At 37.9% G+C, this 72,089-nt stretch overlaps 2 non-coding genes across 2 annotated transcripts; both read left to right on the forward strand.

Moving 5' to 3' along the window:
- The first annotated feature begins 24,897 nt into the window (after window positions 1-24,897).
- Window positions 24,898-25,004, forward strand: LOC112999850 (small nucleolar RNA R71). Its single transcript, XR_003265068.1, has one exon. It is a non-coding gene; the product is annotated as a small nucleolar RNA R71 (small nucleolar RNA).
- Window positions 25,005-56,072: 31,068 nt separating this feature from the next.
- LOC112999880 (small nucleolar RNA R71) lies at window positions 56,073-56,179 on the forward strand. Its single transcript, XR_003265098.1, has one exon. It is a non-coding gene; the product is annotated as a small nucleolar RNA R71 (small nucleolar RNA).
- Window positions 56,180-72,089: the final 15,910 nt, after the last annotated feature.

Here is a 72,089-nt window from a genome sequence, read left to right on the forward strand (position 1 = left end):
TTAAATGTTGGATCAAGTGGCCTAAGAATAATTAAGAAGGGGGGGTTGAATTAATTATTCCAAAACCTTTACTAATTAAAAATTTACTCTTCTAAGGCTTTTACTATGTTGTTAACCGAATAAGGAGTAGAAGAGAAACTTAACCAAAAGTAAAAGCGGAAATTAAAATGCACAGCGGAAAGTAAAAGAGTAGGGAAGAAGGAGACAAACGCACAAGAGTTTTTATACTGGTTCGGCAACAACCCATGTCCACATCCAGTCCCCAAGCGACTTGTGGTCCTTGAGATTTCTTTCAACCTTGTAAAAATCCTTTTACAAGCAAAGATCCACAAGTGATGTACCCTCCCTTGTTCTCTTTGAACCTAGTGGATGTACCCTTCACTAGAACTGGTCCACAAGAGATGTACCCTCTCTTGTTCTCAGTCAACAACCCAAGTAGATGTACCCTCTACTTGTACCACAAAGGATGTACCCTCCAATGTGTTAAGACAAAGATCTCAGGCGGTTAAACCTTTGATACTTTGTGAATGGGGATACAAAAGAATTCTCAGGCGGTTAGTCCTTTGAAAACTTTTGTATAAGGGAAAGGGAAGAATCAAAAGAATTCTCAGACTGTGTCATTTTGAATTCTTTGACAAGGGCGAAGGGAGACACAAAAGAATTCAGGCGGTTAGTCATTTTTTCTTTTGGAAAAGGGAGAAGAGAGTGGTTAGTCCTTGGCAAATTCTTTTTGGCAAAGGGAGAAGAGATGAAAAGCATGAATAGCACAAGTTTTCAAGGTTTGGAAAACCAGAAAACTTTGGAAAGCTTTTGGTAAAAGGAAGAAGAAGAAGAAGTTCAAAGAGACTCATAAATCAATTGAAAAAAGTTTGTTGTCTAAAGAATGAATTGAAAAAGTACATTGAAAAGCAAATCAAAGCCTTCCTTTTATAGACTCTTCATGTCTGGTCAAGAGAACCATTAGAAGAGTTATGACCTTTAGAAAAACTTAAAACCAATTTGAAAAAGTGAAAAACTATTTGAAGAGTTACATCTTTTGATTTGTTCAGAAACTATCACTGGTAATTGATTACCAAATCAGTGTAATCGATTACACAAGGCTTTTATGTGAAAGGATGTGACTCTTCACATTTGAATTTGAATTTCAACGTTCAAAGGCACTGGTAATCGATTACCAAAACATTGTAATCGATTACAACATTTTAAAATCAATTGGAACGTTGTAAATTCAGTTGAAAGCTTTTTGAAAACCATTTTGCTACTGGTAATCGATTACAATAATCTGGTAATCGATTACTAGAGAGTCAAAACTCTTTGGTAAAAGGTTTTGAGAAAAAATCATGTGCTACTCAGTTTTTGAAAAAAACTTTTTGATACTTATCTTGATTGAGTCTTCTCTTGATTCTTGAATCTTGAGTCTTGAATCTTGATCTTGATTCACGGAACTTGAATCTTGAAACTTGATTCTTGATTCTTGAATTCAACTTTCGTCTTGATTCTTGAAGTGTGCTTGATTCAATCTTGAACTCATTCTTTGATTCTTGAGATCATCATCTTTGTTATCATGAAGTGTTCTTGACTTTTGAACTTTTTGTCATCATCTTTGTTATCATCAAAACTCTTTGAATCAATCTTGATTCATCATGAAGCTTGCTTCTACAATCTCCCCCTTTTTGATGATGACAACTTCTGAAATCAAGAAACACACACACACACACACTTTTTCCTAGTCGATCACTCACATAAATTTCCATTCTCCCCCATTGGTTTTGAATTTATGCTTCTCTTAAAAATAAGTTGATTACTCATGTGAGTTCTTGATTTAATCCCTATTTCTCTCCCCCTTTGGCATCAACAAAAAGCCAACGTGTGTAACAAATTTGAAGCATACAAATACAACTAAGCATCCATACAATATTCATGGGATAATTTAAACCAAATTATGAAGCAAGAATCATGAAGCAAGAACAATGAATAGATCAAATATAAAATCCACATAGAGAAAAGCATATAGAAATCAAGCAAGATAATAAATTATCCTCACATTATAATAGAAGCATATGTGCATAAATAACAAATAAGTCATAAGTCATCAAAACATAAATCATTTGTCTAAGTTACTTGCATCTAGAAGTCGTAACTCTCTTCTAATGGTGTAGAAAGAATCTTTAGTTAGTGGTTTTGTGAAGATGTCTACAAGTTTTTTTTTAGTAATTACAAATTTTAAAACACAGTCACCTTTTTCCTAAGACTAAGTGCTAATTGACTATCAACACTTACCAAGATGAGTTCTTATTAACATAGATTGTTCCATCACATCAAAATAATTTTATTTGAAATAAAATATAATGATTTTGAAAAGCATAAAAAATATTTTGAACAATCAATCAAGTAATTCAAACATATCAAACAAGAATTATACAAGGATTGAAGGATATAGATCACAGGCATCATCAAACAATCAGATTTGTTAAAGGTGATTTAAAAACTTAGAAAGTTTAAAGAACTCAATCAATCATGTAAACATTATTTTCTTTGAAACCTCTATGCTCAATATCTTTATCATGTTCATGCTTGATAACACATTTTTCAGAATCAAAAATACTTTATATCTGAAAATTCTTATATAAAAATAAATAAATATAACATAATGGATTTTGAAAACCTTTATGAATGATCCTTAAGCTAGTAATTCACATGTCATATTAAAAAATTATGCAAGAATCATACAAAAGATATAAAACCATACATAGTCATTCATAAATGACTAATCACATATCACTACAAAAATCATGCATAATCATTTTAAAAATATATATTATCAAAATAATCAACACAAATATTGAAGAATAAGGATCATAGACATTATCAAAATATTTAAAAGGAGGTTTCATGCTTTGAGAAAGAAAATTAACTTAATTGAAACATATAAACACATTCTCACAATTTCAATCAATCAACAAATATTTCAAATTAAATTAATTAAATTATCAATCAACTAACTATGCACAATAATTTCTATTAAAAAAATATAATTTTTTAATTTCAATTTTAAATTTCAAATTTTAAATTTTAAATTTGAAATTTCAACTTCCAATAACTTCCTTTTTCAACTTCCAACTTACAATAGCTTCCACTTCCATTTTCAACTTTCAACTTCCAATAACTTCCAAATTTTAATTTTCAAACTTCTAATAACTTCTATTTTTTAATTCTCAAACTTCCAACAATTTGGACACAATTACCAAAGACAAAATATCAATAATCATTACATATCATGGTAATTATTTACTTAATTCAATTATTCTAACATGTCAAAACACATTTTTTTTAACAGCATCTAATCATTTTAGAAACAAAACATAAACAATTCAAGCATTAATCAATTCAAACAAAATTCAATTAATCATACATATTCAAAATTAAAACTAAATACAGTTAATTAAACATTGTAAACACAATCAAACAATTTCAACAATTATTTTCTATTAGCCACAAAGACAACTTAACTGAAAATACTAATCATACCTTAATTCATAGAGATAGCTTAGATGTTACCTCTTTTGAGATTTTACTAATATTGTTGTCACTGTATGTAACATGTCCACTTTTCTGGGGGAAATGGTTGTAATCTTGGATACATCTCCCGTCATATGCTTGGAACATCCACTGTCGATGTACTATTTCTTCCTTACAGATTCTTCTTTGTTGTTTTCATCATATTTTGTCATAAGACAAAAGTTGACTTGGTCTTCATCATGATCTTGAAATAACCTATTCCTGAAAATACTTTTGAAAAACAAAGAATCTAAAGAGGCCATTAATCTTGAAGTGGTTAAACTTTCTACAAGATACCTGCTCTGATACCACTTGTTGGATCAAGTGGCCTCAGAAAAATTAAGAAGGGGGGGGGGTTGAATTAATTATTCCTAAACCTTTATTAATTAAAAATTTACTCTTCTAAGGATTTTACTATGTTGTTAAGAGAATAAGGAGTAGAAGAGAAACTTAACCAAAAGTAAAAGCGGAAATTAAAATGCACAGCGGAAAGTAAAAGAGTAGGGAAGAAGGAGACAAACACACAAGAGCTTTTATATTGGTTCGGCAACAACCCGTGCCTACATCCAGTCCCCAAGCGACCTGCGGTCCTTGAGATTTCTTTTCAACCTTGTAAAAATCCTTTTACAAGCAAAGATCCACAAGGGATGTACCCTCCCTTGTTCTCTTTGAACCTAGTGGATGTACACTCCACTAGAACTGATCCACAAGAGATGTACCCTCTACCTGTACCACAAAGGATGTACCCTCCAATGTATTAAGACAAAGATCTCAGGCTGTTAAACCTTTGATACTTTGTGAATGGGGATACAAAAGAATTCTCAGGCGGTTAGTCCTTTGTTCTTTTGGAAAAGGGATAAGAGAGACACAAAAAGAATTCAGGCGGTTAGTCCTTGGCGAATTCTTTTTGGCAAAGGGAGAAGAGATGAAAAGAATGAATAGCACAAGTTTTCAAGGTTTGGAAAACTAGAAAACTTTGGAAAGCTTTTTGCAAAAGGAAGAAGAAGAAGAAGTTCAAAGAGAATCAGAAATCAATTGGCAAAAGTTTGTTGTCTAAAGAATGAATTGAAAAAGTAAATTGAAAAGCAAATCAAAGCCTTGCTTTTATACACTCTTCATGTCTGGTCAAGAGAACCATTAGTAGAGTTATGACCTTTAGAAAAACTTAAAACCAATTTGAAAAAGTCAAAAACTATTTGAAGAGTTACATCTTTTGATTAGTTCAGAAACTATCACTGGTAATCGATTACCAAATCAGTGTAATCGATTACACAAGGCTTTTATGTGAAAGGATGTGACTCTTTACATTTGAATTTGAATTTCAACGTTCAAAGGCACTGGTAATCGATTACCAAAACATTGTAATTGATTACAACATTTTGAAATCAATTGGAACGTTGTAAATTCAGTTGAAAGCTTTTTGAAAACCATTTTGCTACTGGTAATCAATTATAATAATCTGGTAATCGATTACTAGAGAGTAAAAACTCTTTGGTAAAAGGTTTTGTGAAAAATTCATGTGCTACTTAGTTTTTGAAAAAAACATTTTGATACTTATCTTGATTGAGTCTTCTCTTGATTCTTGAATCTTGAGTCTTGAATCTTGATCTTGATTCACGGAACTTGAATCTTGAAACTTGATTCTTGATTCTTGAATTCAACTTTCCTCTTCATTCTTGAAGTGTGCTTGATTCAATCTTGAACTCATTCTTTGATTCTTGAGATCATCATCTTTGTTATCATCAAGTGTTCTTGACTTTTGAGCTTTTTGTCATCATCTTTGTTGTCATCAAAACTCTTTGAATCAATCTTGATTCATCATGAAGCTTGCTTCTACATTAAAAACAGAACCTCAAAGAGAGTTACGCTTCATCCTTAGAGGGAAACAACACTAGAAATTTAGTCTTCCATAAGTTCAACAAAAGCAGAAAACGTAAATGAAACTAGGAGCAGAAACGTAAATGAAGCTAAAGGCAGAAAACGTAAATGAAGTTAAAAGCATAAGAAGGAACCAAAACGAAATTGCAATTGAAGGCAGAAAATGGAAAAATGCATTCACGTGAACAGTAATGCAAAGCTAAAAACGTAAAACTCTATCCACTCAGCTTGGGTATTTTCTCCTGAATAATGGAATCCCTTTTCACGAATCCCAAGGCTTTTATTTATAAGGGTCACTCAAAGTCACTGGGCCTAATTACATTATTCTGGCCCAAAACGAAATAAAAACTGAACAAATAAAATAAAATTGCAATCTCCTAATTAGAAATTGACTAAGGTAAACATTGCTTTATTTGCCCTCTTTAAGTCCACAACCAAAATCCAGATTGAGTTCAATGCTTCATTAATTCCTGAAATTAGATTAAAAATATCAAATTAGCTGAATGAGCCCAAATAATAAAACTGCCTAATTTATTTGACAATTAAGACTAATCAATAATTAAAATGGTGCAAAAATGGTTAAGAAAATGGGATAAAATAATGACACATCATAGGTGTTGAGGAAAAAAACCCAGAGTTTCAAGAACCTCGGGTTGATTTCGGGCCCATGGGCTAAGTATGAGCCCGCTTATCTTTGTACCTATTAGATTAAGGTTTCATTATTTTTGGGCCTAGTATTTAGGGCTCCATACATAATATAGGTAAGGTACCCTAGAAATGTAGGATTTTTTAGTCCTTGTATTTTAGGGCACCTAGACTAGTTTTTGTATTAGGGGTAGTTTTGTAATTTCACACGCATTAAGTGAATATTTGATGTGTGTGGTTGGAAATAAATTTAATTGAATTGGGAGAAGCCCAATCCAAATAAATTTTAGAGGGGGAGGTGAGCATTTGCTTGCTACACCTCATTGCCACATCATATAGTCACACTTTGTGCAAGTCCTTCATGCTTTAGATGCCTCATGACACCTAAGCACACTTAGTGGAGAATCTTGGACTTGATCTTGGATTAGTGGGCTGAACCATAGCTAAAATTCACTGATCATAATTAGTGAAATTTTGGCTCCAAAATTTGGCTCCACAAATTCAATTTCAAATTCAAGTGAAATTTGAATAAAAATTAAAATTTCCCTCCAATTTTGTGTGACACTTAGGCTATAAATAGAGGTCATGTGTGTGCATTTTTTCAACTTTGATCATTTGAGAATTATTGATCGAGGCCGTACCCGAATCAAATAAACATGAAAATGCAGTAACTAGGAAGTGATCCTAGGTCGTTTCCCAACGAGCAATGACAAACCAAATGTTCATAATATACTTGCACAGTAACAGTAACGATTGGGGGGGGGTTTGTTTTGTGATTAAAGAGCAGAACAAGTAAACTGGAATATGAAACTACTAATATTAAAAATGGGTTGTTTCCTCTGATTCAGAAGCCATTCTCTTATCCTGGGTTATGGAGAATTCGTCCCTAATAGTCAACCACTTAATCCAACCCTATTTCAATTTACTAAGCGAAAATCAACTTAGGGTTGTCAATACGTGATTAGGAACCACATACACCAATTAGCCCTTCGTCCATTAAGCATGAACGCAAGTTAGGCTCAGAGGCAATTAATCGAACACGAAGTGTGCACTGATTAATGTTCACGAATTTGGGATAACTGGTGAAGGGAAAACTGTCAGGAAACTACATTACAAACGAAACCTCAAAGAGAGTTGGGCTTCGTCCTGAAAAGGAAACAACACCAGAAAAACTACCCTTTCATAGATTCAAACAGAAAACGCAAATGAAACATGAAGCAGAAACGTAAATGAACAGAAATGTAAATGAAACATAAACGTAAATGAGACAGAAGCGTAAATGAAAGTAGAAGAAGAAGCAAGAACGAAATTGTAATTAGAAGCAGAAAACGGAAAATTGCATTAAGAACGAAAACAGTAGCCTTAGAACAGAAAAACGTAAAAACCTAAAACAAAAGCTCTGAATAATAAAATAGCATAACAGAATAGCCTTGCACGAATCCCAAGGCTGCTATTTAAAAAGAGTCACTCAAAGGCACTGGGCTCTATTACAATACTCTGGCCCAAAACGAAATAAACACTGAACAACATAAAATAAAATTGCAAAATTTCCTAATTAGAAATTAACTAAGGTAAGCGCTGCTTTATTTGCCCTCTTCAAGTCCATAACCAAAATCCGGATTAAGCCCAATGTTTCATTAATTCCTGAAATTAGATTAAAAACATCAAATTAGCTAAATGAGCCCAAATAATAAAACTGCCTGATTAATTGACAATAAAGACCAATCAGTAATTAAAATGGTGCTAAAAGGATTTAGAAAATAGAAGAAAATGATGGCACATCAAAACCCCCCATACTTAGCCTTTTGCACTCCTGGGCAAAATGAAACAAAGAACAAAATCCAAGGATATCAAAGAGAGACAAACAAAAACATTCGCATATTTCTCAATGAACATCAAGGAATGAAAGGAATGGGTAACATCTAACATAAGGAGATCCAAAAAGTCAAGACATTCGTGAAAATCATCCAAGCAACCCAATCATGTCAAAATAGTTAATCAGCTCAAGAATGAAAAGTGATAAAGCCTCACAAGATATACACTCTATCTCTCAAGTGTCTAGGCTACTATTTACCCTCAAAGCACCCATGAAAACAAACACCACATAAACTTGGCAAGATTCTAAAATTGACAATCAACCCATAAACACAAGCACATGAGGATCAAAAGGTCTTTTAAGGTTGTAATGGGGCCAAGGACAAGGTATGGAAAAATATGGAATAAGTGGCTGAATCCCAAAGGAATAGAGGAGCAATGGGGAATAAGTGCATATTAAGAAAACATAAGAAAATAAAAAAGAAGTAAAGATAAAATTTAAACATAAAGAGTAGAACCAAGAGTCTCATCATTCTTTTGTCATTTATTATCTTATTCACACAACTTTACTACTTTGCTTTTCTTTTTCTTTTTCAATTTTTTTAATAATATTTTTTTTTATAATATTTTTTTTTACTCTGTAGCCTTTGAGAAACAGCATCATATTCAGCATCATATTTTGGTTACTCTGTATCCTTGATCACTAACAGTGGTAGAAGGAGATGGTTTCTCAGCCTTTACCTCATAAAGAAAGTCAGAGGTATGTGTACTTCCTGAAACATGGTTAGTCCTATCTGACTCTATAAAATCAATTTCGAGAGGTAAAACACCACCACCAGACATGCAATCAATATCACTCTCGGATTCACTCTCAACATCAAATTCAGACATATGACCAAGTACAATTTCAGACTCAATGCATGAAGAGTGAGAGGCATACAGATTAGAATAAAGATCAATCATGTATTCATCAACAACATGGTCAATTATTTCAGCACGAAATACATAAAGATCTTCTGATGGGTATTTCATAGCATCCAGAATATTAAAATGAACAGTTATATCACCAAACTCCATGGATAGTGTGCCTGCATATACATCTATCTTAGTTCTAGCAGTTTTCATAAAGGGTCTGCCTAGAATGATGGGAACTGATCCTTGAGAAAATCCATCCTCCATATTCAAAATATAAAAATCAACAAGGAAAATCAGTTCACCAACTCGAACCAAGACATCTTCTATAAACCCAACATGATAGGCAACACTTCTATTAGCTAAATGAATCACCACATCAGTTGACTGCAAGGGACCTAGAGATAGAGAATTAAAAATAGACAGAGGCATAACACTAACAGAAGCTCCTAAATCTAGCATGGCATTGTCAAACTTACTATTCCCTATAATACAAGGTATGCTGAATGTACCTGGATCTTTACATTTTTCAGGAATTTGGGGAACAGATTTACCAATCAATGCGGAGACATTTCTGCCCATGCTAATTTGTTCACTTCCTTTAAGCTTCCGTTTATTAGTGCACAGCTCCTTCAAGAATTTACCATATCTTGGAATTTGCTTTATTGCATCCAGCAGAGGTATGTTTACCTCTACTTTTCTAAATGTTTCCAAGATCTCTTTCTCTGCATCTTCCATTTTTTTGTTGGAAACCGCTCTTGGAGGGAATGGAAGAGGAGGGATGTGCTGCTTCTGCAAATCAGAATTGCCAGTGGAAGATTCATCTGCATAGAAATTGTTAGGTAAATTTTTGTCATTACCTTTTTCTGGGTTAGAGACAAGTTGGGCAGGTTCATTTGCAGATGAGGAAGGTGCTACGGGTTGAGGTCCTTGACACTGCTTTCCCGACCTCAATGAAATGGCACTGACATTTTTGGGATTTTGGACAGCTTGAGGAGGAAGCTTGTCAGAATTCTGGGACTGTTGTTGATTCAATTGGGTAGCCAATTGTCCCATCTGATTGGTTAAGCTCTGAATGGAGGTTCTGGTCTCTTACTAAAACTGCATGTTCTGCATAGTCATTTGCCTCACAAGTTCTTTGAGGGAAGGTTGTGGAGGGGTCTCAACTGTTGGCTGTTTCTGGGGCTGTTGTTGTTGTTGGATTGGTGGAGGAATGTATGGTCTGCTTGGGCCAGCAACATTTTGGAAGGAAGGAGCAGGTTGCTGTTGTTGGGTGCTTTGAGGGCTAGACCATCTGAGATTAGGGTGATTCCTCCATCCAGGGTTGTATCTGTTGCTCGAGAGGTCATAATTGTTCTGCTGTGGTTGATTTTGCTGCTGAGGTTGAGGAGGTCTATTGTAAATGTTTGCAGCATAAGCTTTGGGCTGCTCAATTGCTCCAGGTTGCTGCATGGAAGGGCAAAGGTCTGTATGGTGGTCAGCAGAGGAGCACAAACCACAAACCCTTGCGACAGGTATAGATTTCTGATTCAAGGCCAGCTGGGTTACCAAGTTAAACAATGCATCCAGTTTGCCTTCAAGCTTCTTAGTCTCAGATGATGCAGCTGAGTTTGTAGCTACCTCATGCACTCCTCTAATGACTATGGCATCATTTCTGGCGCTAAACTGCTGGGAGCTAGGTAATACAACAAGTCCTTTGCCACTCCCTCTAAAAAATGAGGAAAAGCCTTCAGAAATATATGATCCTCTTGGACATCAGGGGGTTTCATGGTGGAGTAGACAATATGAAATTCCTTCAAATGTTTGTGCGGGTCTTCACCTGCAAGGCCATGAAACTTTGGAAGCAAATGAATCAGTCCAGTTTTAAGAACATATGGAACATCCTCACCAGGGTATTGGATGCACAAGCTTTCGTAAGTGAAATTAGGTGCAGCCATTTCCCTTAGAGTCCTCTCACGGGGTGGAGGTTGTGCCATGTTCTCAGAATGTTCAAAATCAGAATGCTCAGAATCAGAATGCTCAAAATTATAATGCTCCAAATCAGGATGTTCAAAATCACCAATAACAGAATGCACATATTCACCAGTAATGGAATGCTCAGGATGATCAAAAGGTATAAAATGATGCCTAACTAATCTATGAAATGTCCTATCTATCTCAGGATCAAAGGGTTGTAAGTCAGATGGATTGCCTCTAGTCATACACTACATTCAGCATGCACAACTAGTTGCCTTGTCATGTAAATAAAGGTGCAGGTTTGAACTACACCTACCCTCAAATGATATCCAAATGACTTGAAATTTTGTGAGCAACCTTATAAAATTATGAGAAGATAGCAAAAACAATTTCAGGCAAAAATTCAAAGTCTAACTATGGAAGCTGAAAATGGTAGGTTAAGAAAAATAAGTGAATAAAACTTGAAAAATAAAAAAACTTTTGACAGAATCACTATTTTTGGACGATGGAGACCTCAGCCAGCCTATGGCGGGCTGCCACAGCATAGGAAATTTTTTTCTACCCCAAATACATATATAATAATTGCGATTCTGATAACCGGAGCAAAAGTTATGCCCGTTTGAAGTTTCGACAAACACAAAATTTGCTATTTTTTTGGAACTTTCAAATCTGACCAAACTAAAGGCTCTAGCTATTATTCCCACAAAATATAGGTTAAAAGAAGTTACCACAAAAAAATTCAGCCAAAAATAACAACCCTAGCTACTAAAACAAAAAATCTCAAATAATTCAGCATGGGTGGTCGCTAAAATCCGTCTCTACTTGATTTCTACTACTACTATGTTTTGCCACAAGCAAAAGTGGTCGCTAAGTCCGTCGCAAAACACTATTCACAGCAAAACACCCAAAACTGAAACAGGGAAAGTGCTTAATAGGAAAACTGAAATAGAACACATACTAAACAAAATACCAGGACACTAAACAACACTAACACACATACTAACACAATACTAACAATTAAACTTAAAACACGAAAGAATTAAACACACAACACTAGCTAGTTATTATGAACCTTTGGACACTGCTCTCCGGCAACGGCGCCAAATTTGATCGAGGCCGTACCCGAATCAAATAAACGTGAAAATGCAGTAACTAGGAAGTGATCCTAGGTCGTTTTCCAACGAGCAATGACAAACCAAATGTTCATAATATACTTGCGCAGTAACAGTAACGATTGGGGGTGGGTTGTTTGTTTTGTGATTAAAGAGCATAACAAGTAAACTGGAATATGAAACTACTAATATTAAAAACGGGTTGTTTCCTCTGATTCAGAAGCCATTCTCTTATCCTGGGTTATGGAGAATTCGTCCCTAACAGTCAACCACTTAATCCAACCCTATTTGAATTTACTAAGCGAAAATCAACTTAGGGTTGTCAATACGGGATTAGGCACCACATACACCAGTTAGCCCTTCGTCCATTAAGCATGAACGCAAGTTAGGCTCAGAGGCAATTAATCGAACACGAAGTGTGCACTGATTAATGTTCACGAATTTGGGATAACTGGTGAAGGGAAAACTGCCAGGAAACCACATTACAAATGAAACCTCAAAGAGAGTTGGGCTTCGTCCTTAAAAGGAAACAACACCAGAAAAACTAGCCTTCCATAGATTCAAACAGAAAATGCAAATGAAACATGAAGCAGAAACGTAAATGAACAAAAATGTAAATGAAACAAAAACGTAAATGAGACAGAAGCGTAAATGAAAGTAGAAGAAGAAGCAAGAACGAAATTGTAATTAGAAGCAGAAAACGGAAAATTGCATTAAGAACGAAAATAGTAGCCTTAGAACAGAAAAACGTAAAAACCTAAAACAAAAGCTCTGAATAATAAAATAGCATAACAGAGTAACCTTGCACGAAACCCAAGGCTGCTATTTAAAAAGAGTCACTCAAAGTCACTAGGCCCTATTACAATACTCTGGCCCAAAACGAAATAAACATTGAACAACATAAAATAAAATTGCGAAATTTCCTAATTAGAAATTAACCAAGGTAAGCGCTGCTTTATTTGCCCTCTTCAAGTCCATAACCAAAATCCGGATTAAGCCCAATGTTTCATTAATTCCTGAAATTAGATTAAAAACATCAAATTAGCTAAATGAGCCCAAATAATAAAACTGCTTGATTAATTGACAATTAAGACCAATCAGTAATTAAAAGGGTGCAAAAAGGGTTTATAAAATAGAAGAAAATGATGGTACATCAATTACACTTAAAATTTCAGATCTCTTTTGAGGCACAAATTTCGTGCTCCATCTCTCCTTCTCCCTTCATTCTTCCTCTCCTACCTCCAAGCTGTTATCCATGGCTTCCTATGGTGGTGAGCTTCTTCTTGACTCATCTTCTCCTTGAAGTGGTGTCTCCTCTCAACTCTTCTTCTTCTCCATTCCTCTGCCATTAAAATTCAAGAAGCAAATGACTCCATTGATGAAGAAGATCCAAGGCCTACAAGCTCCAATGGAGCTATATCAAACTATATCACAATTAACTTCATCCTTATATGTCCCAACGAAGAAAGGTGCCTTCACTTGTTGGTTAACTATCATTTCTCCTTGCTCATTGAGCCATTGAAGTTTATAAGGTTTTGTGTGGGTAATGATAGTGAGGTTCAACTTGGAAACTAATCTTGTGCTACAACAATTGCAACAAGATCCACTATCCATAATGAGAGAACAAGTTTTATCTTAAAATTTTCATCTTGTATGAAAGATGTTCTCTCTTTGGGATTGAGATAGATCACAAGATTGACCTCCAAGGAGCCTTCTAACCATTAGGAGGTCACCTTCTTCATGAGGGTAAACTTCCTCGCGACTCTTCACCCTTTACTTCATCTTCACTTCCACTAGAGGAAGGGGAAGAAGTTGTCCCCTCTTGACTACTATAAATGTCTTGACTCCTCATAATTATGGTTTTCTTTGTGGGGGCATTGAGAGGCAATGTGACCTCTCCCTAGACATTTGAAGCATTTAATGTTGCTAGTCCTTGCTTAGGAATTAGTCTTAGGGGTGGGTTTCTCTATTGTCTTACCCTTATCTTCCTTGGGTTTTGAAGGTGCAGCCCTCAAAATTCCTTGGGCTTAGGTCTTTCCTTGGATAATAGTGAAAGCCATAAGATTTTGAAGAAGGCTTTCTTTTAAATTGTTGCTCCACTCTTATACAAAGTTGGACTAGCTAATCTAGGTCAATATATGGAAGGAGTTCAACCTTGTCCCTCGCTTCTATATTAAGCCCACTAAGGAACCTAGCTATGCTTGTTCTTTCCTCCTCCCTAAATCCAACTCTCAAAAGGAGTAGTTCCATCTGTTTGTCTATATTCTTCAACACTCATACTCCCTTGTCTAAGCCTTTGGAGCTTGTCCATAAGCTCCCTTTCATAGTGGGAGGGAATGTGCCTCTTCCTAAGGGCACTCTTAAGATCATTCCAATACTCTACTGGAGGATCCCTATGAATCTTTCCTTCCCTAACAAGGGAAGTCCACCAATAGAGGGCATACCCTTGAAAGCTAAGGGTAGCCAATGGAGCTCTTCTCTCTTGACTAATATGATGGCAAGCAAAGAGTTGTTCAACCTTCATTTCCCAATCTAGGTAGGCCTCAACATTATCTTTTCCATGGAAATATGGGAGGCTAATGTTAACCTCTTGAGGCCTTCTATCCTTTTCTCTTCTTTTGGAGTGGTGTTTAGTATGTGACCTATGGTGCCCTCTATAATAGACCCTAAGTTCTTCACTTAAAATCTTGCAAGAGTCATGACTACTATAGGAGACATGTTTTTCTCTTTTCATTTCTTTCATTATTTTTATTCTTTCTTCTTCTCTTATTTTCTCTTTTTCATCTTGACTTATTTATTCCACTCTTTTTTTTTTCCTTTTTTTTCTCTCGTTTTTCTTTCCACAATTTAAGGGATCTCAACTCATCTAATATCTTATACAAGGAAGTCCTAGAACGACACTAGATTAGATTGACAAATTCAAAACAATACTCAGAGAAAAATTCTAGTTATTTTAATTTAGCAACACATCTAAAAGATAACAACAATTGATGGTGTCATTATACCCAATTAAAACTAGAATTAAGACACATAAACATATGGAAAATTGTGCAACTCCTTGGTCAGCCAAGAGGCAGCCACAATACTAGAGTTTTCACCCTATTAAACCTTTATTTCTTTAAATTAAAACAAGCCCATAGGTGGTGCAAATCCCAAGAGAATTGACAGCCACTTTAACACAAGTTTGGGCCTTTATTTCAACTAACAAAATGTTAATAAAACCACTCAACAAAAGTGGCACCCTCTACTCTTCTTGGAACATGGTGCAATTAACAATCCGAAGCTTCTCCACTTGTAACTTGGGCCTAAATTCAAATAGCATGGTTAACACTTGTTAAAGAGCTTCCTTGGCCTTCTTTGTTGTAGCCCTTGCCATAGGTCCTCCAAGTCCTTCTAAAGGTTCCTTGCCCTTATTCCTTGCCTTGTCGTCATCACTCTCTCCCTCTTCAAAAGGATTTTTCCTCAAATCAACTTCTCCATCTACATCAAAAAGAGTTAAGTCAGACACTTTAAATGTAGTACTCACATTATACTCACCGGGAATTCAATCTTGTACGCATTGTCATTTATCCTTTCAAGTACTTGAAATGGACCATCCCCTCTTGGTTGAAGTTTGAATTTCCTTTGCTCTGGAAACCTCTCCTTTCTCATGTGAACCCAAACCCAATCTTCGGGTTGGAAAACAACCTTTTTGCATCCCTTGTTTGCTTGTTTAGCATAACTCTCATTCCTCTTTTAAATTTGGGCCTTGACTCTTTCATGGAGCTTTTTCACATAGTCTGCTTTGGCTTGTCCTTCCTTATGCTTAAAAACTGAAATATTAGGCATTGGCAACAAATCAAGAGGAGTTAGTGGATTGAAACCATAAACAACCTCAAAAGGAGAACAACTAGTGGTGTTATGCACAGTCCTATTATAAGAAAATTCAATGTGAGGTAAGCAAACTTCCCAATTTTTAAGATTCTTTTTCAAAATGATCCTTAGCAAGGTACCCAAAGTCCTATTCACGACTTCCGTTTGTCCATTTTTTTGAGGGTGACAAGTAGTAGAAAATAGTAGCTTAGTACCCAGCTTCCCCCATAAGGTCCTCCAAAAATGGCTTAGGAACTTGGAATCCCTATCACTAACAATGCTTCTTGGTAATCCATGGAGTTTCACCACTTCTTTGAAGAAAAAATCCGCCACATGATTAGCATCATCAAATTTCCTACAAGGAATAAAATGAGCCATTTTAGAAAACCTATCAACAACAAAAAATATGGAATCCATACCATTACTTGTTCTAGGCAGCCCTAAAACAAAGTCCATTGATAAATCAATCCATAGAGAATCCAGAATTGGTAAAGGGGTATACAAACCATGAGGCATTACCTTTGACTTGGCCTTTTTGCAAACAATACAACGCTCGCAAAATTTCTGCATCTTTTTTCATGTTAGGCCAATAAAAATGTTCTTTCAATGTATCTAAGGTCTTTTGGACCCCAAAATCCCCCATCAACCCTCCTTCATGGGCTTCACACACAACAAGTTTCTAGTAGAACACTTGGGCACACATAATTTATTTTCTTTGAAAAGATAGCCCTCATATTTATAAAAACCATCTTTAGAAAACTTTTCACAATTTTTGAAGATTTCACCAAAGGTGTCATCTCCTTCATACATTTATTTCAAGCAATCAAATCCAATCATTTTTATTTCAAGCATAGAAAGCAAAAAGTGTCTCCTTGACAAGGCATCCACAACAATATTTCCTTTTCCCTTCTTATGTTTAATAACATAAGGAAATTGCTCAAGAATTCCTCCCATTTGTCATGCCTTTTGTTTAGCTTACCTTGTCCTTTTAAGTATTTTAGGGACTCATGATCACTATGGATCACAAACTCCTTGGGATAAAGATAGTGTTGCCATGTTTTCAACGCTCTCACTAAGGCATACAACTCCTTATCATAAGTAGAATAGTTAAGGGTGGGACCACTTAATTTTTCAATAAAATAAGCAATTGGATGATCGTCTGGTAACAATACAGCCCCAATCCCAACATTTGAAGCATCACATTCAATTTCAAAAGATTTTGAAAAATTTGGCAAAGCAAGTATGGGGGCATTGGTTAACTTTTGCTTAAGAGCATTGAAACCTTCTTCTTGTTTCTCCCCCCATTTGAAAACAACATTTTTATTAATTACCTCATTCAAAGGTGCTGCCAAGGTACTAAAATCCTTCACAAATTGTCTATAAAAACTTGCTAGGCCATGAAAACTTCTCACCTCGGTCACACTTTTAGGTGTAGGCCACTCTTGGATAGCCTTGACCTTTTCTTCATCAACTTGAACCCCTTTGGAACTCACTACAAAACCAAGAAACAAAACATGGTCTTTGCAATAAATACATTTTTCAAGGTTAGCATACAATTGTTCCTTCCTAAGCACACTGATCGAGGTCGTACCCGAATCAAATAAACATGAAAATGCAGTAATTAGGAAGTGATCCTAGGTCGTTTCCCAACGAGCAGTGACAAACCAAATGTTCATAATATACTTGCAGTAACAGTAACGATTGGTGGGGGGGGATTGTTTGTTTTGTGATTAAAGAGCAGAACAAGTAAACTGAAATACGAAACTACTAATATTAAAAACGGGTTGTTTCCTCTGATTCAGAAGCCATTCTCTTATCCTGGGTTATGGAGGATTTGTCCCTAACAGTCAACCACTTAATCCAACCCTATTTCAATTTACTAAGCGAAAATCAACTTAGGGTTTTCAATACGTGATTAGGCACCACATACACCAGTTAGCCTTTCGTCCATTAAGCATGAACGCAAGTTAGGCTCAGAGGCAATTAATCGAACACGAAGCGTGCACTGATTAATATTCATGAATTTGGGATAACTGGTGAAGGGAAAACTGCCAGGGAACCACATTACAAGCGAAACCTCAAAGAGAGTTGGGCTTCGTCCTGAAAAGGAAACAACACCAGAAAATCTAGCCTTCCATGGATTCAAACAGAAAACGCAAATGAAACATGAAGCAGAAACGTAAATGAACAGAAACGTAGATGAAACAGAAACGTAAATGAGAGTAGAAGAAGAAGCAAGAACGAAATTGTAATTAGAAACAGAAAATGTAAAATTGCATTACGTGAACGGTAGCATTAAGCAGAAAAATGAAAACCCTAAAACAAAAGCTCTGAATAATGAATAGCATAACAGAATGCCTTGCACGAATCCCAAGGCTGCTATTTTAAAAGAGTCACTTAAAGTCACTGGGCCCTATTACAATACTCTGGCCCAAAACGAAATAAACACTGAACAACATAAAATAAAATTGCGAAATTTCCTAATTAACTAAGGTAAGCGCTGCTTAATTTGCCCTCTTCAAGTGCATAACCAAAATCCGGATTAAGCCCAATGTTTCATTAATTCCTGAAATTAGATTAAAAACATCAAATTAGGTAAATGAGCCCAAATAATAAAACTGCCTGATTAATTGACAATTAAGACCAATCAGTAATTAAAATGGTGCAAAAAGGGTTTAGAAAATAGAAGAAAATGATGGCACATCAAAACCCCCCATACTTAGCCTTTTGCACTCCTGGGCAAAATGAAACAAAGAACAAAATCCAAGGGTATCAAAGAGAGACAAACGAAAACATTCACATATTTCTCAATGAACATCAAGGAATGAAAGTAATGGGTAACATCTAACATAAGGAGATCTGAAAAGTCAAGACATTCATGAAACTCATCCAAGCAACCCAATCATGGCAAAATAGTTAATCAGCTCAAGAATGAAAAGTGATAAAGCCTCACAAGATATACACTCTATCTCTCAAGTGTCTAGGCTACTATTTATCCTCAAAGCACCCATGAAAACAAACACTACATAAACTTGGCAAGATTCTAAAATTGACAATCAACCCATAAACACAAGAACATGAGGATCAAAAGGTCTTTTAAGGTTGTAATGGGGCCAAGGACAAGGTATGGAAAAATATGGAATAAGTGGCTAAATCCCAAAGGAATAGAGGAGCAATGGGGAATAAGTGCATAATAAAAAAAAATAAAAATAAAAAGAAGTAAAGATAAAATTTAAACATAAAGAGTAGAACCAAGAGTCTCATCATTCTTTTGCCATTTAAGATCTTATTCACTCAACTTTATTGCTTTTCTTTTTCTTTTTCGAATTTTTTTTCTTTTACTCTATATCCTTTGAGAAACAACATTTCATTCAGCATGTCCAACATTTAACCAATATACAATGTACATCAAGTATGGCCCAAAATACATCATGAAGTATAGCCAACAAAACAAGTTATCCAATGAAACAAAAAACCCCCCCACACTTATTCCCAAAACAATTCCAAAGCTCCAAAATTCCTTAAGGATATGGTGATATCATGGTTTTTCACTTAAGGCTTGTAGTGAGCTTCAAAACAAGGAAAGGGAAACAAGGCTCAAAAGGGCTATCAAAGGAATTAATTCAAGGTAAGTCCATTTGGCTAGAAGCTTATAAGAACAAAATTGCCTCAATCATTTCCAAATATGCATGTGAATTAGGACGCATCAACAAGAATCAAGCCAAGGTTATTGTGCAAGCAATCAATGGGGCCAAACACACCAAAAGATTATGATGATGGATGGCTCAAATTCTCACAAAGGTAAACTCATCACTTTCAAATTGAGCTTTCAAAACTATCATGACATGTAGAGGAGAATCAAAGATTTCAAGTCACAAAATGTCAAAAACTTTTATTTTCAAAACAATTACCCATTTCTTGAACATATCCTATAATTTAAGTCCTACATGCACACAAAATTGACCCAAAATATTAAACTAGAAATCCGACGAAACTAACAACATTAAAAAATTACCACAATTAACAAATTAACAAAACTGACAAAACTAGCAAAACCAAAGAACACTTCCCCCCCATACTTAAACAACACATTGTCCTCAATGTAGCACAATTAAAAGATTAAAAACAATTAAATCATCAAAGAGAAACGGACAAGTGTAATAAAAGCAAAGAAGGAGATAGGAAAAGAAAAAGAAACTCCCTAAGTCATGGTGGAGGAAGAGTAGGGTGGAGTAAGGAAGTCTCTTCCACCACTACGTCCACTAAAGAAGGGTTCGTGAGGAATGGCTTAAGTCGATGTCCGTTGACCTTGAAGCTCTTGTTTGTGGAGTCGCTTTTGATCTCAACTGTACCATAAGGAAAAACATTAGTAACAACAAAAGGACCAATCCACTTAGACCTCAACTTACCACTCATGAGTCCAAGCCTAGAATTATACAATAACACTTTTTGCCCAACCACGAAGTCTTTTTTAACTATCATACTATCATGGAACTTCTTGGTCTTTTCTTTGTAGAACTTGGCATTCTCGTAGGCTTCTAGGCGGATTTCATCTAACTCACTCAGTTGCAACTTTCTTTCCTCACCAGCTTGATCCATAGAGAAGTTGCAAGTATTCACTGCCCAGTAAGCTTTGTGCTCAATTTCCACTGGAAGATGACATGCCTTTCCAAAGACAACCCGATAAGGAGACATTCCTATGGGTGCTTTGTACGCAGTCCGATGTGCCCAGAGAGCATCATCAAGCCTGGTACTCCAATCTTTCCTGCTTGGCTGCACAATCTTCTCTAAAATTCGCTTGATTTCTCGGTTAGAAATTTATGCCTGTCCATTGGTCTGGGGGTGGTATGGTGTGGATACCCTGTGTACCACCCCGTACTTTTTAAGCAGGGCATGCATTGTCCTGTTGCAAAAATGGGTTCCTTGATCACTAACAATTGCTTTAGGTACTCCAAACCTGCAAAATAGATTAGACCTGACAAAGTCTGCGACAACTTTGGCATCATTAGTTCTAGTGGGCTTGGCTTCCACCCATTTTGAAACATAGTCAACTGCAAGGAGAATGTAAACATAACCAAAAGAGACAGGAAAAGGACCCATGAAATCTATACCCCATACATCAAACACCTCACAGAATAGCATAGGTTGCTGAGGCATTTGTTGTCGCCATGTAAGTGTATTTCCTGCTCTCTGACACTGCTCACAAGTGCTGCAGATCTTCCACGCATCTTTAAAGATGGTGGGCCAATAAAAACCACAATCAAGCACTTTGCGAGCTGTCCTTTGAACACCCAGATGACCTCCCGGTGCGGAAGAATGACAGAACTGCAGGACTGAGTCAGTCTCATGATCTGGAATGCACCGTCTAATGACCTGATCACTGCACAATTTCCACAAGTAGGGGTCATCCCAAATAAAATGCTTAGCATCACTTTTAATTTTATCTTTTTGGGCCTTAGATGCTAAGGGAGGAAAAACAGAAGCAACTAAATAATTGACAATGTTAGCAAACCAGGGAGTAGAAAGAGAGTCAGAAATACTATACAGTATATACAAATGATCATCCGGGAAATCATCCCGAATAGGTGAATCTGCATCAGATACACGTTCGATCCGACTCAAATGATCAGCAACTAGATTTTGTGCTCCACTCCTATGACGGATCTCCAAGTCAAACTCTTGGAGCCAGAGCATCCATCGGATCAACCTAGGCTTAGAATCAGCCTTCTTCAACAAGTACGTTAGAGCTGCATGGTCAGTGTAAACAATAATGCGGGTACCAAGCAAATAAGATCGAAATTTTTCAAGAGCAAAAACTATGGCTAGAAGCTCTTTCTCAGTAGTAGTATAATTCGCTTGGGCAGCATCTAAAGTCCTAGAAGCATAATATATCACCCTGGGCAATTTATCAATTTTCTGAGCAAGGACAGCCCCCAATGCATAATTTGATGCATCACACATAAGCTTAAAAGGGGCTGTCCAATCGGGTGCCTGGATGATGGGGGTGGTAGTCAGCGCTCTTTTGAGGCAATCAAAAGCCTCTTTGCATCTATCATTAAAGTCAAACTCCACCTCCTTTTGCAACAAGTTGGACAGCGGAAGGGCCACTTTGCTAAAATCCCTTATAAAGCGCCTGTAGAACCCTGCATGACCAAGAAAAGATCGCACCTCTCGCACACAAGAGGGGTAAGGCAATTGTGAAATAACAGAAATTTTTGCAGGATCTACTTCAATATCTTTATTGGAAATAATGTGCCCTAAAACTATACCTTGCTCAACCATAAAATGACATTTTTCAAAATTTAGAACAAGGTTAGTTTCAATGCATCTGTTTAAAACTTTTTCTAAACTATCCAAACAACCATCAAAAGAGGATCCATATACAGTGAAATCATCCATAAACACCTCTATGCAATTTTCTAAAAAATCACTGAAAATACTAATCATGCACCGTTGGAAGGTACCAGGGGCATTGCACAGGCCGAAAGGCATCCTCCTATAATCAAAAGTGTCGAAGGGGCAGGTGAATGTGGTCTTTTCCTGATCCTCAGGAGCAATAGTAATTTGCATATAACCAGAAAAACCATCAAGGAAACAATAGTGAGATTTACCTGCCAGGCGTTCAAGCATCTGATCAATGAATGGCAGGGGAAAATGGTCCTTTTTGGTAACCTGGTTCAGCCTCCTGTAGTCAATGCAGACTCTCCAACTGTTCTGCACCCGAGTAGGAATCAACTCTTCCTTCTCATTTTTTATCACTGTGAGGCCGGTCTTCTTCGGGACTACCTGGACAGGACTCACCCATTGGCTATCGGAGATAGGATAAATGATTCCAGCTTGCAAAAGCTTGGTTATCTCCTTCTTCACTACATCAAGAATCACCGGGTTGAGTCTTCTCTGTGGCTGTCTTACTGGTTTAGCTCCATCCTCTAAATTTATTCGATGCATACATATGGATGGGCTAATACCAGGAATGTCCGCCAGGGTCCAGCCTATAGCCTTCTTATGCTTCTTGAGAACTAACAACAACTTCTCCTCTTGCTCATAAGCAAGGGAGGCAGATATAATCACTGGAAAACTCTTGCTATCATCCAAGTAAGCGTATTTTAAATTTGATGGCAGAGGCTTCAATTCTGGTGTGGTCGGCTGGACAGTGGTAGAAGGAGATGGTTTCTCAGCCTTTACCTCATAAAGAAAGTCAGAGGTATGTGTACTTCCTGAAACATGGTTAGTCCTATCTGACTCTATAAAATCAATCTCGAGAGGTAAAACACCACCACCAGACATGCAATCAATATCACTCTCATATTCATTCTCAGCATCAAATTCAGACATATGATCAAGTACAATTTCAGACTCAATGCATGAAGAGTGAGAGGCATGCAGATTGGAATAAAGATCAGTCAAGTATTCATCAACAACATGGTCAATTATTTCAGCACGAAATACAGAAAGATCTTCTGATGGGTATTTCATAGCATCCAGAATATTAAAATGAACAGTTATATCACCAAACTCCATGGATAGTGTGCCTGCATAAACATCTATCTTAGTTCTAGTAGTTTTCATAAAGGGTCTGCCTAGAATGATGGGAACTGATCCTTGAGAAAATCCATCTTCCATATTCAAAATATAAAAATCAACAGGGAAAATCAGTTCACCAACTCTAACTAAGACATCTTCTATGAAACCAACAGGGTAGGCAACACTTCTATTAGCTAAATGAATTACCACATCAGTTGACTGTAAGGGACCTAGAGATAGAGAATTAAAAATAGACAGAGGCATAACACTAACAGAAGCTCCTAAGTCTAGCATGGCATTGTCAAACTTACTATTCCCTATAATACAAGGTATGCTGAATGTACCTGGATCTTTGCATTTTTCAGGAATTTGAGGAACAGATTTACCAATCAATGTGGAGACATTTCTGCCCATGCTAATCCGTTCACTTCCTTTAAGCTTCCGCTTATTAGTGCACAGCTCCTTCAAGAATTTGGCATATCTTGGAATTTGCTTTATTGCATCCAACAGAGGTATGTTTACCTCTACTTTTTCTAAATGTTTCCAATATCTCTTTCTCTGCCTCTTCCATTTTTTGTTGGAAACTGCTCTTGGAGGGAATGGAAGAGGGGGAATGTGCTGCTTCTGTAAATCAGAATTACCTGTGGAAGAAGATTCACCTGCACAGAAATTGTTAGGTAAATTTTTATCATCACCTTTTTCTGGAGTAGAGTGAAGTTTGGCAGGTTCATTTGCAGATGAGGAAGGTGCTACGGGTTGAGGTCCTTGACACTGCTTTCCCGACCTTAATGAAATGGCACTGACATTTTTGGGATTTTGGACAGCTTGAGAAGGCAGCTTGTCAGAATTCTGGGACTGTTGTTGATTCAATTGGGTAGCCAATTGTCCCATCTGATTGGTTAAGCTCTGAATGGAGGCTCTGGTCTCATGCTGAAACTGCATGTTCTGCATAGTCATTTGCCTCACAAGTTCTTCGAGGGAAGGTTGTGGAGGGGCCTCAACTGTTGGCTGTTTCTGGGGTTGTTGCTGTTGTTGGATTGGTGGAGGAATGTATGGTCTGCTTGGGCCAGCAGCATTTTGGAAGGAAGGAGCAGGTTGCTATTGTTGCTGAGGGCTGGACCATCTGAGGTTAGGGTGATTCCTCCGTCCAGGGTTGTATCTGTTGCTCGAGAGGTCATAATTGTTCTGCTGTGGTTGATTTTGCTGCTGAGGTTGGGGAGGTCTATTGTAAATATTTGCAGCATAAGCTTCAGGCTACTCGATTGCTCCAGGTTGTTGCATGGAAGGGCAAAGGCCTGTATGGTGGTCAGCAGAGGAGCACAAACCACAAACCCTTGCAACAGGTACAGATTTCTGATTCAAGGCCAGCTGGGTTACCAAGTTAACCAATGCATCCAGTTTGCCTTCAAGCTTCTTAGTCTCAGATGATGCAGCTGAGTTTGTAGCTACCTCATGCACTCCTCTAATGACTATGGCATCATTTCTGGCGCTAAACTGTTGAGAGTTGGAAGCCATCTTCTCAATTAAATTTCTGGCTTCAGCAGGAGTCATGTCTCCAAGGGCTCCACCACTGGCAGCATCTATCATACTTCTCTCCATATTGCTGTGTCCTTCATAAAAATATTGGAGAAGAAGCTGCTCCGAAATCTGATGGTGAGGGCAACTGGCACATAGTTTTTTAAATCGCTCCCAGTACTCATACAAGCTCTCTCCACTGAGTTGTCTAATACCTGAGATATCTTTCCTGATGGCTGTGGTCCTGGAAGTAGGGAAATTTTTTTCTAAGAATACTCTCTTAAGGTCATCCCAGTTCGTGATGGACCTTGGAGCAAGGTAATACAACCAGTCCTTTGCCACTCCCTCTAATGAATGAGGAAAAGCCTTCAGAAATATGTGATCCTCTTGGACATCTGGGGGTTTCATGGTGGAGCAGACAATATGAAATTCCTTCAAATGTTTGTGCGGGTCTTCACCTGCAAGGCCATGAAACATTGGAAGCAAATGAATCAGTCCAGTTTTAAGAACATATGGGACATCCTCATCAGGGTATTGGATGCACAAGCTTTCATAGGTGAAATCAGGTGCAGCCATTTCCCTTAGAGTCCTCTCACGGGGTGGAGGTTGCGCCATGTTCTCAGAATGTGCAAAATCAGAATGCTCAGAATCAGAATGCTCAAAATTATAATGCTCAAGATCAGGATGATCAAAATCACCAATAACAGAATGCACAGATTCACCAGTAATGGAATGCTCAGAATGATCAAAAGGTATAAAATGATGCCTAACTAATCTATGAAATGTCCTATCTATCTCAGGATCAAAGGGTTGTAAGTCAGATGGATTGCCTCTAGTCATACACTACATTCAGCATGCACACAACTAGTTGCCTTATCATGTAAATAAAGGTGTAGGTTTGAACTACAGCTACCCTCAAATGATATCCAACTGACTTGAAATTTGGTGAGCAACCTTATAAAATGATGAGAAGATAGCACAAAAAAATTTCAGAAAAAAATTCAAAGTCTAACTATGAAAGCTAAAATTGGCAAGTTAAAAAAAATAAGTGAATAAAACTTGAAAAATAAAAAACTTTTGACAGAATCGCTTTTTTTGGACGATGGAGACCTCTGATAACCAGAGCAAAAGTTATTTCCGTTTGAAGTTTTGACAAACACAAAATTTGCTAGTTTTTTGGAACTTTCAAATCTGACCAAACTAAAGGCTCTTGCTATTTTTCCCACAAAATATGGATTAAAAGAAGTTACCACAAAAAAATTCAGCCAAAAATAACAACCCTAGCTACTAAAACAAAAAATCTCAAATAATTCAGCATGGGTGGTCGCTAAAATCCGTCTCTAATTGATTTCTACTACTACTCTGTTTTGCCGCAAGCACAATCTTCACAGCAAAACACCCAAGACTGAAACAGGGGAAATGCTTAATGGGAAAACTGAAACAGAACACACATTAAACAAAATACCAGGACACTAAACAACACTAACACAATACTAACAATTTAAACATAAAACACGAAAGGATTAAACACACAACACTAGCTAGCTATTATGAACCTTTGGACACTGCTCCCCAGCAACGACGCCAAATTTAATCGAGGCCGTACCCGAATCAAATAAACATGAAAATGCAGTAACTAGGAAGTGATCCTAGGTCATTTCCCAATGAGCAGTGACAAACCAAATGTTCATAATATACTTGCAGTAACAGTAACGATTGGGGGGGGTTTGTTTGTTTTGTGATTAAAGAGCAGAACAAGTAAACTGAAATACGAAACTACTAATATTAAAAACGGGTTGTTTCCTCTGATTCAGAAGCCATTCTCTTATCCTGGGTTATGGAGGATTTGTCCCTAACAGTCAACCACTTAATCCAACCCTATTTCAATTTACTAAGCGAAAATCAACTTAGGGTTTTCAATACGTGATTAGGCACCACATACACCAGTTAGCCCTTCGTCCATTAAGCATGAACGCAAGTTAGGCTCAGAGGTAATTAATCGAACACGAAGCGTGCACTGATTAATATTCATGAATTTGGGATAACTGGTGAAGGGAAAACTGCCAGGGAACCACATTACAAGCGAAACCTCAAAGAGAGTTGGGCTTCGTCCTCAAAAGGAAACAACACCAGAAAATCTAGCCTTCCATGGAACAAAAAACGCAAATGAAACATGAAGCAGAAACGTAAATGAACAGAAATGTAGATGAAATAGAAATGTAAATGAGAGTAGAAGAAGAAGCAAGAACGAAATTGTAATTAGAAACAGAAAATGTAAAATTGCATTACGTGAAAAGTAGCATTAAGCAGAAAAATGAAAACCCTAAAACAAAAGCTCTGAATAATGAATAGCATAACAGAATGCCTTGCACGAATCCCAAGGCTGCTATTTAAAATGAGTCACTTAAAGTCACTGGGCCCTATTACAATACTCTGGCCCAAAAGGAAATAAACACTGAACAACATAAAATAAAATTGCGAAATTTCCTAATTAACTAAGGTAAGCGCTGCTTAATTTGCCCTCTTCAAGTCCATAACCAAAATCCGGATTAAGCCCAATGTTTCATTAATTCCTGAAATTAGATTAAAAACATCAAATTAGCTAAATGAGCCCAAATAATAAAACTGCCTGATTAATTGACAATTAAGACCAATCAGTAATTAAAATGGTGCAAAAAGGGTTTAGAAAACAGAAGAAAATGATGGCACATCACACACATAACACCGATTTTAAGTGTGCAACATGCAAATCAAGGGTTGTGCTATAAACAAGGATATTATCAAAGTACACCACCATAGATTTACCAATGAATTCTCTCAAAACATGGTTCATTAATCTCATGAAAGTGCTTGGTGCATTAGTCAAACCAAAAGACATAACCAACCATTCATATAATCCATATTTAGTTTTGAAAGCGGTTTTCCATTCATCTCCTTCTTTAATCCTTATTTGATGGTAACCACTTTTCAAATCAATTTTGGAAAAGAAACAAGCACCATGCAATTCATCAAGTAAATCATTAAGTCTAGGTATTGGATACCTATATTTAATGGTAATATTGTTTAAAGCTCCACAATCAGAGCACATCCTCCAAGAACCATCTTTTTTTGGAACCAAAATTACTGGGACAACACATGGACTCATGCTATCTCTTACCCATCCCTTACCAATGAGTTCCTCCACTTGTCTTTGGATCTCCTTGGTCTCTTTAGGGTTACTCCTATAAGCTGGCCTATTAGGCAAAGAAGCTCCCGGCATGAGATCAATTTGATGCTTAATTCCCCTCAATGGTGGAAACCTACTTGGAACAGTTGATGCAAACACCTCCTCAAATTCCTGCAAAAGAGTTTTCTCACTAGAAGGCAATTCAAGTTGTCAAAAGTGTTAGTGGTCAAAACATAATTTTTGCAAATCAACAAGTATAGGGGCTGTTTTGAATGAAACAACCCTTTGACCTCTCCTTTTGTAGCTAGAAAATTCTCCCTCACTTGAAGTGGAAACACTCATCTTTTTGCTCTCTTGTGTTTCCCTCTTTTTGTCCTCACTTTTTGAACTCTTAAGTGTTCGGCTCTCTTTTTCTTTTTCTTTCTTTTCTTGAAGAATTTTCTCTCTCATTTTTCTTTGATCGTCACGCACTTCTTGTGGACTCAATGGTTTGAGCACTATCTTTTTGCCTTGATACGTGAAAGAGATCTTGTTGGTGAAACCATCATGATTAGCCCTCTTATCAAATTGCCATGGTCTCCCTAAGAGTAAGTGGCTGGCCTCCATAGGAACAACATCACGAAGCACCTTATCATTGTACTTTCCAATGGAGATATCCAACTTCACTTGCTTCCTTACTTGCACCTCTCCATCCTCACTAAGCCATTGAAGCTTATATGGCCTAGGATGTGGTTTTGTGACTAAATTCAATTTAGACAGAAGTCTTGCACTTGCCACATTGGTACAACTCCCTCCATCAATGATCATCATGAAAACTTTGCCATTGATCAAACATCTAGTGTGGAAATTGTTTTCTCTTTGACTTTCCTCCATAGACTTCAATTGATGGCCAAGTAACCGCCTAATCATCAACAATTCTCCCTCCGGTGTTTTCTCCACTTCCTCCTCATCATCCTCACTCTCTTCTCCCTTTTCAACTTTGGACTCACTAATGTACTCTCCGTCTCTAAGAATCATGGCTTTCTTGTTAGGGCATTCATATGCATAATGTCCCAAGCCTTGGCACCGAAAGCACTTCACATCCTGACTTTCTTTTTAGGATTGTTCTTGGAATTTTAGAGGAGTTTTTGATAGTATAGGTGTTGCATTAGAGGTGGCAACCCCTTTACCTTTGTCCTTCCAACTAGAAGAACCATAATTAGTGAAACTCCTTTTGGCCACACCTTTCCTTTTCAATTGTTGCTCTACTCGAATTGTTTTGTGAAGCAAATCCTCCATTTCAACAAATTCTTGCAGCTCAACAATATTACGGATATCACTATTTAAACCATTAAGATATCTAGCCATAGTTACCTCTTCATCCTCTTCTATCTTGGCTTGAATCATGATCACCTCCATTTCTTTATAGTATTCCTCAACACCTTTGCTACCTTGGGACAACTTTTGAAGTTTGAATTTTAAGTCCCTAGTATAGCTTGCCAGCACATACCGCTTCCTCATGATCCATTTCATCTCAACCCAAGTTTCCACCAAAGGCTCCTCATTTCTAGCTATCTCCCTTTGCAATTTGTTCCACCACACAAGAGCATAATCTGAGAATTCCGCAACTGCTAGCTTCAATTTTTGGGCCTCCTCATAGTTGTTACATGAGAAGATATGCTCTATCTTGAGCTCCCACTCCAAATATGCCTCCGGATCACTTTTTCCTCTAAAGGGAGGAATGTTGAGCTTCACACCTTCAATTCGGTTTGGCCTTGGACCACCACCATTTCCTCCTCTCCTTTCTTCCTCATGAATTTCACGATTCTCTAATCTCTCAATTCTTTCATACAACTCCTCATTGTTCTCCCTCAATAGTCTTTGCATTTGAGCATTGAGAGCATCCAACAAGAATCTTTGTGCCCCATCCAATTGATGTTCACCACTGCCTGACATATTCAAAATAAAAATAATAATAGTTATAAAGAAAATAGAACCTCAACACACTCAAGTGTACCTCTCAAATATGTTTTTTTTTTAAAAAAAAATTTGTACACTCTTTCCTTTTTCCACTCTAGAATTCTCCTTGAGTTCTAAAGCAATTCAAGATAAATTTTACACAAAGTTCAACCACCAATTTGTGACAAGGAAAAGGCTTAGGGTTAGGCTAACAAAAGCTTAGAACAAGGACAAAAAATTCTAGCAACTACACAATGGGATTTTTTTTTAAGGAATTAAACTTCATAATTTGGTAATTCAAACCTTCTAACAACCAATTATATTACCTTCAAGAATTTTTGAAAGCTATTATGGCATGAACCATTCAGCCCAAATATTTTTTTTTTAAATAAGTTTCAATTTTTTAATAAGAAATTAAAGGCCTAATTTTTGCAATGGTTCAGCCTCAATAAAAAAAATAGCATGAACAAGGTAATATAAAATGGCAAGGAAGAAATTAGAAGAATGTTACCAAGAAATTTCAACCCCAACACTCTTGAAAAACCCTTGAACCTAGCTCTGATACCAAAATGATGTAAACCCATTTGCACAAGGGTTGAAGATGGATCTTCAAAGGTTTTTCGTTTTTTTTATGAAATTTATTGAATGAGAGAGAAAGTGACGAGTTTATGGAGGGTTGAATGTAAGGTATTTGGTTCAAAGTTTGAATGTGTTTGGATGAAAAATGAAGATGATAACAATGGTGTTCAAGTGGGATTAAAGAATGAAGGTTTATAAAGATGAATAAGGAGAATGAAGAAGGGGGTTGGAAGAATCACTCCTCCGGAATTGGTGTCACACACAAGGTGGTGTTCCTTGATAAACCAATTTCTTGAATCACTCAAGTAACTAAGGAGATTCACTCTCACACTTTAGAAGGTGATTAAAAACTCAAATTCAAGGTCTATTTTTTTTATTAGAAAATGTGCAGCCTATAAATAGGAATGACATCAAGTTGGTTACACAAGTGAAATGATCACCAATAACAACAATTGATGGTGTCATTAAACCTAATTAAAACAAGAATTGATAACAACAATTGATGGTGTCATTATACCTAATTAAAACTAGAATTAAGACACATAAACATATGGAAAATTGTGCAACTCCTTGGTCAGCCAAGAGGCAGCTACAATCCTAGAGTTTACACCTTATCAAACCTTAATTTCTTTAAATTAAAACAAGCCCATAGGTGGTGCAAATCCCAAGAGAATTGACAGCCACTTTAACAAAAGTTTGGGCCATTATTTCAACTAACAAAATGCTAATAAAACCACTCAACAAAAGTGGCACCCTCTACTCTTGTTATAACATGGTGCAATTAACAATCAAAAGCTTCTTCACTTGTAACTTGGGCCTAAATTCAAATAGCATGGTTAACACTTGTTGAAGAGCTTCCTTGGCCTTCTTTGTTGTAGCCCTTGCCATAGGTCCTCCAAGTCCTTCTAAATGTTCCTTGCCCTAATTCCTTGCCTTGTCCTCATCAGGTACCCTCCCTATACTATGGAGCCCTAAATACAAGGCCCAAAAATAATGAAACCGTAATATGATATATACAAAGATAAGTGGGCTGAAATTTAGCCCATGGGCCCAAAATATACCTTAAGGCTCATCAAAACCCTAGGGCCTTTTCCTGCATCTCTGGACCAATCTTCTTGGAGTCTCCTAGCCATGAGTCTAGTGATGGGTCCCCTCCTTGGGAGAATTGCATCATTTATGGTTTAAAAACATAAACCATGTCCATCTAGAGTAGTCATCCACTATGATAAGTCCATACCTCTTTCCAGTAGTGGATGTAGTTCTTGTGGGACCAAATAGATCAAGGTGTAGTAGCTGAAGAGGTCTAGTGGTGGAAACAACATTTTTACTAGTAAAAGAATTTTTAATCTGTTTCCCCTTTTGACATGCCTCATAAAGTAAATCATCTTTATATGACATACTTCATAGATCTCTTACAAGGTTATTTTTCTGTAGTTTTGAGATTAACCTCCAACTTGCATGACCAAGTTTTTTATGCCATAACCAATGATTTTCCTTGATGAACAATAAGCATGACACCTTTTGATCTAAGAGTTCTCCTAGTCTTATTTTGTAAAGGTTTCCTTTTCTCTTGGCATAGAATAAAAGGGACCCATCATGACATAGAACGACACACTCATCCTTGTTGAAGGAGACACCATATCCACTATCACATAATTGACTAATGCTCACTTAATTATACTTAAGACCTTCAACAAGCAAAACATTTTCAATAGAGGTATAGGGGTGAATACCTATCTTACCTACACCGATTATTCTACCTTTTTAATTCCCTCAAATAGTGATTGTTCCACCATGATAGGGAGTCAGGCATTGGAACATACACTTTTCTCCTGACATGTGTCATGAGTTACCACTGTCTAGGTACCATGATAGGCATCTATTTCCTACTATCAAGGACATCTGCAACTGCAATAATATTTTTCTTAGTTACCCAAATATTTTTGGGTCCTTTTGTGTTAGCCATAAAGGGATTGGCTGAACCCTTCTTAGCATAATCCTTGTATTTGGATGTCATGTGTCCAGGTTTTCCACAAAAATAACAAAAAATGGTGTCCTCATCATGAACATATACCTTCCCATCATATACATTTTTAGATTTGTCTATGGAACTTCTACAGTATTCCAATAATTTGTTAAGATTATTTATTCCATTGACAAATTTGGATAATGTAGTTTTTAAGGTTCTTATTTCATCATGAAGTTTGACGACATCTTGAGGTTGGTTCTTAAAGTTTTTATTCTTCAAAAGCTTGTCATTCAAGAATTTCACATATTTTTTATGTTCTTCATATTCCACCCAAAGATTATCTTTACTCATTTTGAGGTCTTCCTAATATTTGTGTGCTAGTGCACATTCTTTCCATAGATCATATCTTTCTTTTTTTAATAATCATGAAGCTCATTCAGCTCATTCAGATCCTTTTGAAGATCTTTTAGTTTGTTTTCCAATTCCTGAAAGTTCTTGAGAAGGGTAGTTCATTCCCTGGCACTTGTCTCAATCATACATAGCTTGGACTATTTTTCTTTAAGAGTTATTCTAGCTTCACATGTTTGAGTGAACTCATCTAGTGAAACATCTACTTGATCTTGATGGGTTTTCTTAAGTTTTAAATTATCTTTGGATAGATTCTTGAAATATTTTTGTAGATTTTGGTAAGCTTTTGAGAGAACATATGAGTTAGATAGAAGCTCATGGTAAGCTTTTCTAAGAGATTCAGAGTCATCAAAATTTACCTTATCTTCCTGATTTGATTGAGACCCTCATAAGTTGTATCTGCCATCAAGCATATGTTGGCTTCTTCATCATCCTAATCATATGAGGTGTCCTCCTGCTGAAGTTCTTGTTCTTGAACCTTGAGGGTTTTGACAAGTTACTTAAGGGACATAGAGTCAAGATTCTTTAATGCTCTCAATGTTGTTACCTATGGTCTCCACTTCCTAGATATCTTTATTTTCTTCCATAGAAAAGAGTTCATGCTTATGAGTGAGGAGACTGAGTTTGTTCCTTTTTACCTATGATGTTGCTTCATATGTTATAGTCAGAATTTTAGTCTTTGTTTCTCCGTCCATTGGCCTCTGGGAATATCATTTGGTTGATCACTATGTGGAATATAATCTCCATTTTCCATCATGTACCATAGATCTATATGAATTGATTTGAAAGGAACTATCCTACGCTTCTTCCAATAATCATACTTTATGCCTCTAAACAAAGGAGATTTATTGGTGGCGAATAAACACACTAAGGGGGGGGGGGGGTGAATAGTGTATATATCACAAATATAAACTTTTGCTATATAAAAGCATATATAGATAGCAATATATTTATGCGACAAGTCATTCACTGAAGATAAAACTGATATTTAATGAAGATCAATGTAATCGTCCAGTTACTAGATAAAAGAAAGAGTTCATAAAAAAGTTTTTCAAATAATTACTTTTTTTTTAAAGGTGATAGAAAGTGTTATAAGAATGCTCAATAAATAGTGTCGCAACCTACCCTTCGACGGGAGGGCGACGCGGGGCTCGCAGGTGCGTCTTCCAAGGGAGGAAAATGCGCGGAGTCGCCACCAATGTTTATTCGAGGAAAACATCAGAAAAACCGGAAAGGTGTGGTCTACAAACTTTAAGTGTTAAAGGTTCAGGAGTTGTATTTACGCACGGGGAAGGTATTATCACCCCCACGCGTCCGTCACAAAGGACGGCAGCCTTTAATTGGGTGTGCAAAGATGACGTCAAATTGTTTTATTTTCCCCTTTTTTATGTTTATGTATTTTTACGCCTTTTTTTGTATTTTTATCTTTTTGTGGACGACAAGGGTGTTTCCCTTGCTCCTACATATTCCTCAATTGTGATAAGGAAATCAGACCTACATAGTTCTTTGAGAACTGAACGTTGGTTAAGTTGTTTTTATCTTTTTTGCAATATATATTTTGACTGAATAAAAAGGGTCATTTAAGGTGTTTGGACCATTTAAACGATCTTTTGATTCTTTTGAAAGGAGAGAAACGTTAAGGTGTTGGACCATTAACGGTCTCGTTGTTTTTGAAAGGAGAGAAACGTTAAGGCGTTGGACCATTAACGATCTCCTTGTTTTTGAAAGGAGAGAAACGTAAAGGCGTTGGACCATTAACGATCTCTTGGGATGGTCGACAAAAGCGGGGTTTTTGCTCCTACGTATCCTCAATTTCTCAGACCTACGTAGTTCTTGCAAAAGCAGTAAGGTTACATGTTGATTTTATACTTTTGAACGGTCAATGTTAACCGATAAAAGAAAAGAGGATCGTTTAAGGCGTTGGACCTTAAAACGGTTTTAAGTGACTTTTACGGACAAAGCTTGATTGGTGAGTTGATTTTAGCCTTAGTTTCACTTTGGCTATTAGTCAATTGATCCAAGGAAACTTCCAAAGAAAAACGTCTGATTGATTTTTTTTATTATTTTATTCAAAAATATTTTGATTATTTTATTATTATTTTCCAAGATATTTTGATTATTTTATTATTATTTTGCTTTTCTTGGTTTAACCGAGGTTATAGTGTGAACGGTCGGTTAGATTTTATTTTAATAGTGATTAAACGAGATTACAACACAAATGATCGGTTGAAATTCATTTTATCATTTATTAGGTGAGAAAACGGCTTAAACGATCGGTTAAAGATCGTTAAAAACGGAAGAAAAGAAAATTGAAAATGAACGAAATGAAGATGCAAGCAAAAAAAAAAAACAAGAAATGAATTGAAAGTCTCGGATTCGATGAATTGAAAGTCTCGGATTCGAAAACTTACCCGTTGAAGAACGAAGAACGGATGAAGAACGGTGAAGAACGATGAAAAACCTTCACGGATTTGCTCACGGAAACGTCTCGGAAGCGTTACGGTAGCACCTCGGCTTGGATTTTGTTCACGGAAACAATTTTTTTCACCCAAAACAGCTGAAATGCATAGCCAGGGGGATGAGGGTTCATTGGAACAACCCCCTTTCGCCTATATTTATAGGAAAAATGGGGAGGAGGTTGCCGCCCAACTCGCCTAGGCGAGCTGGGTTGCTTCCTCCATAAACAATCATGCTTCAAAAATACTCTGGAAGGCCCAAATACAAAATTTCAAAAATTGCTATTGGCACCCCCCCATTTTGATAAGTTCACTTCCACTTCTTTCGTAATTTATGGAAAAGTTACAGAAGCCTTACTGAAGCCTATAGGACTTAACTTTCTTCTTTTTTCTCTTCCTTCTCACCTAGAATCCTCTAGAAGGCCCAGATTTGATAATTGCTATTTGCAACCCATTTTACTAAATACACCCCCCTTTGCCCTTTTTTGCTGATTTTTTTTCCGTAACATTACGAAACTTCACGAATTACGTAACGATACTTGTTTTCTTTCTGTAATGTCATGAAACTTTACGAATTATGCAACCATCCCCTCTTCGGCTTCTGTAATGTTACAGAACTTTACGGATTGCGCAATAATGTTTCCTTTCGGCTCCCGACATGTCTCGGAACTTAACGAATTGCCTAACGATGGGTGTCAAGTTCCTCGAAGCGGTCAAGAGAAAGTTGCATGCCACCAAACAATAGTCCCCGAAAGAAATTAGGGTATGATAAATAGTTATGGAGAGAAGTAAAAACACTTTCTTTATACTGAGCTATGTCCTGTTCTCCTGTACTCACTAGTAAAGGGTCCCACTAATCAAAACTTGATTACAAAACAAGTATTATAACTTTCCACTCCTGTCTTTACAAATATAAATAATACCACTTTTGGTACCTTCTTAGACTCCCTATGAATCTAAGAAACCCAAGTATTATTTAACACTAGGCCACTCCTGGCTTTCACAAACAAAAGTTTGAAGGATTACAAGTATTCTTGACACGTAATGAGTGAATAAATAATTAAGCACAAATACAAAATAACTTTTCTTAGCAAAAAGCAAACTAATGAAAATTGTATTAACAGTTGTTTGGTGATTTTAGCAGAGTTTTCCTTCAAATTTTTCTTGCTATCTTGTAAAAATTTTCGTCAAAAGCTTCTTGGATGGAGCTGGCCTTTTATAGACTTTAGTGAAGGATCTGTTACAGGATCAAAGCCAATTCCTTGAAAAGACAGTTGTCTCACATTGAAGGAAAAGACAACATGTCATGCTCTGATTGGAGAGGAATGAACCATAGTACAGATATTGCCATGTGTTTCTTGTTCATAGTGAAAGTGACCTTTAGGAGAATATTTTGTGAAAACCTTATGTACTATTATATATTTTCCTTTTCTTAAATTTACATGTTAGCAATTAAAAATAGAGGAAAATTGAATTTGTATATAATAGAACATTTGCACTTCCCTTTTTCATCATTCTTAGTCTTTTTGAGTTTCTTTGAGACTAGACACACAGGTTGACTAAAGGATAATGTATAATACAGATTTTCACTAAGCTGGAAGCTCTCTGGTTTTACCATGTTGAGCGCTAGATAATACAAAACATTATCTCTTGATTCGTGGATAACATAGAATAATGTTAAGTCCTTTATTGTAGCATCCCTAAATAATGACTAGTTTAATAATAATGATTTAAATATCAAAAACCATGGGATTTTTTTTTTCTTTTTCTTTTTTCATTTCTTTCTCTTTTTCACAGTAATTAAGTTCAGAAGGAAAATCATCACTATAGAGTCATGAATGGCCAGTTCACAACTCTATTCGGAGTCATTTCTTTCTCATCACTCATAACCTCTAAACTATTTTGCTTTTTCAAAAGGAAAAGTATGCCAACCATTACTTTAGGTCGTCACGTGAAAATAATAAAATACGGTCGGTGAGCTCTCTTTCAAATAAAGTTTGTTAACACATTCTTTTCAAATAACAAGATTAAACATAAGTACATTCATCATCTAAAGCTGTCCAAAATATGGGAGTTTTGCAAAATACATAGTGACATCCAGAGCAAAGGTATCCACTGTGGTGGCTTTAGCCACATGTATACAATCATCAAATTCCTATACAATAGGTCTACCCATACAAAAACCAAAAGAGTAAACCTAACAATCTGTACTAGATACACCCACCCCCAAAAAGTATATAAACCTAGTCTAAGGAGCCGTCTGCTATGATAAAGAGTCTCCACTAGTCACTATCCCTCCAGGGCCGCTCTCCTCCGTAGAGTCTGCCTCAGATGCTGACATGACGTCCTCTAGAGAATCCACATCAGGAAGTGGGTCCTCATCACCCTCTGGAAAGTCAATGGCATCCACAGCAGGCTCAGGAGGTAACTCCTCTGGGTCCTCCTCAAGGTCTTCCTTAGATGACGGCACCTCTATCACTTGGACAGGCTCCACTAGTCGATATGGAGTAGGTGTAGGTAATATCCACTCCACAGTGCGCTGAAGCGTGCGTGCAGGTTCCTCTGGATGTACCAATGAAGTAGCCGTGAGTTGAATCGTGCCACGAAATCGGCACCTCGCATTGCCTTCGAGGGTCTCCCAAACTCCCTCTAGGCACTCCATCTCCACTCGGTCATGGATTAATTGCGCTGTCATCGCAATCTACAAGAAATAAAAGAAAAGGGGGTAAACTCTTTCACCAGAGATCTAACTACGGTAGCAACACAATGCATCCCATAACCACTACATGCAATTAAAAGGTGTGCCTCAAGGCTTTTATTCTCTGGTAACCGATTACACAGCATTGGCAATCGATTACCAGAGGCCAAACTCGAGTTACACAGTTTCAGAACATGAAAACCTACAATATGCACTGTGTAATCGATTACACACAACTGGTAATCGATTACCAATGGCCTGTTAGTCTGTGTAATCGATTACACAGTATTGGTAATCGATTACCAGAGGCCTCCTCAACATACTGTCTCCATTTCTAAGCCTGGTAATCGATTACACCCCTTGGTAATCGATTACCAGAAGCCATCTCAACTTCCAGATCCCATTTTTAGGCCTGGTAATCGATTACACACCCTTGGTAATCGATTACCAGAGACCATCTTAACTTCCTGTCTTCATTTTTAAGCCTTGTAATCGATTACACACCCTTGGTAATCAATTACCAGAGGCCATATTCCAAATATCACTCAAGATCCATAGCTGGCCAGCCACCACACAAGCCTCCTTGCTTTGTGGTCTTTGTTCTTTTATCGGTTGACTGCCAGGAGCTCGCCTGTTTAGGTACGTCACAGGTTCTCATTGACTGACTATGCCCGGGTTGGGTCGGGATTGGTCAAGCTTGGTTTTGGGAAATAGCACCCCACCTAACGTCCCCAAGGTCTCCTGACCCCTGCGACATATCTCCAGGTACCTCTCTGTGGTCAACGAATAAAAGTAGGATGACTGACTCTTCCACACTTTCTCACTTCAAGCTTGTAGGATTATGGGGTACCTGTCATATGTGGTACTAGGTGGCGATCGGACGATGGTGCAAGTCGACTCTCCACATCCACAAATCACACATAAATCCATCATCCCCAGTTGCCCACCTTCAACTGAGCTCACGTACTCCCACGTAGCCCCTTATCCTCGTTCCTCTCAACACCGGGTTCCCATCAATCCCTCCAAGCTTCCACAACATCCAAGCAATTCAACATTCAAACATCATGAACTATCAAAAACCAAGAAAACAGGGCAGAGGCAGAAAACTCTGCCGAAAACACATTCCAATACCACAACTTTCTCTACTCAAATACCCCAGTAACATTTTCTTCGTTCTGATTCGTTAACCGTTGGATCGACTCGAAAATTTTACTGGAGGTCCTTAGTACATAAATCTACATTTTGACCGTTGGGATGTGCTAGAATAGTCCAGAACCGAATATGTGCAACCCTTTCCGCAACCTACAATGCATAAGCATTTTCTGCACAAGCACAAAATTCTGTTGCACATTTCAACAGCAAATTTCTACATAATAGTGCAGATTTTCGAAATCACTCTTGCCCTCACCCAATTTTGCCCAAATTGGATCCTACAAGTCCTAAATCATGTATAAATCATATCTAAACCAAAGACAAGCTTCAGACCTAAGCAATTTAAAATCTAGGTATCTAAAACCCCTCAATTTAGTGGATCTTCAAGGTTTGAGAAGTGAAAATGAGAATGGGGTAATTTTGGAGCAAACTCTCATCTCACACAAGTCTATAACATTAATCTAAACTTGCTCAAACTGGTTTTACGACGAAAACTCCACCGAATCAAAATTTGACCTCTCAACACCCAATTTACCCTAGAAATGGCTCTTGCTTTCACTTTGGTCACTCATTTTCCCCATTTGCTCAGCCCAAGCTTTCCCACAAGTACTAAATGAAATTTTAAACTAGGATTAACTCACTTTAACCTCCAATTACCACCAAATCCAGATTTATCTTTTCAAACCCTCAAAGCCTCACACTTTTTCACTCATATCCCTACCATTCTCACTTTTTAACCCTAGGTTAACTCTACCCTCCATCTCTATCAGTTTTCTACCAACGATTTCAGCACACAAGCATCACAAAGCATCATTATAAAACCCTAAAACAGAATGGGTATATTTAGCTCACATAAAACATGACAAGTTTAGCAAGCTTTCAACAAATTCCTTCACAAATAACTACCATAAGGCATAAACCTAGTAGAACTACCCATCATATCTCCCAAAACCCAATACCCACGAAAATTTATGTGAGAAGAAGTCTACCCAAACCTCAAATTTGAAGTCCCACAACGTAGAGGTGCACTTCACGACTCCGAAAATGGCTTCCTTTTGCGATTTGGAGCAGAAATGGTGAGCAAAGTTTGGAGCTTTGATGGAGGCTTCAATGGTGAGGAAGAAGAAGGGAATAACAACGTGAGAGAGAGAGGGAGAAAAGCTTCTGAACTTTTTGGCTGAGTGAGGAGAGAGAACGTGGCTTTTTAGTTTAAAAAGGCTTCCTCTTTATTTATTTTTTTTAAAAAAGGTATGCCACATGTCTCCTTTTGAGTGGAGCAAAAAAGGGCCCACTTTTTCTCTTGATGTGACTCATACTCAGCCACAAGAAGAGAAAAATCTGACCTTTTTGAAATGCTAAAATCCTGCCTCGGTTTGTGTGCTGTTTCTCTGGTTCTAGTCCCTCACGTTTCACTGCACCCGTCGGGGCCCGTTTTCGAAAGTAAGCAATATATATATCAAAACGCTCAAAATGAAACCCCGAGCGTGGTTCAGAGGTTGGTTTTGTTAAATTTTAAGTTGCACGCAAAACGATAATTTTTAGACTAATTAATTGAGAATTAATATATAACTATCCAGGAAAACGGACTAAGGCACCCAACCCTAGGGTCCTTTGTGAATAAGAGCCTAAGAGAAACTTACCCTTAGCCCAAATTAGAAAAAACTATTCTAGCATACCTTCAGAAATTCATGCATATGCCAACAATATGTAAAACATACGAAAACCAAATCAAGGAGAAACACACCCTGATTAATCAGACATAAGCACCTTTGCTTGAGTGAATGTCTGTCTTCTTGAACTCAAGAGAAATTTACAACTCACTTTTATCATGAGATCTTAAAAAAATGAAGTTTAGAAGTTGCGAGTCACACACTTTTTATAAGCACTTAATCTTCTCCTTCTTTCACTTATTTCAATTTGCACGCATAGAAGTGAGGACATAAGCTGGTTAGTTCTAGAGAAAACAAATATAACCGATTATTGTATAAGCTGGTTAGTCACACACTTTTTCTAAGCACTTAATCTTCACCTATAATTGATTAAATATACAATGTAACTGATTATTTCATAGAAGTAATTGATTATATTATCATTTCAATCGATTAAAGTGTACTTCCCATATCTAAAAAACTTTCAAGAACAATGTAATCAATTAGATTCTTGATGTAATCAATTAAAGTGTTCTTGATCACTTCTGGGAACACTCTTAACTGAGAAGTAATCGATTACGGTTATCTGATAATGAATTAAAGTAGAGACTCATGAAAAACCAGTCATTGTCTCAAGTAAAATGTGTAGTTGATTATGGTTAACTGTTAATTGACTAAACCGATACGAGAATCTCTCTGCAAGCTACAAAACTTGTGTAATCGATTACGATCGGCCTTGTAATTGATTAAAACATAGTGTTTTGTGCACTAAAGAAGTTTCTAACTCTAGAAACAATCTTCTTACCTCTATATGATGATGCATGATGTACATATGAAAAGATAGAGACTAAGATGCAACAATCAATACAAAAGCCACTCAAAGAGGTAGGCATGTAAAAGACAAAACTTCTTCAAGCTACTGTGAATCATGCAAGTTTTGATGATGTCAAAAAGAATTTTCTTGATAATGATTGTCATCATCAAAAAGGGGGAGAATGTGAATGTATGAATACATGATTTTGATGATGCCAAAGAATAATCAAACAAGGTTGCTTTCAAGATTACTTCAGCAAACATTCAAAGGTTAAGCATTGCTTCAAGATTAATACAAGGTTGCTTCAACAAACAAGCATTGCTTCAAGATTAATTCAAGATCAAGCTTTTGCCTCAAAACAAAGTGTTTCCAAGAGATCAAGGCTCTGGTAATCGATTACCAGGCAGTGTAATTAATTACCAAAAGACAGAATAATTCAAGATTAAGCTTTTTCCTCAGAACAAAGTGTTTCCAAGAGATCAAGGCTCTGGTAATCGATTACCAAGTAGTGTAATCGATTACCAGAAGACAATTTTGAAAAATCGGCTTTTAGAAGGGTTTTGAAATTTGAATTTAAAAGTTGTAATAGATTACCATTGATGTGTAATCGATTACCACCAACGAAACTCTTAAAATTCAATTTGAAAAATCACGACCCTTCAAGATATAACTGTGTAATCGATTACCAATGAAGAATTTCAGAAAAAGCTTTTTGGAAAGACACATCTCTTCAAACCATTTTTGAAAAGGCACGAAGGGAGATATTCTAAGAGAACTTAATTGCCAAATGCTCTCTCAACAACTCTTGGGAAAACACTTGCAAATCTATTGAGAATTCATCGAGGAACTTCAAATTGTATTATCTCTAAAAGAGAGAAATTCCTCTAGGAACTTCAATTTGTATCATCCACTCTAAAGGAGAGAAATCTTTCTGTTCATCTCAGAAAGTCAGTTGTAATCAAGAGACTGGTTGTCTCTTGGATTGTGAGAATTGTAATCAAGAGACTGGTTGTCTCTTGGAGAATCTTTGAACTCAAGGGTGAGGGATCCTAAGGTGTGTTCAAAGTCTGTAAAGGATTTACCGAGATTGTGGAAAATCTCAAGTGGGTTGCTTGAGGACTGGACGTAGGCACGGGAAGTGGCCAAACCAGTATAATCGAGTTTGCATTTCTCTCTTCCCTTATCTCATTTATGTTATTGCAATCAATTTTGTCTTGTATGTTTAAAGAACATTATTAAATTGATTGTTTCTTCTTCTGCATTTTGAGCCTATCATTTAGAAGGGGGTTAAAAGTTTGTTAGTGGGAAATTTTGAAACTTAATTCACCCCCCTCTTAAGTTATTGATGCCACTTGTCAAACAACTACTTCAAGCTTTAAGGCTTAGTCTTCATGTTGCTTTCCCTATCTCTAACGTCTCTTGCATACAATTTTTTTGGTGCCATTAGGTTTTTCCCTAGTCATCTATGTTATTATTATTTTTTAATGTTTATACCTCCATGACTCTCGTGAGCATTGGCTAGGTATAACTGACTTTGTACTTCATTGAATATTTCTACTTTTTTCTCCTCCCAAGATTTTTTCCTTGATCTTTGCTAACGTGAAACAGATTTTGCATTTATCTTTCTCGCTTAATGCTTACTTTTTCTAATTGGTTGTATCTAGCATTTTGTTTGCCTATAAATCCTATGTTTCCGTTTCTCCTTCTTCAACTCTTCCTTTGTTTTGTTAACCTCGTTAGTCATACAAAAATACCTTGAACTTTTTATGCTCTTCTACTTCAAGGTTAAGGGTATTTTGGTGACTAACGATGATGATGACTAAAATCCTTTTTTTCCTTCCTTTTCTTGTTGGAAACACCTTTTATTCCTCTATTTTCCTTGAGTTATTTTGATTTTAAAGCTATGGACAGTTTCAGAGACTTCACATTTTTGCATTTGTCCATTCTATTAAACCCACTCATTTTTCCATTTTTCTTCAATAGTGTGTTATTAATGATGGATTGATATGTTGTGCTTCTTATAGCATGCTCTTGGGAGCCTATCGTTGTAACGCCTTGAAATTTTTATATCTAAAAATGATGTTTGATGTATTTCTTGTGTTATTTGATTACTTGATTAATTTGGATTAGTTGAAGTGTTGTGTGAATTATCCTTGTGCAACTTCTTGGTGTGGATATTAGGTTATCTGGAGTTTGATATATCTATGTTGGAATTGTATGATTTTGAGACTGACCCGAAACCTATTTTGATAAAACTATGATCCCGGATTAGTTAACTGTTGGATTGCCTTCAAATTTTGACTGTAGGCTTATGAGCCACGTCTTCAAGTTTTGACCATTAGAATTTGCGTAATAACATCTAGAGCCTGAGGTATAACATTTGCACAAAAGCAGTGAAATATGTTGGAGCATGAATTCACCCAAAACTCACCCAGGCGAGTCTGAGTTGGGCTAGCTTGGCCAAGCAAGCTAAATTTCGCCCATGCAAATCTTGCAGGATACAAATACATCCAGATGACGCGCTTAGGCATCAGATGGTGCGCTTAGCGAATGACGCGCTTAGCCAGATGATGAGTGGCTTAGCGAGTTCATGAAATCTGCACTTCACCAATCTTGCCTATTTTACCTGAAATTGAAGTGGAATTATCATTAAATACACAAAACTGGGGTGATTATGTACAAAGGTGTGTGATTCACAAAATATTAATTACATGATAACAAATGAAACAAAAATGCTCTCATCAATTGTTTTTCACAAAGCATGCAGTTATTCAAAGAGAAGAACATAATGTATGCAATACAATTAGATGAAGTTAGGCACAAGAAAGATATCAAGGAAAGTAGCTTAAACCAAAGTCTCACATCTATTGTTTCACTCAAGCTCAAGTGTTGAGGCTATTAAGCTATAACAACCAGCAAGAGTTCTAATCTTTGTACTTCATCTCATGCCATAAAGTCAGAAATGCACAAATAGAATCAGAAGGACTTTCATAGGCTTGTAGTGAGGCTTGGCTACAAGAATTATTTGTTTTCCTAGGATCAAAGGCTTAAATTCTAAGAGAGCATAGATCCTAGACTCACCCAATTTATTTCTTTTCAATTTATGTAGCTCACTCACTTGCCTTGCATTTGGCCTTATTACAACAACACACACTCTCTTTATTTGCATTTTACTCTTTTTTTTAACACATAACTTATTTGTTGTGGGTGCTGATGTGTCTTACCTTTTCACTTCACATCCCAACTAACTCCCCCAAATTTGGGGAGAATTGCCTTGAACCATATGCTCTCCTAGAACCTAAGCAAGGTAGATGGAGATATTCATTCAAGCTCAGGGTTCAATTTGAAAATTTAATTCAACTCACAAAGGGTGCAAAGGATACAATTATAATTCAAGGTAAGCTTTCTGGTCAAGTAGTTTAAAAATAGAACAATGGCCTTCATCACTTTCAAACTTATGCATTTCATTCTAGAATTCAGAGATTGATACAAAGACTATTGCTCAATGCTAGTCGTTCACTCACAATTTAAGATTGCACTCTCACCGGGTTATTGTTCAAGCTTTTCTGTCTCAATCAATCTGTCTACTAACTAACATTTCTAATTGCAAGCTTACATTCTTGTTCTTTCTTTGTCTAGCATACACACTTGTTCAAACTCATGATAAAACACAAGCTTCATTTCAATCATGCATTCAATCCACAATAACCATATCAAAACTATACTAAAACTGCATTTTCAAGAAGTCAAGTTAAAATGTTCTATCTGTATCAGGACTTTCAAAATCATTCCAAAACAAAAAGTATACTATAAACCATATTAACATATCACAAAACCATAATAGTTCATATGTACTAAAAACCGTACAACCAATATACCACACAAACAGAATAATTAAAATGTACTAAGAACAAGATAATAATAATAATAATAATAATAATAATAATAGGAGGATAGGTAATCAGATCTTGTCATTCATCTCAATCTTACTCCTCATCATCCAAATGTAGCACTAGAGTCCCCAGAGGAGTAGTAGTCCGTCCCTCCTCCTCATTTGAAAAATGGAGAACGGGGGTTGCAGGACGAGTAGTGGCTAATCCAGGTACTGGAACTGTGGGGTTTTTAGAGATAATAAGAGGTGTAGATGGGAGAGCTGCTTTTGGCTCAAGAGAAGATGGATCCACCATTGGAGATGGTGGACCAGTTGGTACTGGTACTGGCTCAGGAAAACTAGCCTCATCGGGTCTCATCTCTAATCCTCCACCTGAAAAATCAAAAGCTCCAGGGATGGTGGCTTCAGAAGATGCATCCTGTACCTGTTGAGGTACCTGAGCACTGGGACCCCCACCTTTTCTCACAATAGAAGGCAGAATTCCGGGCTAGGATACCTTTTCCATGAACTGTTCCACTGACAAAATGGATCCTGGAGGAGCTACCACTTGCAAGCTCTGCATTAACAAAATCTATCCTTGATGAAGACTCTGAAGCATTGGTTCAAAGAACTGAGAGTCCTGGGCAGATGGGCCTGGAGGAGCTGGTGTAGAAGTAGCAAAAGTGGAAGGAGCTGGTGGGGTAGAAGAAGAGGGAACATTTGCTGGTCGGGCCCTTGCCTTCCTTGCCCCTCTGAAGTTAACTGTCAGATCATCCATATTCCAATAGTTTTTCTTAATGTAGGCCAAGTTAATGGCCATGATCAGGCTCTCATAGGTCAGACTGTTAGAGGTAACTCCTCTAGCTCTACAGAGGGCAGTGATCAAGGTTGGAAATCCGAGCCTAGAGGAGTTACTTTGAGCAATGGAAGAAATTTGACCTGAGATAAGGGCTCTGATGTTCATGTCCATGTTAGACACTGATTGAGGCCGTACCCGAATCAAATAAACATTAAAAATGAAGTATCTAGGAAGTGATCCTAGGTTGTCTCCCAACGAGCAATGGTCAACCAAATGTTCATAACAGATAGTAAGAAAACAGTAACGAATTGGGGGGGGGGAGGGGGTTGTTTGTTTTTGTAAATTAAACAGCAAGAAAATTTGAATTAGAAAATAACAAAATTAAAACATGTTGTTTCCCCTTGATTCACAAGCAAGTCTCTTATCCTAGGTTACAAGAATTTATCCTTAATCAGTTCAACCACTTAATCCAACCCTAAATTAAATTACTAACCAAAAATTAATATAAGGCTGTCATTATGTGATTAAGCAACACATACACCTATTAATCATGGATGAAACTGATCATTAAGCATGAACGTAAATTAAGCACAGAGACAATTAATTAAGCACTAAGCATGCATGGATTAATAGCAACAATAACAGAGTAATTGGTGAAGAGGAAAAACTGATCAGAATTCAATAGTAATAACAAAACCTCAAAGAGAGTTGTGCTTGATCCTAAAGAGAAAACAACGTTGGAGACTTAGCCTTCCATTAATAAGTAGAAAACGAAATTGCAATTGGAATTTTATTCTATGTGAACAGTGCACATAAACAGTAAAAAACTGAAATTCTAAAATCCTAGAATAATTCTCCTTTTCGAAAAACTCTCTCTAACTAAAACCTTGGTGCTGTTATATAGGTTCTCAGCCCAAAAGCTTACAAATTTGTTTTAAGTCCAAGCCCATAAACAAAATAAAATAAAATATGGACAAGATAAGATAAGATTTGATGAAATAAAATTGGGACAAAATAAAATCTAGATGAAATAAAATTTGGATAAGATAAGATTTGATAAAATAAAATTGTCTGCTCTCTTCAAGTCCAAGCCCAATTCCGGATTCAAGCCCAATTGCTTATAATTCTCCTAAAATTAAATTAAAAACACAAAATTAGTCAATTAGGCGCAAATGATAAAACTGCATAATTAATTTGACAATTAAGGCTAACCAGTAATTAAAATGGTGACAAAAAGGGTTAAGAAATAGGAGAAAATAATGACACATCAAATCCCCCCCCCCCCCCCACACTTAGCCTTTTGCACTCCCGGGCAAAATCAAAAAGCAAAGCAAGTAACAAATCTAGAGACATTAAAGAGAGACAAACAAAAACAAAAGCATTTACATATTTCTCAATGAATCTCAAGGAATGGGTAACATCCAACACGTAAAGAGTAAAAGAATCAAGATAGTCATGAAAATCATCCAAGCATTTCAAACATGGCAAGATAGTCAATCAGCTCAAGAATTGAATAAAAGTGATAAAGCGTCACAAGATATGCACTCTATCTCTCAAGTGTCTAGGCTACTGTTTACTCTCATAGCACCCATGAAAACAAACACCACATAGACTTGGCAAGACTCTAAAATTGACAACCACACCACAAACACATGCACATGAGGATCAAAAGGTCTTTTAAGATTGTAATGGGGCCAAGGACAAGGTAGAGGAAAGTATGGGATAAGTAGCTAAAACCCAAAGGAATAGAGGAGCAATGGGGAATAAGTGGAAACTAAGTAAAAGTAGTAAACCCCAAAACCAAAATTAAAAATTAAACATAAAAAGTATACCCAAAACAAAAATCAACCAAGTCTTCAAACCAATCCAAGTCTTCAAACCAAGACCTCATTTATTCAACTTCATTCTTTTTCTGTTTTTTTTTTCGTTTTTTCTATTTTTTTTCGTTTTTTAACATGAGCAGTAGCAATTGAAAGCATTTGAAAAATAAAGCAACAATTAGGAAATATATGTATATACATCAAGCATGGCCAAAATACATCATCAAGCATGACCAACAAAAACATCCAATGAAACATACCCCCCCACACCCCACACTTATTCCCAAAACAATTCCAAAGCTCCAAAATTCCTTAAGGGTAGGGTGAGATCATGGTTTTTCACTTAAGGCTTGTAATGAGCTTCAAAACAAAGAAAGGGGAATGATCGAGGCCGTACCCGAATCAAATAAACATGAAAATGCAGTAACTAGGAAGTGATCCTAGGTCGTTTCCCAACGAGCAGTGACAAACCAAATGTTCATAATATACTTGCAGTAACAGTAGCGATTGGGGGGGGGGGGGGGTTGTTTGTTTTGTGATTAAAGAGCAGAACAAGTAAACTGGAATACGAAATTACTAATATTAAAAACGGGTTGTTTCCTTTGATTCAGAAGCCATTCTCTTATCCTGGGTTATGGAGAATTCGTCCCTAACAGTCAACCACTTAATCCAACCCTATTTCAATTTACTAAGCGAAAATCAACTTAGGGTTGTCAATACGTGATTAGGCACCACATACACCAGTTAGCCCTTCGTCCATTAAGCATGAACGCAAGTTAGGCTCAGAGGCAATTAATCGAACACGAAGCGTGCACTGATTAATATTCACGAATTTGGGATAACTGGTGAAGGGAAAACTGCCAGGGAACCACATTTCAAGCGAAACCTCAAAGAGAGTTGGGCTTCGTCCTCAAAAGGAAACAAGACCAGAAAATCTAGCCTTCCATGGATTCAAACAGAAAACGAAAATGAAACATGAAGCAGAAACGTAAATGAACAAAAACGTAAATGAATAGAAACGTAGATGAAACAGAAACGTAAATGAGAGTAGAAGAAGAAGCAAGAACGAAATTGTAATTAGGAACAGAAAACGTAAAATTCCATTACGTGAACAGTAGCATTAAGCAGAAAAACGAAAAACCCTAAAACAAAAGCTCTGAATAATGAATAGCATAACAGAATGCCTTGCACGAATCCCAAGGCAGCTATTTAAAAAGAGTCACTCAAAGTCATTGGGCCCTATTACAATACTCTGGCCCAAAACGAAATAAACACTGAACGACATAAAATTGCGAAATTTCCTAATTAGATATTAACTAAGGTAAGCGCTGCTTTATTTGCCCTCTTCAAGTCCACAACTAAAATCCGGATTAAGCTCAATGTTTCATTAATTCCTGAAATTAGATTTAAAACATCAAATTAGCTAAATGAGCCCAAATAATAAAACTGCCTAATTAATTGACAATTAAGACCAATCAATAATTAAAATGGTGCAAAAAGGGTTTAGAAAATAGAAGAAAATGATGGCACATCAAAACCCCCCATACTTAGCCTTTTGCACTGCTGGGCAAAATGAAACAAAGAACAAAATCCAAGGATATCAAAGAGAGACAAACAAACACATTCATATATTTCTCAATGAACATCAAGGAATGAAAGGAATGGGTAACATCTAACATAAGGAAATCCAAAAAAATCAAGACATTCATGAAAATCATCCAAGCAACCCAATCATGGCAAAATAGTTAATTAGCTCAAGAATGAAAAGTGATAAAGCCTCACAAGATATACACTCTATCTCTCAAGTGTCTAGGCTACTATTTACCCTCAAAGCACCCATGAAAGCAAACACCACATAGACTTGGCAAGATTCTAAAATTGACAATCAACCCACAAACACAAGCACATGAGGATCAAAAGGTCTTTTAAGGTTGTAATGGGGCCAAGGACAAGGTATGGAGAAATATGGAATAAGTGGCTAAATCCCAAAGGAATAGAGGAGCAAAGGGGAATAAGTGCATATTAAAAATAAAAATAAGAAAATAAAAAAAAAGTAAAGATAAAATTTAAACATGAAGAGTAGAACCAAGAGTTTCATCATTCTTGTGCCATTTAAGATCTTATTCACTCAACTTTATTGCTTTTCTTTTTCTTTTTTCGATTTTTTTTTTTCGATTTTTTTTTTTTTTTTACTCTATAGCCTTTGAGAAACAACATTTCATTCAGCATGTCCAACATTTAACCAATATACAATGTACATCAAGTATGGCCCAAAATACATCATGAAGCATAGCCAACAAAACAAGTTGTCCAATGAAACAAAAACCCCCCACACTTATTCCCAAAACAATTCCAAAGCTCCAAAATTCCTTAAGGATATGGTGATATCATGGTTTTTCACTTAAGGCTTGTAGTGAGCTTCAAAACAAGGAAAGGGAAACAAGGCTCAAAAGGGCTATCAAAGGAATTAATTCAAGGTAAGTCCATTTGGCTAGAAGCTTATAAGAACAAAATTGCCTTAATCATTTCCAAATATGCATGTGAATTAGGACGCATTAACAAGAATCAAGCCAAGGCTATTGTGCAAGCAATCAATGAGGAAAAACACACCAAATGATTATGATGATGGATGGCTCAAATTCTCACAAAGGTAAAATCATCACTTTCAAATTGAGCTTTCAAAACTATCATGACATGTAGAGAAGAATCAAGGATTTCAAGTCACAAAATGTCAAGAACTTTTATTTTCAAAACAATTACCCATTTCTTGAACATATCCTATAATTCAAAGAAAAACATGCAAAGTCGTACGAGCACACAAAATTGACCCAAAATATTAAACTAAAAATCCGACGAAACTAACAACATTAACAAATTAACACAACTAACAAATTAACAAAACCAACAAAACTAGCAAAATCAAAGAACACTCCCCCCCCCCATACTTAAACAACACATTGTCCTCAATGTAGCACAATTAAAAGATTAAAAACAATTAAATCATCAAAGAGAATCGGACAAGTGTAATAAAAGCAAAGAAAGAGATAGGAAAAGAAAAAGAAACTCCCTAAGTCATGGTGGAGGAAGAGTAGGGTGGAGTAAGGAAGTCTCTTCCACCACTACGTCCACTAAAGAAGGGTTCGTGAGGAATGACTTAAGTCGATGTCCGTTGACCTTGAAGCTCTTGTTTGTGGAGTCGCTTTTGATCTCAACTGTACCATAAGGAAAAACATTAGTAACAACAAAAGGACCAATCCACTTAGACCTCAACTTACCACTCATGAGTCCAAGCCTAGAATTATACAATAACACTTTTTGCCCAACCACGAAGTCTTTTTTAACTATCATGCTATCATGGAACTTCTTGGTCTTTTCTTTGTAGAACTTGGCATTCTCGTAGGCTTCTAGGCGGATTTCATCTAACTCACTCAGTTGCAACTTTCTTTCCTCACCAGCTTGGTCCATAGAGAAGTTGCAAGTCTTCACTGCCCAGTAAGCTTTGTGCTCAATTTCCACTGGAAGATGACATGCCTTTCCAAAGACAACCCGATAAGGAGACATTCCTATGGGTGCTTTGTAGGCAGTCCGATGTGCCCAGAGAGCATCATCAAGCCTGGTACTCCAATCTTTCCTGCTTGGCTGCACAATCTTCTCTAAAATTCGCTTGATTTCTCGGTTAGAAATTTCTGCCTGTCCATTGGTCTGGGGGTGGTATGGTGTGGATACCCTATGTACCACCCCGTACTTTTTAAGCAGGGCATGCATTGTCCTGTTGCAAAAATGGGTTCCTTGATCACTAACAATTGCTTTAGGTACTCCAAACCTGCAAAACAGATTAGACCTGACAAAGTCTGCGACAACTTTAGCATCATTAGTTCTAGTGGGCTTGGCTTCCACCCATTTTGAAACATAGTCAACTGCAAGGAGAATGTAAACATAACCAAAAGAGACAGGAAAAGGGCCCATGAAATCTATACCCCAGACATCAAACACCTCACAGAATAGCATAGGTTGCTGAGGCATTTGTTGTCGCCATGTAAGTGTATTTCCTGCTCTCTGACACTGCTCACAAGTGCTGCAGATCTTCCACGCATCTTTAAAGATGGTGGGCCAATAAAAACCACAATCAAGCACTTTGCGAGCTGTCCTTTGAACGCCTAGATGACCTTCCGGTGCGGAAGAATGACAGAACTGCAGGACTGAGTCAGTCTCATGATCTGGAATGCACCGTCTAATGACCTGATCACTGCACAATTTCCACAAGTAGGGGTCATCCCAAATAAAATGCTTAGCATCACTTTTAATTTTATCTTTTTGGGCCTTAGATGCTAAGGGAGGAAAAACAGAGGCAACTAAATAATTGACAATGTTAGCAAACCAGGGAGTAGAAAGAGAGTCAGAAATACTATACAATATATACAAATGATCATCCGGGAAATCATCCCGAATAGGTGAATCTGCATCAGAGACACGTTCGATCCGACTCAAATGATCAGCAACTAGATTTTGTGCTCCGCTCCTATCACGGATCTCCAAGTCAAACTCTTGGAGCCAGAGCATCCATCGGATCAACCTAGGCTTAGAATCAGCCTTCTTCAACAAGTACTTTAGAGCTGCATGGTCAGTATAAACAATAATACGAGTACCAAGCAAATAAGATCGAAATTTTTCAAGAGCAAAACCTATGGCTAGAAGCTCTTTCTCAGTAGTAGTATAATTTGCTTGGGCAGCATCTAAAGTCCTAGAAGCATAATATATCACCCTGGGCAATTTATCAATTTTCTGAGCAAGGACAGCCCCCAATGCATAATTTGATGCATCACACATAAGCTCAAAAAGGGCTGTCCAATCGGGTGCCTGGATGATGGGGGTGGTAGTCAACGCTCTTTTGAGGCAATCAAAAGCCTCTTTGCATCTGTCATTAAAGTCAAACTCCACCTCCTTTTGCAACAAGTTGGACAGTGGAAGGGCTACTTTGCTAAAATCCCTTATAAAGCGCCTGTAGAATCCTGCATGACCAAGAAAAGATCGCACCTCTCGCACACAAGAGGGGTAAGGCAATTGTGAAATAACAGAAATTGTGGCCTAAAACTATACCTTGCTCAACCATAAAATGACATTTTTCAAAATTTAGAACAAGGTTAGTTTCAATGCATCTATTCAAAACTTTTTCCAAACTATTCAAACAACCATCAAAAGAGGATCCATATACAGTGAAATCATCCATAAACACCTCTATGCAATTTTCTAAAAAATCACTGAAAATACTAATCATGCACCGCTGGAAGGTACCAGGGGCATTGCACAGGCCGAAAGGCATCCTCCTATAAGCAAAAGTGCCGAAGGGGCAGGTGAATGTGGTCTTTTCCTGATCCTCAGGAGCAATAGTAATTTGCATATAACCAGAAAAACCATCAAGGAAACAGTAGTGGGATTTACCTACCAGGCGTTCAAGCATCTGGTCAATGAATGGCAGGGGAAAATGGTCCTTTTTGGTAACCTGGTTCAGCCTCCTATAGTCAATGCAGACTCTCCAACTGTTCTGCACCCGAGTAGGAATCAGCTCTTCCTTCTCATTTCTGATCACTGTGAGGCCAGTCTTCTTCAGGACTACCTGGACGGGACTCACCCATTGGCGATTGGAGATAGGATAAATGATTCCAGCTTGCAAAAGCTTGGTTATCTCCTTCTTTACTACATCAAGAATCACCGGGTTGAGTCTTCTCTGTGGTTGTCTTACTGGTTTAGCTCCATCCTCTAAATTTATTCGATGCATACATGTGGATGGGCTAATACCAGGAATGTCCGCCAGGGTCCAGCCTATAGCCTTCTTATGCTTCTTGAGAACTGACAACAACTTCTCCTCTTGCTCATCAGCAAGGGAGGCAGATATAATCACTGGAAAACTCTTGCTATCATCCAAGTAAGCGTATTTTAAATTTGATGGCAGAGGCTTCAATTCTGGTGTGGTCGGCTGGACAGTGGTAGAAGGAGATGGTTTCTCAGCCTTTACCTCATAAAGAAAGTCAGAGGTATGTGTACTTCCTGAAACATGGTTAGTCCTATCTGACTCTATAAAATCAATCTCGAGAGGTAAAACACCACCACCAGACATGCAATCAATATCACTCTCAGATTCACTCTCAGCATCAAATTCAGACATATGATCAAGTACAATTTCAGACTCAATGCATGAAGAGTGAGAGGCATGCAGATTAGAATAAAGATCAGTCATGTATTCATCAACAACATGGTCAATTATTTTAGCACGAAATACAGAAAGATCTTCAGATGGGTATTTCATAGCATCCAGAATATTAAAATGAACAGTTATGTCACCAAATTCCATAGACAGTGTGCTTGCATAAACATCTATCTTAGTTCTAGCAGTTTTCATAAAGGGTCTGCCTAGAATGATGGGAACTGATCCTTGAGAAAATCCATCTTCCATATTCAAGATATAAAAATAAACAGGGAAAATCAGTTCACCAACTCTAACTAAGACATCTTCTATGAAACCAACAGGATAGGCAACACTTCTATTAGCTAAATGAATTACAACATCAGTTGACTGCAAGGGACCTAGAGATAGAGAATTAAAAATTGACAGAGGCATAACACTAACGGAGGCTCCTAAATCTAGCATGGCATTGTCAAACTTACTATTCCCTATAATACAAGGTATGCTGAATGTACCTGGATCATTGCATTTTTCAGGAATTTGAGGAACAGATTTACCAATCAATGCGGAGACATTTCTGCCCATGCTAATTGGTTCACTTCCTTTAAGCTTCCGCTTATTAGTGCACAGCTGGCATATCTTGGAATTTGCTTTATTGCATCCAACAGAGGTATGTTTACCTCTACTTTTCTAAACGTTTCCAAGATCTCTTTCTCTGCCTCTTCCATTTTTTTGTTGGAAACTGCTCTTGGAGGGAATGGAAGAGGGGGAATGTGCTGCTTTTGCAAATTAGAATTACCTGTGGAAGAAGATTCACCTGCACAGAAATTGTTAGGTAAATTTTTGTCATCACCTTTTTCTGGAATAGAGTGAAGTTTGGCAGGTTCATTTGCAGATGAGGAAGGTGCTACGGGTTGAGGTCCTTGACATTGCTTTCCCGACCTCAATGAAATGGCACTGACATTTTTGGGATTTTGGACAGCTTGAGAAGGCAGCTTGTCAGAATTCTGGGACTGTTGTTGATTCAATTGGGTAGCCAATTGTCCCATTTGATTGGTTAAGCTCTGAATGGAGGCTCTGGTCTCTTGCTGAAACTGCATGTTCTGCATAGTCATTTGCCTCACAAGTTCTTCGAGGGAAGGTTGTGGAGGGGCCTCAACTGTTGGCTGTTTCTGGGGTTGTTGCTGTTGTTGGATTGGTGGAGGAATGTATGGTCTGCTTGGCCAGCAGCATTTTGGAAGGAAGGAGCAGGCTGCTGTTGTTGTTGCTGAGGGCTGGACCATCTGAGGTTAGGGTGATTCCTCCATCCAGGGTTGTATCTGTTGCTGGAAAGGTCATAATTTCTCTGCTGTGGTTGATTTTGCTGCTGAGGTTGAGGAGGTCTATTGTAAATATTTGCAGCATAAGCTTCAGGCTGCTCAATTGCTCCAGGTTGCTGCATGGAACGACAAAGGTCTGTATGGTGGTCAGCAGAGGAGCACAAACCACAAACCCTTGCGACAGGTACAAATTTCTGATTCAAGGCCAGCTGGGTTACCAAGTTAACCAATGCATCCAGTTTGCCTTCAAGCTTCTTAGTTTCAGATGATGCAGATGGGTTTGTAGCTACCTCATGCACTCCTCTAATGACTATGGCATCATTTCTGGCGCTAAACTGCTGGGAGTTGGAGGCCATCTTTTCAATTAAATTTCTGGCTTCAGCAGGAGTCATGTCTCCAAGGGCTCCACCACTGGCAGCATCTATCATACTTCTCTCCATATTACAGAGTCCTTCATAAAAATATTGGAGAAGAAGTTGTTCTGAAATCTGATGGTTGGGGCAACTGGCACATAGTTTCTTAAATCTCTCCCAGTACTCATACAGGCTCTCTCCACTGAGTTGTCTAATACCTGAGATATCCTTCCTGAAGGCTGTGGTCCTGGAAGCAGGGAAAAGTTTTTCTAAGAATACTCTCTTAAGGTCATCCCAGCTCATGATGGACCTTGGAGCAAGGTAATACAGCCAGTCCTTTGCCACTCCCTCTAATGAATGAGGAAAAGCCTTCAGAAATATGTGATCCTCTTGGACATCTGGGGGTTTCATGGTGGAGCAGACAATGTGAAATTCTTTCAAATATTTGTGCGGGTCTTCACCTGCAAGGCCATGAAACTTTGGAAGCAAATGAATCAGTCCAGTTTTAAGAACATATGGGACATCCTCATCAGGGTATTGGATGCACAAGCTTTCGTAGGTGAAATCAGGTGCAGCCATTTCCCTTAGAGTCCTCTCACGAGGTGGAGGTTGTGCCATGTTCTCAGAATGTGCAAAATCAGAATGCTCAGAATCAGAATGCTCAAAATTATAATGCTCAAGATCAGGATGTTCAAAATCACCAATAACAGAATGCACAGATTCACAAGTTATGGAATGCTCAGAATGATCAAAAGGTATAAAATGATGCCTAACTAATCTATGAAATGTCCTATCTATCTCAGGATCAAAGGGTTGTAAGTCAGATGGATTTCCTCTAGTCATACACTACATTCAGCATGCACACAACTAGTTGCCTTGTCATGTAAATAAAGGTGTAGGTTTGAACTACAGCTACCGTCAAATGATATCCCAATGACTTGAAATTTTGTGAGCAACCCTATAAAATGATGAGAAGATAGCACAAAAAATTTCAGACAAAAATTCAAAGTCTAACTATGAAAGCTAAAAATGGTAGGTTAAGAAAAATAAGTGAATAAAACTTGAAAAATAAAAAACTTTTGACAGAATCGCTTTTTTTGGACGATGGAGACCTTAGCCGGCCTTTGGCCGGCTGCCACGGCGTAGGAAATTTTTTTTCTACCCCAAATGCATATATAATAATTGCGATTCTGATAACTGGAGCAAAAGTTATGGCCGTTTGAAGTTTTGACAAACACAAAATTTGCTAGTTTTTTGGAACTTTCAAATCTGACCAAACTAAAGGCTCTAGCTATTTTTCCCACAAAATATGGATTAAAAGAAGTTACCACAAAAAAATTCAGCCAAAAATAACAACCCTAGCTACTAAAACAAAAAATCTCAAATAATTCAGCATGGGTGGTCGCTAAAATCCGTCTCTAATTGATTTCTACTACTACTCTGTTTTTGCCGCAAGCACAATCTTCACAGCAAAACACCCAAGACTGAAACAGGGGAAACGCTTAATGGAAAAACTGAAACAGAACACACATTAAACAAAATACCAGGACACTAAAACACACTAACACACATACTAACACAATACTGACAATTTAAACATAAAACACGAAAGGATTAAACACACAACACTAGCTAGCTATTATGAACCTTTGGACACTGCTCCCCGGCAACGGCGCCAAATTTGATCGAGGCCGTACCCGAATCAAATAAACATGAAAATGCAGTAACTAGGAAGTGATCCTAGGTCGTTTCCCAACGAGCAGTGACAAACCAAATGTTCATAATATACTTGCAGTAACAGTAACGATTGGGGGGGGGGTTGTTTGTTTTGTGATTAAAGAGCAGAACAAGTAAACTGGAATACGAAATTACTAATATTAAAAACGGGTTGTTTCCTTTGATTCAGAAGCCATTCTCTTATCCTGGGTTATGGAGAATTCGTCCCTAACAGTCAACCACTTAATCCAACCCTATTTCAATTTACTAAGCGAAAATCAACTTAGGGTTGTCAATACGTGATTAGGCACCACATACACCAGTTAGCCCTTCGTCCATTAAGCATGAATGCAAGTTAGGCTCAGAGGAAATTAATCGAACACGAAGCATGCACTGATTAATATTCACGAATTTGGGATAACTGGTGAAGGGAAAACTGCCAGGGAACCACATTTCAAGCGAAACCTCAAAGAGAGTTGGGCTTCGTCCTCAAAAGGAAACAACACCAGAAAATCTAGCCTTCCATGGATTCAAACAGAAAACGCAAATGAAACATGAAGCAAAAACGTAAATGAATAGAAACGTAGATGAAACAGAAACGTAATTGAGAGTAGAAGAAGAAGCAAGAACGAAATTGTAATTAGGAACAGAAAACGTAAAATTGCATTACGTGAACAGTAGCATTAAGCAGAAAAATGAAAAACCCTAAAACAAAAGCTCTGAATAATGAATAGCATAACAGAATGCCTTGCATGAATCCCAAGGCAGCTATTTAAAAAGAGTCACTCAAAGTCACTGGGCCCTATTGCAATACTCTGGCCCAAAACGAAATAAACACTGAACAACATAAAATTGCGAAATTTCCTAATTAGATATTAACTAAGGTAAGCGCTGCTTTATTTGCCCTCTTCAAGTCCACAACTAAAATCCGGATTAAGCCCAATGTTTCATTAATTCCTGAAATTAGATTAAAAACATCAAATTAGCTAAATGAGCCCAAATAATAAAACTGCCTAATTAATTGACAATTAAGACCAATCAATAATTAAAATGGTGCAAAAAGGGTTTAGAAAATAGAAGAAAATGATGGCACATCAGGGAATATAGGCTCAAAGGGGCTATCAAAGGAATTAATTCAGGTAGGCTCATTTGGCTAGAGGCTTATAAGAACAAAATGCCTAAATCATCTCCCAACATGCATGTGAAGCAAGAAGTATCAACAAGAGTCAAGCCAAGGCTATTGTGCAAGCAATCAATGGGGCAAAACACACCGAATAAAATAGATGATGATGGCTCAAATTCTCACAAAGGGTAAATCTATCACTTTCAATTCGAACTTGCAAAACTAACATGACATGTACATAAAAACAAGGATTTCAATTCACAAAATGTCAAGAAACTCCTATTTCAAACACATTTACCCATTACCTGTACATAACCTATAATTCAAAGAGAAACATGCAATGTTGTACACAAAACATAAAACCAAAATAACAAAATTAACCTAGAAAACCTAAAAAATAAACTAGAAAACCCAACAAAATTAACCTAGAAAACCCAACAAAATTAAAGAACAATCTCCCCCCTAAGATCAATCAAAACAATCAATAAATTTGGACAAGTGCAATAAAAGTAACGAAGGAGATAGAAAAAGAAAACTCCCTAAGTCATGGCGAAAGAGAAGTAGGGTGAAGTAAGGAGGTCTCCTCCACCACTACATCCACTAAGGAGGGATTTGTGAGAAATGGTTTCAGCTAGTGTCCATTGACCTTGAAGCTCTTATCTGTGGATTTGCTTTTGATCTCAACTGTACCATAAGGAAAAACATTAGTCACCACAAAAGGACTAATCCACTTTGACCTCAACTTACCACTCATGAGTCTGAGCCTAGAGTTATACAATAAAACTTTCAGTCCAACCACGAAGTCCTTCTTAGCTATCAAACTATCATGGAACTTCTTGGTCTTCTCCTTGTAGAATTTGGAATTCTCATAGGCTTCTAAACGGATCTCATCTAGCTCACTTAGTTGCAACTTCCTTTTCCTCTCTAGCCTGATCAATAGAGAAGTTGCAGGTCTTTACAGCCCAGTAGGCTTTGTGATCTATCTCTACAGGAAGATGACATGCCTTGCCAAAGACAACCCAATAAGGAGACATTCCTATGGGTGCTTTGTAGGTAGTCATATGCGCCCAAAGAGCATCATCTAGCTTGGTGCTCCAATATTTTCTGTTCGGCTGCACAATCTTCTCCAAGATCCTTTTTATCTCCCTGTTTGAAATCTCAGCCTGCCCATTAGTTTGGGGGTGGTAAGGTGTGAAAATTCTGTGCATGATCCCATACTTTTTGAGCAGGGCATACATGGACCTGTTACAAAAATTGGTGCCTTGATCACTAACGATGGCTCTAGGGACTCCAAACTTGCAAAACAGATTTAATCTAACAAAATCCACAACAACTTTAGCATCGTTAGTTATGGTGGGTTTGGCTTCCACCCATTTTGAAACATAATCAACAGCATCGAGAATATAAAAAAAAAAACCAAAAGAGACAGGGAAAGGCCCCATAAAATCTATACCCCCGACATCAAACACCTCACAGAACAACATGGGTTGTTGAGGCATTTGCTATCTCCATGAAAGTGAGCCGCCTGCTCTCTGACAAGGCTTACAAGTGCTATAGATTCTCCACACATCCTTGAAGATGGTGGGCCAATAGAAATCGCAGTCAAGCACCTTGCGAGCTGTCCTCTGTATGCCAAGATGGCCACCTAGTGCGAAAGAATGACAAAATTGCAGGATTGAGTCAATCTCATGGTCTAGAATGCATCTCCTAATAACCTGGTCACTGCACAACTTCCACAAATAGGGGTCATCCCAAATATAATGCTTAGCATCGCTCTTAATTTTATCAGTTTGAGCTTTAGATGCTAAGGGAGGAAAAACAGAAGCAACCAAATAATTCACAATATTAGCAAACCAAGGGGTGGGGGAAGGAATCATAAATACTATACAGAATGTACCAATGGTCATTCGGAAAATCATCCGGAATGGGTGAGTCCTTAGACGCACGCTCAATCCTACTCAGGTGGTCAGCCACGAGATTCTGCGCAGCACTTCAATCAGAAATACTATATAGTTTTTGTGTTGTAGTGCTTGTGCTTACATCTACTATAGTGGGTATGTATGATCCTATTTCTATTGCTTCCCAAATGTTTAAATCTATGGCTTCAATAAAAACCTGCATACGGGTTTTTCAATAATGGTAACCCTCACCATTGAAAATGGGTGGTCTATGAATGGAATTTCCTTAAGGAAACAAAGGATTTGAAGAGGCCATGAATCTTGAAGTGGTTAAACTTTCTACAAGATACCTGCTCTGATACCACTTGTTGGATCAAGTGGCCTCAGAATAATTAAGAAGGGGGGGTTGAATTAATTATTCCTAAATCTTCACTAATAAAAATTTACTCTTCTAAGACTTTTACTAGGTTGTTAAGTAAATGAAGAATAGAAAATAAACTTATTCAAATGTAAAAACGGGAATTAAAGTGCACAGCGGAAATTAAAAGAGTAGGGAAGAAGGAAACAAACACACAAGAGTTTTTATACTGGTTCAACAACAACCCGTGCCTACATCCAGTCCCTAAGCGACCTGCGGTCCTTGAGATTTCTTTTCAACCTTGTAAAAATCCTTTTACAAGCAAAGATCCACAAGGGATGTACCCTCCCTTGTTCTCTTTGAACAACCTAGTGGATGTACCCTCTCTTGTTCTCAGTCAACAACCCAAGTAGATGTACCCTCTACTTGTACCACAAAGGATGTACCCTCCAATGTGTTAAGACAAAGTTCTTAGGCGGTTAAACCTTTGAAACTTTGTGAATGGGGATACAAAAGAATTCTTAGGCGGTTAGTCCTTTGAAATCTTTTGTATATGGGAAAGGGAAGAATCAAAAGAATTCTCAGACTGTGTCGTTTTGAATTCTTTGACAAGGGAGAAGGGAGACACAAAAGAATTCAGGCGGTTAGTCCTTCGTTCTTTTGGAAAAGGGAGAAGAGAGACATAAAAAGAATTCAGGTGGTTAGTCCTTGGCGAATTCTTTTTGGCAAAGGGAGAAGGGAATGAAAAAGATGAATAGCACAAGTTTTGTTTTCAAGGTTTGGAAAACTAGAAAACTTTAGAAAGCTTTTGGCAAAAGAAGAAGGAGTTCAAAGAGATTCAGAAATCAATTGGCAAAAGTTTGTTGTCTAAAGAATTTTTTAATGAATTGAAATGCAAATCAAAGTGTTGCTTTTAGAGTCTCTTCATGTCTAGTCAAGAGAACCATTAGAAGAGTTATAACCTTTAGAAAAACTTAAAAACCATTTGGAAAAGTTACAACTTTTAAGAAAAACTTGAAAACTATTGGAAGAGTTACATCTTTTGATTTTGTTCAGAAACTATCACTGGTAATTGATTACCGATCAGTGTAATCGATTACACAAAGCTTTTTTGTGAAAGGATGTGACTCTTCACATTTGAATTTTAATTTGAATTTCAACGTTCAACTACACTGGTAATCGATTACCAAATCATTGTAATCGATTATAACATTTTGAAATCAATCGGAACATTGTAAATTCAGTTGAAAGCTTTTTGAAAAGCATTTTGCTACTGGTAATCGATTACAATAATCTGGTAATCGATTACTAGAGAGTAAAAACTCTTTGGTAAAAGGTTTATGAGAAAAATTCATGTGCTACTCAGTTTTTGAAAAAACTTTTTAATACTTATCTTGATTGAGTCTTCTCTTGATTCTTGAAACTTTAATCTTGAATCTTGATCTTGATTCTTGGAACTTGAATCTTTAAACTTGATTCTTGATTCTTGAAATCAAATTTCCTCTTGAACCTTGAAGTGTTCTTGATTCAATCTTGAACTCATTCTTTGATTCTTGAAGATCATCATCTTTGTTATCATGAAGTGTTCTTGACTTTTGAGCTTTGCTTTTTGTCATCATCTTTGTTATCATCAAGACTCTTTGAATCGGTCTTGATTCATCATGAAGCTTGCTTCTACAATCTCCCCCTTTTTGATGATGACAACTTCTGAAATCAAGAAACACACACACACACACACACACACTTTTTCCTAGTCGATCACTCACATAAATTTCCATTCTCCCCCTTTGTTTTTGAATTTATGCTTCTCTTAAAATTAAGTTGATTACTCATGTGAGTTCTTGATTTAATCCCTATTTCTCTCCCCCTTTGGCATTAACAAAAAGCCAAAGTGCATAACAAGTTTGAAACATACAAATACAACTAATCATTCATACAACAATCATGGAAAAGTATAAACTAATCATGAAGCAAGAAACATGATTAGATCAAATATATAGAAAAATCACATAGTCATATAACATAATTCATAGTTGTTCAAACACACCATGCAAATAAAGAAATACTAAATTGTTCAAATATCATAATAATATAGCCAAATACACGGTTGGAAATCAAAGTACTAATAATATTAAAATAAGAGAAAAACTAAGATGATGGTGGTGGCGGTGGTGGTAGATCAAAGCTTGAACGAATATAAGAGACATCTTCTTCGACCTAGGTGATTCTTGACTCCATCTCATTGAAGCGCAAGTCCACTTGTAACTTCAAAGTATCAAACCTTTCACCAACAAAGGTTTGAAGACCATCGAACCTATCCAAAATCTTTGAAAGAAGAGATGAATCTTCTCCACCATGTCCTTCTTCATCAACATGTCGAGCACCCTTTTTCACCCAAGAGCCATCATGCTCTTTTTGATAACCAAAGGATGCAATGACAGAAGTTCCTATTAGAAAGGATCTCTTGATTGGAACATAGGGTTCAGAATCAAGAGGGATGTTAAAGTGTTGAAGGAAAAGGGTGACTAGGTGTGGATATGGCAATGGAGCATTCAATCGCAATGCCTTATGCATGCGATATCTAACAAGATGTGCCCAATCAATTTGTAGACCTTTATGAAAAGCCCTTGCCACCGAGCGATCCGTCCGGTGAGAGTGGGATTTTCAAAAATATACTTGACTTGGTCCATCTTGGATACTGTTGCAACCTACCCTTCGGTGGGAGGGCGATGCGAGGCTCATGGGTGCGTCTTCCAAGAAAGGAATACGTGCTCCACCAACGTTTATTCAAGGAAAACGTCGGAAAAACCGGAAAAGGTGTGGTCTACGAACTTTAAGTGAAAGGTTCGAGAGTTAAATTTACGAACGGGGAAGGTATTAGCACCCCACGCGTCCGTCACAAAGGACGGCAGCCTTTAATCAAGTGTGCGAATATGACTTCAATTTGTTTTATTTTCCCTTTTACGTTTTTTATGTCTTTTTATGCCTTTTATATTTTTATCTTTTTGTGGTCGACAATGGTGTTTCCCTTGCTCCAACGTATTCCTCAATTGTGGTAAGGAAATCAGACCTACGTAGTTCTTCGAGAACTAAACGTTGGTTAAGTTGTTTTTTTAATCTTTTTTGCAAGATGTATTTTGACGGAACAAATGTCATTTAAGGCATTGGACCATTAAACGATCTTTTGTTTTTGAAAGGAGAGAAACGTTAAGGGGTTGGACCATTAACGATCTCTAGGGGTGGTCAACAAAAGCGAGGCTTTTGCTCCTACGTATCCTAAATTGCGATGAGGAAATCAGACCTACGTAGTTCTTGCAAAAGCAGTAAAGTTACATGTTGATTTTATGCTTTTGAATGGTCCATGTTAACCGATAAAAGCAAAGAGGACCGCTTAAGGCGTTGGACCTTAAAACGGTTTTAAGTGACTTTTGCAGACAAAGCTTGATTTGTGAGTTGATTTTAGCCTTAGTTTCACTTTGGTTATTAGTCAATTGATCCAAGGAAACTTCAAAAGAAAAACGTCCGATTGATTTTTTTGATTATTTTATTCAAAGATATTTTGATTATTTTATTATTATTATTCAAGATATTTTGATTATTTTATTATTATTTTTCTTTTTTTGGTTTAACCGAGGTTACAGTGTGAACGATCGGTTAGATTTTGTTTTAAAAGTGATTAAACGATATTGCAACACAAATGATCGATTAAAATTCATTTTATCATTTATTAGGTGAGAAAACGGCTTAAATACACGGTAAAAGCGCGTTAAAGATGGAAGAAAAGAAAGCCGAAAATGAACGAAATAAAGATGAAAGCCAAAAAAAACAAGAAATGAATTGAAAGTCTCGGATTCGAAAACTTACTCATTGACGAACGAAGAACAGATAAAGAACGGTGAAGAACAACAGAAAATCTTCACGGATTCGCTCACGGAAACATCTCAGAAGCGTTACGGAAGCGCCTCGGCTTGGATTTTCTTCATGGAAACAATTTTTCTCACAAATTTTAAGTGATTCTCAGATACCAGGAGGGTTGAACATTTTTGTTCTTCCCTCCTTCCCCTATTTATAGGGAAAAGAAGGAGAAGCTTGCCACCCAGCTCGCCCAGGCGAGCTAGGTTGCTTCCTCCAGAAGGCATCGCCTTCAGGGGGAACTTCCTGAAAGGCCCAAGTGGGCCTGGTTGCTATTTGCACACCCCTGTTTACTAAATACACCCCCTTGCCTTTTTTTGCTGATTCTTTTTCCGTAATGTTACGGAACGTTACGAATTACGTAACGATACTTGTTTTCTTTCCGTAATGTCACGAATCCTTACGGATTACGTAATCATCCCTTCTTTGGCTTCCGGGATGTTAAGGAACTTCACGGATTGTGCAACAATGCTTCCTTTTGACTTCCAGCATGTCACGGAACTTCACGGATTGTGCAACGATGGTTCCTTTTGACTTCCAACATGTCACAGAACTTCACAGATTGCCTAACAATGGGTGCCAAGTACCTTGAAGTGGTCAAACGAGGGCCGCATCCCAACAAACGGATGGTCCCCGGACGAAATTAGGGTATGACAGTTGCCCCTCTTTGGTTGTCTTTTATTGGAGATAAAAGGGAAGTAAAGATAAGACACTAATTTTGTTCGAGCGAAACACCATTCGGCCGGTCAATCTCCCCACCAGCGAAACCTGCAAAAATTTTGAAAATGATCAGTACCGAACGACCAACGTCATCCTGATACTGCCGAATTCGTTCCTCTTGGTTGACACAAGATGCAAAATGACAATAATTTGTCTCTGCGCGCCATCGGACACGATTGGGCCTGGATGGAAAGGCGTAGAACGACCATAATTTGTCTCTGCGTGCCATCGGACACGATCACCTCGGGATGACGAAAAGGTGTGCGGAATGACCATAATTTGTCTCCGCCCACCACTCGACACACTGCTCCTGAATAACAAAGGGTGCAGAATGACCATACTTTGTCTCTGCGCGTTTATCACTCGACTGGCTGCTCCTGAATGACAAAGGGCCCAGAATGACCATAACTTGTCTCTGCGCATTTATCACTCGACTCGCTGCTTCTGAATGACAAAGGGTGCATAATGACCATAAATTATCTCTGCGCGTTTATCACTCGACTTGCTACTCCAGAATGACAAAGGGCACAGACAGACCATAATTTGTCTCTACGCGTTTATCACTCGACTCGCTGCTTCTGAATGACAAAGGGCGCAGAATGACCATAATTTGTCTTTGCGCGTTTATCACTCGACTTGTTGCTCCTGAATGACAAAGGGCGCACAATGACCATAATTTGTCTCTGCGCGTTTATCACTCGACTCGCTACTTCTAAATGACAAAGGGCGCATAATGACCATAATTTGTCTCTGCGTGCCATCGGACATGACTATGTCTGAATGGCGAAAAGGTGAGCGGAATGACCATAATTTGTCTCTGCATGTCATCGGGCCTGCCGCCTCTGGATGACAAAAGACGCAGAATGACCGTAATTTGTCTATGTGTGCCATCGGGCACGACTGTGTCTGAATGGCGAAAAGGTGAGCGGAATGACCATAATTTGTCTTCACATGTCATCGGGCTTGCCGCCTGTGGATGACAAAAGATGCAGAATGACCATAATTTGTCTCTGCGTGCCATCGAACACGACTATGTCTGAATGGAGAAAAGGTGAGCGGAATGACCATAATTTGTCTCCGCATGTTACATGATCTCAGGGTCAGCATGACAGAGATTGTGGGGAGGCCGACAAAAGCGAGGCTCTTGCTCCTACGTATCCTCAATGAGGAACTCAGACCTACATAGTTCTGGATAACTTGTGAGACTAAAATAGTCTCGGTGTTTTCTTCGCTAAAATGCGAACATGCATTAGTAAAGAGACAAAACTTCCAACTGATCAGAGCAACATATGCTTTTTGGATGAAAAACAAGGTGTCTACCGAGGAAGGAGAGTATGCTGATGAAATCTTCTCATAACCATAAATGAGATTTTGGATGTTAGAATTTCGCTTCTAAATGACCATTTACAGGAAACACTGGGTTCAACAAAAATAGAAGAAAATCACTCAAAGTGCATTGATCTCACACAGGTAAGTGTTTCATCCTAATTCCGAACCATAGATATGTCATGACTTGGTTTTGCAAATCATTTCCTATAAAATCAAGGATTACATGCGTGATCATGGATCAATGCGAGGTGAAATTTGGGAATGGTTTGTTTCTTGTGGGAAATTTGGCTTTGAGTGTTCTTGGCCTTTTCCTTTTCTGTTTTTGTTCAATGCGAGGTGAACAAGCCACCAACGCACAGGATTTTGGTTGGCAATCAAAGGGAGAGGACCACTTTAGGTCGTGGTTTCCTTTCTTTTCTTGTTTACTTGGTGATAATTCTGTATTATTCAGATATTGTCTGGTCCAAAGACCTTTCTGCATATTTCTTCTGTTTTCTTCCGATCCTTGATCGGGAATTTTCTTTCTTCTGTTTGCTTTCTCCCACTCTTTGATTGGGAATTTTCCTTTTTTTTTTCTTCTTCTTCTTCCTATTCATTGATCGGGAACTTTCTCCTTTTTGTTTCCTTTTGAGGGTAAGGTTTATGGTGAGTTGGGACTTTGGCTCAAGGCTTGTAGAATGGATGGACATGATATATGTCAAGGTGTTGGTCTGGCCAGTGGTTCAGGGATAAAGGGGATGTCCCACATTATTTCCATGACACACATGCAACAATGATGATTAGGAAATTTTATGCAAAACTGGTCATGCATGCACCTATGGGGACAGTCAAGCATCAAGTTTTTATGGTCATGTGATACTAGGGCTCAGGATTCATTTTCTCTATTTTAGTCATCCCAGTGCTTTCACAGCATTCACCCTTCAGGTGTATACACATTTTCTTTCAAAAATTGGTTATGATCAATGAATTTTTTTCAAAGAAAAGCTGGAAGTTATCTCTTCTCAAAAGCATGTTGGCTTTTCAGCTGAAAGATATATTTTTTGTTCTTGTTTGTTTTTGTTTTTGTTTCTTTTTCATGAGGTATTTTGCTACCTAAACATGTGTATATTTTTGTGAGGTATTTTTGCTATGCATATCCAAGGTATCTTGCTACCTAAACATACATACATACATATATATATATATACATATATATATATATATATATATATATATATATATATATATATATATATATATATATATATATATATATATATATATATATATATATATACTTTGTGAGGTATCTTTTTGCTACATACATGCATATCTAAGGTATTTTCATACCTAAACACACATACATATATTTTGTGAGGTATGACTACCTTTCGAGCTTGTGCTTGTTTTATTTAAATTCCTAGGATCATGAGCAACTAGGTGCATCCTACTATAAAAAGTGATCAAATAACAAGCATAGATTCAAAAGGTACTAGGTTCCCTCCTAGTAGCGCTTCTTTAACGTCTTGAGCTAGACGCATGATGACTTGTCGGTCATGGACCTAGTACTTTGCTTACCTTTGGCTTTGGACTTGGTCGCCTATTGGTCAGCCATGTGTCATAGGCAATATTCTTAACCATTTTGTGGATGAGCTGAGGGGCTCTGGAGGTGGTGGCGATGCATTTGTTGCCTGTTGCTGGCCATCCCCAGGCTGTTGTGGTGTCTCGCCCTCTGCCTGCCTGGGGGCGCAATTCTTCTTGATGAAAGCTCGGTTAGTAGGAGGCCTGATGACCTTGCTGGGGGTGACGGGCACTCCGTAGAACATACAGAGGCCCGTAATCAGAGCTGGAAACCCCAGGACCCTGTTGGACTTCTTTGGGTCCACTGGGTGTCCTGCGGGCGCGATCCCTGCAAACAATAGATGACATCAAAAATCAGTTTGAACCATATGCATACTTACCTAAGTCGCGATGGGATGACCTTGCCGGGGGGTACAGGCACCCTATAGGACTGATAGAGGCCCGTAACCAGTGCTGGAAACCACAGGGCCCTGTTGGAAATAATGCATACCTACCTATGTCAGGACGGCACAGACCAACTGATACTTTCGCAGGGGGAGATCGGCATTACGGTCGCTGGGTAGAATGTTGCTAAGTAGCAATGTCATACATATTTGTGTAAGAGTGGTCATGTTGGTGCGCACGATCAACACTTGTCTCTTTGTAGCGGCACGGGTGAAATCTTGCCCCGGTATGCATAGTAGCTGCGTGATAGCCTCCCTCTCTGGTTGTATTCGCACAGTTGGCGCCCTGCAATGTCAAGGGGTGGCCCAGGAACTGATAAAAGGAAACTACTGGCCGCTTAACCGGGAGTGCAAGTCTCGGTTAAGCATTTATGGGCAGAGGACCTTAAATTCTCTTAAGGTGCAAATGTGGAGCCCTCTAAAAGCGAGGATGCGTAGCCCTCTAAAGGCGAGGGAGTGTGCAGCCCTCCGAAGGCGAGGACATGTCGCCCTCTAAAGGCGATGGCATGTAGTCCTCTGAAAAGGGGGACATGTAGTCCTCTGAAGGCGAGGGCGTGTAGCCCTCTGAAGGAGAGGACGTGTAGTCCTCTGAAGATGAGGGTGTGTAGACCTCTGTAGGTGAGGACGTGAAGCCCTCTGAAGGCGAGGACGTGTAGTCCTCTAATGGCGAGGACGTGTAGTCCTCTAAAGACGAGGGTGTGTAGCCCTTTGATGACGAGGACGTGTAGTCCTCTAATGGCGAGGGCATGCAGCCCTCTGATGGCGAGGACATGTAGTCCTCTGAAGGCGAGGACGTGTAGTCCTCTGAAGGCAAGGACGTGTAGCCCTCTAAAGGCGAGGACGTGTAGTCCTCTGAAGATGAGGGCGTGTAGCCCTATGAAGATGAGGACGTGTAGTCCCCTGAAGATGAGGACGTGTAATCCTCTGAAGATGAGGATGTTTGGTCCTCTGAAGGTGAGGACGTGCAATCCTCTTAAGGCGAGGACGTGTAGTTCTCTGAAGTGGAGGACGTGTAGTCCTTTGAAGGCGAGGATGTGTAGTACTCTAAAGGTGAGGGCGTGTAGCCCTACGAAGGCGAAGGCGAGGACATGTTGTCCTCTGAAGGCGAGCACGTGTAGTACTCTGAAGGTGAGGACATGTAGTCCTCGGAAGGTGAGGGCGTGTAGCCCTACGAAGGCGAGGGCGTGTAGCCCTCTAATGGAGAGGGCAAGTAGCCCTCTGAAGACGAGGGTACTAGTACCCAAGGGTCCACCCTTACGAGAAAGCAAGAGATTGACTCATTGAGAGGGTCGATCATCCCAAATTCAAAAGATTTGGACATTAGATGTAGGAAATATATGCAGTTAACATGATTTTTAGGGATGCAGATGCATGCAACCTTTGTCGTGAAATTTGGTAAATGTGGACTTCATATGAAACAATGCAATGCAATGGAAAGTTGTACAATGACATTCTTTCCCTATTTTGTGATTTTGATTTTGATTTAATTTAATTTTTTTGGAAAACACAAATTGATTGTCCGTTTGAAAGAGGTGATAATTCATGCAGACTTATCCTATCTTTTGCAAATCTCTCCGGGAACTCCCTCAGAGTGTATGTTCTGTTTGATTTAGTCACTTGACCATTTTGGAGTGACGGCAATGGAGCCGTTTGATGTTTAATCAATCCATATAAATTCCAGGGTTTGTCCCCTATTTTTTGTTTAAAAACATCGACGGGTGAGAACTTTTGATCTGCCCTATGTTCACTTGAGGCTCATGCACGATGCCCCTCATTGCCCCAGTGTAAGGGTTTGAGATACCAATTGTTATCTTTCGTCATGACCTTGTAGCTGGGAACCTATTGGGTGAGAACTTATAATCTACCCAATTGTTATCTTTTGAGGACGAAGCCCAACTCTCTTTGAGGTTTCGCTTGTAATGTGGTTTCCTGGCAGTTTTCCCTTCACCAGTTATCCCAAATTCGTGAATATTAATCAGTGCACGCTTCGTGTTCGATTAATTGCCTCTGAGCCTAACTTGCGTTCATGCTTAATGGACGAAGGGCTAACTGGTGTATGTGGTGCCTAATCACGTATTGACAACCCTAAGTTGATTTTCGCTTAGTAAATTGAAATAGGGTTGGATTAAGTGGTTGACTGTTAGGGACGAATTCTCCATAACCCAGGATAAGAGAATGGCTTCTGAATCAAAGGAAACAACCCGTTTTTAATATTAGTAGTTTCGTATTCCAGTTTACTTGTTCTACTCTTTAATCACAAAACAAACAAACCCCCCCCAATCGTTACTGTTACTGCAAGTATATTATGAACAATTGGTGTGTCACTGCTCGTTGGGAAACGACCTAGGATCACTTCCTAGTTACTGCATTTTCATGTTTATTTGATTCGGGTACGTCCTCGATTAGTTCTGTCAGGAGCCATGTCAGTATTGTATTGGTATTGCCTAATGAAGGCAATAATCAAATCCTTCCACGAGCGGATACGAGAGGCTTCCAAATTGGTATACCAGATGACCGCTGCCTCGAGTATGCCCCCATTTTTCGGGAATACATCTTCAGGTGATTTTTGGGGCAAGTGGTCCCCTTGTATTTATCAAGATCTGGTACGTTGAACTTTGGAGGGATGACAACATCATGTACCAAACACAATTTTGTCATGTCAGCGAAAGGGTAATCCCTAAACCCTTTGACAGCCCTTAATCTCTCTTCAATGAGATCAAGTTTTTCTCTCCCTTCCACTGCCAGAGGCGGCCCCTACTGAGAAATGTAGCGGTTACAGAGGGTGGGTTAAGGAGCTCCCACGGTATTGGGTGGAGGCATAACATTAAACGCCGGTCCCTCAGCAATGAAAGTAGGATATGGATCGAAGTCCCCTTGAGCATGCTCCCAAGGTTCTTCATGACGTCTCCTACAAGCTGGGGTTGTTGACTCTCAAAGGTAACGGGATGGCATGATTAACATTATCATTAGGCATGTGCATGGTGGGTGGCGTATAATTGGGGGGTAAGCCATAAGGGTAAGCATTCCTATTATACCCCATGTGTGGACCACTAGTATTGCCCAACACCTCTCCTCCTTGTCCCACCACGTC

This window comes from Glycine max, chromosome 16 (assembly GCF_000004515.6).
Source record: "Glycine max cultivar Williams 82 chromosome 16, Glycine_max_v4.0, whole genome shotgun sequence".
NCBI classification, from domain to species: Eukaryota; Viridiplantae; Streptophyta; class Magnoliopsida; order Fabales; family Fabaceae; genus Glycine; species Glycine max.